General features: G+C 45.8%; 2 pseudogenes; both read left to right on the top strand.

Annotated features, from left to right (window-relative positions):
- Positions 1-13,679: 13,679 nt before the first annotated feature.
- Positions 13,680-15,153, top strand: LOC130873564 (40S ribosomal protein S3a-like; annotated as a pseudogene).
- Positions 15,154-46,682: 31,529 nt separating this feature from the next.
- Positions 46,683-47,359, top strand: LOC130873829 (V-type proton ATPase subunit E 1-like; annotated as a pseudogene).
- The last annotated feature ends 24,730 nt before the right edge of the window (positions 47,360-72,089 follow it).

Below are 72,089 nucleotides of genomic sequence, written 5' to 3'. Positions count from 1 at the left end.
TTATGTGGCAAACACTTTAAGTACTGAGCCATCTTCTAAGCCTTGATTTTTATTATTTATTTTTTATAATAATTTTTAGTTCATTTTCTTTTAGTTTTTCTATACTTTAAGGTACATCATTAGGTTATTTATTTGAAGTCTCTCTGACTGTTTAAATTTACAACCTATAAACTTACTTCTTAGGCTGCCATTGCTGCCTCTCAAAGATTCTGGTAAGTTGTACTTTTTTTTTTCATTTGTGTTTTGAGAGCAATATATTTTCTTGTATATGGAAGTGGTATTTCTGTAGGGTGAAGTTTCTGTCCTACTGGGTCCTGTAGCCATTCAATCCCAAAGAAATACACAGAGGCTTATATTAATTATAGGCTGTTGCCTATTAGCTCAGGCTTATTATTAACTCTTACAACTTAGATTAACCCATAATTCTTGTCTATGTTTAACCACATGGCTTGATACCTCTTCTCAGTGCAGCATTCTCATCTTGCTTGATCTGTGTCTGACTGGTGACTGCAGACTGAACCTTTCCTCTTCCCAGAATTCTCTTAGTCTGGTTACCCTGGCTATACTACCTGCCTGGCCATAGGCCAATCAGCATTTTATTACACCAATACAAGTTACAAATCTTTACAGGATACAAGAACATTATCCCATAGTGGGGGTTCTCTTAGGCTCTCAATCCTCACTCCCACTCAGAGCAAGCAGAATGCAGTAAGAATGCTATTGAGCAAATGAACCAGATATTTAAATATAGTAGTAAATATTGGAAAAGGCATTTACTCCTCACCCTCATGAGTACTGGGAAAAAGAGTTAGTTGACATATGCTAACCTTGGAAATTAAAACAGGAGGTCCCTGTGGGAAGCAGGACGGCCTGTTTCTGTGGCTTTGATATGAAGTGTCCTTTGAAAAGCTTCATATGTTGAAGATTTGGTCCCCAGCTGCTGCCACTACTGAGAGAGGTTATAACATGATATTATTGGGGGGCAGAGCCTGGGAGGAGCGGGTCACTGGAGGTTGAGGGCTTGCCCTGGAAAGCTATACCTTGTTTCCAGTACCTTCTCTCTTTTCTGTTGCCATGAGGTGAGCTGCTTTAGCAATGGAGTCAGCTGGTAATAGACTGAAATCTCTGACATGCAGCCAAGATGGGGTTACCCTTCTTTCTGTAGCTTATGTCAAGACTCTGTCACAGTGTTGACAAGTCTGATTAGAACTCCTGCATACCTACTGTGAGCTTCCATAGCCTCCCAGGATCCTCTGTTCATAGCAGTGGAGCCTTGCTGTGGGACAGTGGTCTTGTATTGTTTTAATAAAATGCTGATTGACCAATAGCCAGGCAGAAAGTATAGGTGAGGTGACCAGGCAGGAAGTAGAGGTGGGGCAATGAGAACAGGAGAATTTTGGGAAGAGGAAAGATCAGTTTGCAGTCATCATCCAGACACAGAGGAAGCAAAATGAGAATGTCTCACTGATAAAAGGTACCACGCCACATGGCTAACACAGACAAGAATTATGGGTTACTTTAATTATAAGAGTTAATAAGAAGCCTGAGCTAATAGGCCAACCAGTTTATAATTAATCTAGATCTCTGTGTGTTTCTTTGGGCCTGAAAGGCTGTGGGACTGGACAGGACAGAAACCGCTGTCAACAAATGACGCCAATGTGGGCAACTAAATCCACTTAAAACCTGAGAGAGTTTGGGAAGGAATTCTTGACACAAAAAGAACAGAGTCAAGCATGGCTTCTTGGTAGAAACATTTTCTCTGGTGGGCTCTGTTTGCTAGAGACAGCATATCTCATTTAAGAGAAGCTTCCTGATTCAGCTTTAGCTGCAAAAATCTTGCAGCTCTTTTAAGAAACCCCACCATCAAACACTTAGATGGTGTTGATGAATAGCTGATAGCATGCTTCTTGGTGGTGGCAGGGATCTTGAAACTCCATAGAGTTATGCAATAAACATGGCTCCAGCCAGTAACTCTGCCATGAGGTTAGACTCTCAGAAAGCCATGGCTTTAATTCTAGTCATATCGCTTAGGAAATTAAAGACTCATGTGATCAGAAAAAGAGAGATATACAGTAAAGATAGATTGAGATGGAAAACCTCTAAATGGTTTGCAGTGTGTTTAAAAATGTAGGCGAGCCGGGCGGTGGTGGCGCATGCCTTTAACCCCAGCACTCGGGAGGCAGAGGCAGGCAGATCTCTGTGAGTTTGAGGCCAGCCTGGTCTACAAGAGCTAGTTCCAGGACAGGCACCAAAGCTACAGAGAAATCTTGTATCAAACAAATAAACAAACAAAAAAAAAAAAGAAGAAGGAAATAATTCTAGAAAGAAAGAAAGAAAGAAAGAAAGAAAGAAAGAAAGAAAGAAGAAAGAAAAAATTCTGGGTGGTGGTGGTGCCATGCCTTTAATCCCAGCACTTGGGAGGCAGAGATAAGCAGATTTCTGTGAATTCGAGGCCAGCCTGATCTACAAGAGCTATTTCCAGGACAGGCTCCAAAACTACAGAGAAACCCTGTCTTGAAAAACAAAAACAAAAAAAAAAAAGTTATTTCTGGGCTGGAGAGATGTCTCAGAGGTTAAGAGCACTGACTATTCTTCCATAGGTCCTGAGTTCAATTCCCAGCAACCACATGGTGGCTCACAACTATCTGTAATGAGATCTGGTGCCCTCTTCTGGTCTGTACACACACATGCAGACAAAACACTGTATACATAATAAATAAATAAATCTTTAAAAAAATATATGTAGGCTTGAGAGAGAAAAAGAAAAAGGATAAAGTCCTTAAAATAAAAAAAAGAAAGAGAATAGTTGGGTTTGGTGGCACACACCTTTAATCCCAACAGTTGTGAGGCAGAGGCAGGTGGATCTCTGTGGTCTACAGAGTGAGTGCCAGGACAGTTAAAAATATACAGAGAAACCTAGTCTCAAAAAGACCCACAAAAAATAAAAATAAAAATAAAAGAAATAGAGTTTAAAATAAAGCCAATTAAATATGAAAAATATACAGAGAGTCTGGATACTATGTGTTACTGTGTTGCCTTTAAATGGTTTGATGGCTGAGGAAGGAACAACAGCTGCTAAAAGACATTTGATTACAAATGCTGCTGGATTAATACAACATATATATTTTAAAAATGCTTTGACTTCAAAATTCAAGTCAAAAGATATGTTACTTTGGAGAAGTTTTGCTTTTTCCTCCACAGGAAATAAGAGGCTGTGGATCATTCTGGGTTAAGAAAATTCAGGTTTGATCAAGAAGACCCCCCTAAAGACTCTCCGATAGGAGCGGATGGTCCAAATGATCCAACATTTCAGAGGACCTCTGCTGGAGTTTCCTCTGAGTTCTACATCCATAATAGTTTCAAGACTGCTGGCTGAGATGATCAAGTCTCACAGAATGTTCCAGTAAGAACTTTATCATAATTCTAAATCATCTTTAGGTCCCCATAAGATTATCAGCACCACCCCCAATCAGAAGGAAGAAGCCTGGAAAACTATTTCCACATTCCCCAAAATTGGATTATGTATATTTATCTTTGTTTAGAGTATTGGTTACAAGCTGTTATGGATAATGGCCTGGAATTAGATTCAGAGTTCTTGTTTTGGAAAGAAAAAGGGGAAATTGCTGTAGGACAATGGTCTTGTATTGTTTTAATAAAACACTGATTAGCCAGTAGCCAGGCAGGAAGTATAAGTGGGGCAACCAGGCAGGTAGTAGAGGTGGGGCGATGAGAACAGGAGAATTCTGGGACGAGGAAAGAGTCAATTTGTAGTCATCACCCAGACACAGAGGAAGCAAGATGAGAATGCCTCACTGATCAAAGGTGCTAAGTCACATGGCTAACACAGACAAGAATTATGGGCTAATGTAAGTCATAAGAGTTAATAAGAAGCCTGAGCTAATTGGCCAACCAGTTTATAATTAATGTAGACCTCTGTGTGTTTCTTTTGGGACCGAAAGGCTGTGGGACTGGGTGGGACAGAAACCTCTGTCAACAGAGCCTGAGCTGTAGTTGGTGAGAATAGGGCTCCTGTGTTGTTTGTGTCTTGGCCCATGTGGCCTGAGAACTGTGGTGTGGATTCCTGTGGGGTGCGAACAGGTTCTCACATCAGCTCCTCAGCCGCAGAGCCTGGGCCTGGGAGTTTCTGCATGGTAGTCTTTGATGGTACTTAGGAAAATCTGAGTGTCATCTGCAAAGCATTCAGAGGTCTCCCAGCTCCTGCCTGCCTGTGACTGCACTGGGGAGACAGAGACCACTGGTTTCCAGCCCTGGCTGTCACTAAGATTCCACCTTTCTCACAGGTCCTGTCCCTCTGCCCTGTCAGCACTGCCTAGGGGCCACCTACTGGTGGGGGAAGGAAGTGCTGCTCCTGTTCTCCTGTATGACCCCCCCCCCCACACACACACAACCTCCTCCACCCACCCCCAGCCAGCACATGGGGAAAGTGTGGGAGATCGCACCAAAGCACATGCAGCTGCTCCTGGGCAGCATTTCCCGAGGAGGCTGATCATGGAGGGGCTCTTGCTACTTCTCCTTTGTGTCCTTCCCATGAAGGGCTGAGTATTTATTATAGCCTCCTCTAAGGGTGCTGGATAGAGAGGGATGGCATGGCATTGTGGGAAGGACTGGAACAGTGAGGGTTTGAACCTGGGCTCTGGAAGGCTTGGGCAGGCTCTGACACTCCCCTCAGAGCTTTGCTTTCTTAACTTAAGAGTCGCTATCTGGAGGGGCCCCAGAGGCAGACTGGAAACCACCCAGCACACTCAGGATTTGGAGGTCAGTAAACTAGCTGAGCCTTCCTCTTGGGAGAATAGGGGCTCCTCTCTGAGTCTCTTCAGATCCAAAGTGACCTCCCTCTGTTGTGGATGTGGGCATTTGGTTGGGAGGCACAGAAAGGGTGGGCTCGAGGGCTGATCAACAGGTGCTGTAGGGCCTGGCCTTCAGGGGTCACATGTGAGTCATGGGGTCATGGGTCACAGGCTCCAGGTGACTCCTGCAAGGGGAAGGAGTCTGAGCAATGCTAAAGCACCCCAGCACGTACATGATGAGCGCTGACTGCATCACTGGGGAGGATGGCACAGGGGAGAAGCTATAAACTGTGTAGGTAATTGAGGTAGGGGGGCAGCGGAACCAAAAGATTCAAGACAGGGGAGAGCGTATTGCAGGTGGGAGGAGCTGCAGCACTGTGGCGCTTCTCTTATTTCTATAGGAGCAGAAGGCTGGAATGTGCAAGGTCAGGAGGATGCTGGCCATGACCCAAGACTAGGGCGGAGAGTTGGAGCAACTCAGCAGCAGTGGAAAGAAAAGGTGACAATATGGCAACGAAACCTGTCATGGCTTCATGGCTGTGTGAGCACAGATAGAGCAGGGAGTAGGTCAGCTGTGAGTGTGTGTGTGTGTGTGTGTGTAGCACTGACAGGACCAGGGAGTGAATGGGTGGGGTGGCTGCTGAGAAGCCTTGCTTGTGGGCTGGAGGGGATCTGGTTCATCTCTGCATGGCTACTGGGGCTGAGCAGAGTCTGTTGGGTGGAGCTGTGGTCTGGCATCGTGGGATCACTCTGATGGGTGTTGCATGGTTGTACTGTGTTAGCTGGGTGAGGAACAGTCCTTTCCCTTCTTAAGCCTGCCTAAATCAGCTACCTCTAGTGACTTTGAAATGGATCAGTTTACTGGAAGAGGAAAGAGAAGGAGCCATGGTTGGACTGAGATTGCCCAGTTCCATTTCACAGGCTCCAGAACGCAGACCTTACCTAGCTTGCTATTGAACCTGCTCCGTCCCAGCTCACCCATCCTCCACGAGGACCTCCCACACCATACTGTGCTATTGGAGGTGCCTGGTGGCCTTGAGGTGGCTGCTCTCATTCCCTATCAACTGTTGATATACAAGTGCCCTAGTAAGGAAAAATATTTTCATTCTTTTAGAACAGCATTCTCAGGCTGCCTAATCATATTTTTCTTTTGTCTTTAAAAACAAGCTCCTGTGTGGTTTCCTGTCTTCTTGCTATTCTAAGGACGCTCTAGAAATGAGCCATGCTTCTTGACACTTTATGATATCTCACTGTGTTGCTGCCCTCTGGCTTCTTTAGATGGGACAGTGGCTGAGCCCAGCCATGTGCCTCATACCACACACTTGACCCTTTATGGACAGAGATCACCTATCATCCTCACTTCTACTTTGAGACAAGGTGTCATTTTATTTTGCAAAATAAGATGATGTTCAGAGAATTAAGAGTCCTGCCCAGGACAGACATAGCCTTGGAAAAACCCAGGTTCTGAAACAGAAATTCAAGCTAATATAGTCTTCAATATCGGTTGTCAGATGTTATTAAAACTTATCTGCTCATACCCTGTTCCTATCAGTGACGCGAGCTTGCCGTGATGACCTCAGCCAGTCCTTTGGAACCTCTCTGGGCATGTCAGCCTGTTGTAAGACTCGAAAATAATAGATGGCTGCCTGACTATACGAGTCACTCACTGGTTAGTTCCTTGATGGGCATGCTGTGTGTAGGTATAATTGCCCTTAGTGGTGGGCTAGGCTCTGATAGGGACTCAGAAGAGACATGCTTGATCCTATGTGGTGAAGCTACCTGCTGACACATGGAAACAACTGGAGAGATGCTTGCTGGGGCCCTGGGGGATCACATGAGGTGGAGAGGAAGAGGAGGAGCATGCTGTGCTTGGTATGTGGTCTGGTGAGTCCTCTGGTCCTCTGAAACAGGCAGTTTGCTGTTCCCTGATGGACAGGTGAAGATGGGCAGAGCCATAGGCAAGGACTCTGAATGTGGACACAGGTTTTCATGTGGCGAGAGGCTCTCCTCTCCTCTGGCCTTCCATTCTTCTTGTTTGTACCTGAGAAGGGCTCTTTGGGACACTGAGGACTCAAGGTAGCTCAGCTTCGGGTCCATGAAGGGAGAGGAGGTGACACCACAGACTCCTGAGTGGAGTGAGGCAAGCTGTGGGCTGCTCAGGCCCTGTAGCCTGAGTACCATTTTAAACTCAGTTCTGCTCAGAGGGAAGCAGACCCAGCCCAGCACTGCTCTTCTGTGCTGTGTCCTAGAGAGCTCTTCTTGTCAGCCTTGGAGTCTCCTTTGCTAAAGTGTGGGATCTGGTTGCACTGCTTGAGTCCTTGGCTCCATTTCTCTGACCTCCACATTCTTTGAGTGTGTGTCCATTCCCACATCCTGACAGTCCTCTGAAGCATGGGCCTGGTCTTTCCACACGCTCTCCGTGGAGTACTCCTGTCAGTGAGCAAGCCCTGGAAGTGTGACTGTTGGGATGTGGGGAGGCAGTTGTCCTGTGGACAGAAGGCAGGGCAGGGCATGACAGAGAGTAAGTAAGACTCTATCTATTTCCTAAAGTTTCTCCCAGGGCTGGAGAGACCACACTGCTCTTGGAGAGGGCCCAGGTTTGATTCCCAGCACCTATGTTGGGCAGCTCATAGCTTCCCTGTCTGTAGCTCTAGTTAAAAGATCAGGCGACCTTTTCTGTCCTTGTGAACACACGCACAATTTTAAAAATTAAAAATGAATCTTTAATAAAGAGCCTCTCAGCAGCTGTCTGTCTCTGGCCAGTGCCGCTGCTGGGCTCTGACCTGCACTTTGGGGGCTTCTCCTGCCTCTGGTTTTGACATGGCTAACGACTAACTCTGCTGCTCTCCCAAGGCGGGAAGAAGAGTCGGTGCAAAGTGTGAGAGCTCTCTCCTCTCCTCACCCCTGCTCCTACATCCTCAAGGTCTTCTGATCGTGGAGTCAGGCTGGGTGCCTTGCCTGGCAAGATTAGCGTGGGAGGTGGTGGCTCCCTCCCACTGTCTGTGGTCCAGCCAGGTGCTCTCTTCCAGCCCTGTCAGAAGCCGCACGACAATTACTAATGAAATTCTCCCTCCTCAGAGGCTGGGTGAGGCCTTCCATGGAAACAGCCTGGTGGTCCATGAAGTTCTACCAGCCGGAATGACGGGCAGGGTCCTAGAATGTTGCTTGCTTATGGGGGCTGATATCTTAAAGGAATTAAAAACAACAACAACAAATTCATTTCCTTTGACTTTAAATCTGGCACATTATATGTACTCAATACAGTTAATTGATTGAATGGGTGAAAGGGCCTAAGGAGCAATGTGTTCACCTGCGTAGAGACTAGGATATGTTGATGGATAAGACAACCTCAATCCTTTTCCTGTGGAGCCTCCAGGGTAGTACGAATGACCTATAATAAGTAAACAAATGTAATTGTATTCATACATTGTGGAAAAACTCTTTAAAGGGATATTACATTTCCTATGATTTTACCCCAATTTAACTTTGGGTCCCAAGCGGCCTCCTCCTACACAAATCTACCAGGGGTTGGATTTGGGGAAGAATTTTCAATGGAACTAAAGTAAAATGCAAAAGAATTAGAGCCAGGCAAAGAAGATGCACTGGCTTGTGACAACCCTTCTAGGCCAGGGCCTCCAGCCTTTGCTCTAAACTGTAACCATAAATGGCTCACCCTGGGATCCCATACAGTTTGTACCTGGCTCAAGCATGTAAGCTCCAGGGGCTTATAATGTCCAAATTCCTGATGCTATTGCTCACTGATGCCCACCCGCTCCTAATAAAGCACAGTGCCCTGCCCCCACCCCCCCTTGCCGGCTGCCCCAGGCCTCCAGACAGCGCTTTCCACGCTGGTCTGCCTGTGACCTGCCCAGTAAATGTCCTTGATGTCTCCAAGAGAAACGGGTCATCTTCCCCAACCCAGGCTTTGCTAAGCACTCACAGTCTGGCTTTGATGGCTATCTTAGATAACCAGAGTCCACTCCAAGGTCAAACCTCTCAGATCAAGCCCAAATGCAGGTCTTTTAGAGAACAGAGCCTTTCCTGGAAAAGCACGGGTATTTAACAGCCGGCTCAGTGCTTAGCTGGGGGTCACTGCAGTCTGCAGGCTTCCCTCAGAGCCTTTAGGGTCGGTGTCTGACTCTGTCTTTACTCACGGATCCTCTGTATCTGGGCTCACTGGGCACAGCCTGGGGGCTCTGTTGTAGCGAGGCACTGCCTAGAGTGTTTCTATCTTCTCCCACGCTTTTGACTGTCATTCTTTCTGAATGGGTGAGAGTTTGGGATTTGACAACACCACACACACACACACACACACACCACTGTTGTAGCGAGGCACTGCCTAGACTGTTAACATCTTATCCTAAGCTTTTGACTGTCTTTCTATCTGAATAGGTGAGAGCTTGGGATTTGAAGAGAGGTCTGGATTCCAATCTGCCTCAACCACTTACTAGCTTTGGGAAACCAGGGCATTACTGAAGCAGATACCTGAGACAGTCAATTTATAAATCACCCCATGGCAGGGCAGTTAAGAAGGTATGGGGTGGTTTCCCAGTATTGCCTTGAAGGGCTCGTGCTCAGTAACCAGATGGTCTCTCACTAACACCAAGAGGCTTGACTAATCCTTGAAATAAAAGCTTTTAGAAGACAGAAAATTCAAATTATGCCATGGGGTGACTATATAAGTATTCCTCCTCAGAGGGGCCCCTTTGGTAGAAAATGGAGCTGAGCTAACAGGCAGAACCAGGCTGACTGGGCAATGGGGATCTGTTTACCCATCATTTTGTACCTAAAGGTGAAAGCGTCTTTACAAAGGGTTTTGTTGGTCTGGTCTGGGTTCTCATCACCTCCCCAGGCCTGGGGCTGGTACTGGGTCCAGGCTTTGTGGGACGGGTCCTTCCCTCCGTACAGTATGATCTTGCAGGACTGGACAGGTTTCCCCTGCGAAGCAGTATGTGGTGGCCTGGAGTAGCTCTCTGATGCCCCCTCTACTGTTCAGGAGTTAGAGCTGGAGAGGAAGGGCACTACCTGTGTTCACGTATGTGCCAGCTGAATCTGGAGGGGGAGAATGTAGCATTCTAGAGGAAGTCTGGAGACCTGGGAGAGCCCAGAAATTGGGGCTCCTGTGGGGTCACTGCAGAAAAAGCCTCTGACATTCATATCATATAGATAAGAGGAAAGCTTAGCTTTAGAAGGTCTGATCCACCCTATATATATATGAACTCCCTGTTTTTAAAATTTGTGTGTGTGTGTGTTCATGTGTGGTGGGTGTGTCTGTGTGGCATGTGTTTGTGTGTAGCATATTGTGTATGTACCTATGGATATGTTTGTGTCGTATGTGTATTCATGTATGTACCTGTGGATGTGTTTGTGTTTGGGTATGTGTGATGTGTGTATTTGTATGTTTGTGAATGTATCTGTGGATATGTTTGTGTGTGGTATGTGTGTTTGTATATGCACCTGTGGATGTGTTTGTGTGTGTGTGTGATGTGTGTGTGTTTGTGTATGTAACCATGAATGTATTTGTGTGGTGTATATGTGTGATGAATATGTGTGTGTATATGTGTTTGTATGTGTAATGTGTGTGTGTGTGTGTGTGTATGTATCTGTGGATGTGTTTGTGTGGGGTATATGTAATGAGTATGTGTGGATATACCTGTGGATGTGTTTTTGTGGTGTGTGTGTTTGTGTATGTACCTGTGGACGTGTTTGTATGGTTTGTATGTATGTGCAAGTATACATGGTATGCATGTGGAAGTCAGAGGACAACCTGGGGTGCTGGCCCTCACCTTCTACCTTATTTGAGACAGGTTCTCTTTCTTGTTTGTTGCTGCATATGTCAGGCTAGTGGGCCCATGAGTTTCCAGGGATTCTCCTTTCTCTGCCTCCATCTGTCTATAAAGCATGGGGATCACATACATACATGCCTATGCCCAGCCTTATGGGGTTCTTGGGATCTGAACTCATATCATGATGCTTGTGAGGCTGAGACTTCCTCCCAGCCCCTTTTCACACTCTAATGCAGCGATGCTCCTTGGCTTTCTAGACCAGTGGAATAATATTCTCAATGCGGAGGGTAGGTAAGGAGCTGGGCTCAAATCTGTGTTAAACAAGTCCAGCATCTGGGGTCTGTGCCAAAGATCCCAGGGCGCATTCTGACTGCCATGCTCAATGCAGGACAAATTGACCCTCGATCTTGGGGATTATCTGTGGGAGAAGCTGCTACTCAAGATTATAGGAACTAGATTTGGGGGAGAGGGCAGTGGGACCAGGCAGTATCTCCCATGTCTTCAGACCTCATGAAAACCACAACTTGAGGCTAAGGATGGGGAGGCTCAGTGCTCTTCTTGGCAGCTCTGCCTGAGAGCTCCCCAGAAGACCTTCAGAGAGAACACCCTGGAAATGAAGCTTCAAGGCTGAGAGCTATTTCTGCCCACTGCAAGGCAAGCCCCTTGTCCCACATCGCCTGTCCCTAAACACAGTGTCTGTTCCCACCTGTATGTTGCAGCATGGACTGATCTATCCGATTTAAGTACTGTTGCCTCGTTTCCCCACTGCCCCTACTTTTTTGGTCTTTCCTTCAAGGCACACCTCCAATCTTGTCTCCCTGGGGAGACCCTTTGGGATTTTCAGCCAATTCCCCCCCCCCCCCATTGATTCTTATAATACCCACATGACATGTCTTTTAGACCTATGGCCTTTTCAGTTCCCCCACTGTTCCCTGAGGGCCCAGTCTCTACAAGCAGGTATGAACTGGTTGTAGTGCCATGACAAGTGCCTGCTGGCTTGAGATCCAGTGCCGCCTGTAGGGTATACAGGGAACTGCAGGACCGGAGGCAGAGCCCGTGGCTAGGTAAGGGGCCAGTGACTCGCTCAGATAGGCATACTCATCTCAGGCTGCTGCGCCTAGAGGTGCCAGGTTTTCATTTTACCTGATGTTTGCCACTTGGCCAGTTAGCACAGGTGTGTGGGTAGCAAGGTGGCACCATCCTCCTTAGTGCCACGAGAAATGAACCATCTCTCCCAGTTCCATACAGGAGCTGTCTGCCCTCCCAGTTCCATGCTTAGCCTGCCTGCAGTGCGACACCTGTGGCATCAAGCTGGGACGCTGTTGTGCCCTTGAGATCCTAGTCTGATCAAAGAGACAAAGGGCACCTTGGAGATTTACACAGTGGTTTCAGAATCCAGAATTTTTGGTGTAACTCAAGCAAATGTCATAGCTGGCATGGGACAGATGCACGCTTGTTCTCGCTATTGTCTTTCCCTGACTTTATCAGCTGACTTGGTTCATTGCCTTGATTTTTTTTTCCAAAATATGCTACACTTGGGGCTTTGGGCCCCGAGTACTAGGGAACTGCATATTCCAATTCATAAACCTGATGAATTATCTGACCTTCTGATGTCCAGGAGGTGAACCTTGGATGTCATTAGCTCCAGGAGTACTTCATTTCAGACCATGTGTTCCCCTGGGGGTGCTCAGGAGAGGAGCCATTCCTAGCAGGCAGCAGAACCTTTCCTAACTTAGGTTTGCCTTGGTGCCTGGAGTTCATGTCCTTTGCCCCCATGCCCAGCTTACTCCCCACAAGGATAGTGGCCTACACTACCACTTTCCCCTGGTGTCTGAATGTGTCAGGCAAGCAACAGATCTGGGCCTGTTCCACCTGAAGCACAGCCTTCCACCCAGGTCTCACATCACGTCTGCTATGGCATCACATCTGAAAAGCCAGCCAGGGTGACTTCATTTTGTTCTTCCTGGAATGTCTCTAGGGTGTTCTTGCTTTCAGTACTCACACATCCTAGACTAGTTAGAGGAATATTGTTGGTGGCTTTTGGTAAGGGGGGGACGCACATTTTGCAGGGGGACACATGCCTGTCTTCTTGTCAGTCTCCCGATGAAAGGTCATTATGGTTAGATTTCAGTTACAGAGTTGAAGACATTTCACCCTACAGTTTTACGAAAGGCTTTCAAAAATTCTCCCATGGTATGTTTCTAATTTAAGATCGAAAAAATATTTCTATTGTGCCACATAGAGTAACCTAAAACCTAATAAAAGCCCTGAATTAGGGTTGGGCAGAATGGTTTGAATTAAGTTCAGGTAGAGGCAAGGACACGGTATCTATCAGCTGGGACTGCCAGCTCACGGCCTAAAAGACGGACTAACTGGGAGAACAGACTTGCTGAGTCTGGAGAGGAGCCATCTCTTTTGTGGATTCTGAGGCTCTTGGCCATGGACCACAGGGACCTGACACTATTGGACCTGGCCCCAGCCCTGGAAGGGCCTGACTCTTGCTGTTCATGTCATCTTGGTTACTCTGCAGTTTTCTCATTGAAGCTAAGTTTATTTGATCTGGTGGTTATTTATTTATTCCCTTTTCTAGGGGACTTGCCAGCCATTGCCCAGCTTCTGTAAAGCATCCCCTTGAGAAGCAGATGTCAGCTGGGCCTCAATCTATATAGTGACCCAGGGAGCCTTTGGCAGATTGTGGTGTGACTGATTTATCTCAGTGTCCGGTGTTTGTTCTGAGACTGGAAAGTCATATGTCTAGAGAATGAATAGGGAATTTATAGCCTAGGGTGAACCAGCGAGCGAGGAACATGGTGTTTGCTGTCATTAATAACACTGTGTGGAGCATCTCTACATCTCTATCAGTGTGTGTGTGTGTGTGTGTGTGTGTGTGTGTCATCCTGCTCTGTTTCTACGTCACATTCACATGCTCTAGCTACTCTATTTGTGTCACATGAATCAGTACTCTTACCATTTCCCTGTAAGCTGATTGGATGAGAGAGGTCATCTGATTCCAGAAGACCCACACCAGGGACCAAATTAACCTAACCAGATCTGCTCTTGAGATTTGATAACAGATAGAGAAGTTATGGCGGTGTATCAGGCTGGTAGGACGCTGGGTCAGTTCTAATGGGGCAGATGAGTCTACGAGAGAAAAAAAAGGAGGAAGGGAAAGAGGGAGGGAGGGAGGGAGGGAGGGAGCAAGTGTACACAAGAGCACTCTATGGAGAAACAGCCGACCTGACCTTATTTCTTGCCCTTAAGAAATCCCTTCCTTGGGTTCTTACACACACACAAAACAGCCAGTCAGTCCTTTTTTTAGCCCCTCTGGCTATGATTCATGTTTTCCTCCTACAGCGATGCTTCTTACAGGGATGATTGCTGCTGGGAGTCCTCGTTTTACCAGAAGCCCAGAGTGGTCCTGTGTGCACTGAAGGAAGGAGGATGCTGAGAGTGATGCCTCCTAGATTTCCCCATCCCCAGCCTAAGAATCCAGCAAGCTTATTATTCGTTCTCACTGCTCTTGGGCCAAAGAAGACGCCCAGTCCGTGTGTATAGAAAGTACCATGCAAATATTATTTGCTGGCCCCTCACTGCTATGGCCACAGCCTCCAGATCTCAATACTGAAAGGCAAGGCAGGTCCCTCCCGGACAGCAGCCCAAGTCACAAAATTATGTAAAATGATGGGTCCTGATCCTCACTGTAGAGGGGTGGGTTAGAGTTCCCATTGTGTGAAGAGGGACCTTCAAGATATCCTTGCACCCTTTTGGCTCCCTGAGCAGCACCATGGCGGTTGGCAAGAACAAGCGGCAAGAAGGGAGCCAAGAAGAAAGTGTTTGATCCATTTTCGAAGAAAGATTGGTATGATGTGAAAGCCCCGGCCATGTTCAATATTAGAAACATTGGGAAGACACTAGTCACGAGGACTCAAGGAACCAAAATTGCATCCAATGGCCTCAAGGGTCGTGTGTTTGAAGTGAGCCTTGCTGATCTCCAAAATGATGAAGTTGCATTTAGAAAATTCAAGCTAATCACTGAGGATATTCAGGGCAAAAACTGTCTAACTTCCACGGCATGGATCTTACCCAGGACAAAATGTGTTCCATGGTCAAAAAGTGGCAGACCATGATTGAAGCTCACGTTGATGTCAAGACAACCGATGGTTATTTGCTCCGACTCTTCTGTGTTGGTTTCACTAAAAAATGCAACAATCAGATCCACAAGACCTCATATGCACAGCACCAGCAGGTCCGCCAGATCCGGAAGAAGATGATGGAGATCATGACCCAAGTGTGCAGACAAATGACTTGAAGGAAGTGGTTAATAAACTGATTCCAGACAGCATTGGGAAAGACATAGAAAAGGCTTGCCGGTCCATTTATCCTCTTCATGATGTCTTCGTTAGGAAAGTAAAAATGCTGAAGAAACCCAAGTTTGAATTGGGAAAACTCATGGAGCTCCATGGTGAAGTAGTAGTTCTGGAAAAACTACTGGTGATGAGACAGGTGCTAAGGTTGAACAAGCTGATGGATATGAACCACCAGTCCAAGAATCTGTGTGAAATACAGATTTTTAATAGTGAGAAATAAAGTCTTATTTGTGAAAAAAAAAAAAAGATATTCTTGCCCTTCTAAGGGTGATACCTACCCAGGTGTGTAGCAAAGGGCCTTGCTGACCATGACCTTCCTGGGCAGTCTTCATGAATAAAGACTCTGAAAAGAACGGTCGACTTCTCCCAGTAACCCTGTCATAATGTAAACAGGTTCAGAAGTAAGAAACTGTAAAAACGGGAACAGCTGAGCTCAAGTCCAGAGAGAGCCTTGTCTGTTTTATTGGAAACGTGCATCTGAGTTCGAGACAGTGTACTGGATAGAAACGCCTGCAGCAGAGCCCCGCAGGGCAGGCAGTGGCATGGCCATAGGCAGAGAGCATGTCTGTGAGTGTGCACAGGGAGACAGAGGGCATGGCTGAGTCGGCCAGCAGGTGGTAAGGCTTACAAACTCACCGGTGGTAAGGTTTACAGACTCACGTATTCTGGTCTTGCCTTCTCTTTCTGATGAGCCGCAGACACCTTCATCCTGGAAGCTTTATCTTTATTGGAATCAGCTGGGGAAACCAGAGCACAGGACAGTCCCTGACCCCCACTAGATGGCACTGTTGCAGGTCCTTTCATCCAAGAGAATCTTTGCTGTGTGTGTGTGTGCGCGCACGCGCGCGTGTGTGTGTGTGTGTATTTTGGACAGCCCATCTTTTGTTTTTCTCTTTCTTTGGAAATCCTCCTTAGAATAAAAATTGCTGTTCCTGAGAAGGCTTCAAAGGCTTTTTTGAGCTCTCACTGAATGCCAGCGGGTTATGGAGTAACTAAGATAGGCCCAGCTCTCCTGAAAGCCCAGCCATTGGGGGGGGGGGGGGGGCGACCTGGCAAGTTCTCTCAAAATCAAGTTCCAGAGGCTAAAGAGCCCCCAGTTCCCAGAGGCTGTGTGACCAATATTGAGAAACTCTGAGTGAAGCAAGTTTCTGATCCAATGTCTCTGACAGACAAGTTTTGTCTGTGTCCACTCCTTCAGCTTGTAATGGCCTCAGGAGTGCATGCTTGAGTGGACCACTGGGCTTCGTTGGGCCTGCTCAGGAGGAGAGTGATTTCATCTTCTTGATGTTCATAACAACACTATTTGTAATAGCCAGAACCTGGAAACAACCTAGGTGCCCCTCAATAGAAGAATGGATAAAGAAGGTGTGGCACATATACACTTTAGAGTTCTACTCAGCGGTCAAAAACAATGACATCTTGAATTTTGCATGCAAATGGATGGAAATAGAAAACACTTGACTGAGTGACATAACCCAGACCCAAAAAGATGAATATGGTATGTACTCACTCATTAGTGGATTCTAGCCATAAACAAAGGACATTGAGCCTATAGTTCGTGATCTAGAGAAGCTAAATAAGAAGGTGAGCCCAAAGAAAAACATATATTTATTCTCCTGGATATTGGAAGCAGACAAGATTGCCAGGCAAAAGTTGGAAGCATAGGGGTGATATGGGGTGGGGGAAGGGGAGAGAGTAGGGAGAAGGGGAGAGAGGATTGGGGAGAGCTTGGGGGAATGGGATGGTTGAGATGGAGGAAGGGTGGATATGGGAGCAGGGAAGAAGATAATTAAGGGAGCAATTTTAGGATTGGCAAGAGACTTGGCTCTAGAGGGGTTCCCAGATGTCCAAGGAGATGTCCCCAGCTAGGTCCTTGGGCAGCAGAGGAGAGGGTACCTGAACTGGCCTTATCCCATATCCACACTGATGAATATCTTGCATATCACCATAGAACCTTCATCTGGCGATGGATGGAGATAGAGACAGAGACCCACATTGGGGCACTGGACTGAGCTTTCAAGGTCCAGATGAAGAGAAAAAGGAGGGAGAACATGAGCAAGGAAGTCAGGACCGTGAGGGGTGCGTCCACCCGCTGAGACAGTGGGACTGATCTAATGGGAGCTCACCAAGGCCAGCTGGACTGGGACTGATGGAGCATGTGAACAAACCGGACTCTGAATGTGACTGACAATGAGGACTGACTGAGAAGCCAAGGACAATGGCACTGGGTTTTGATTGTACTGCATGTACTGGCTTTTTGGGAGCCTAGTCTGTTTGGATGCTCACGTTCCTAGACCTGGATGGAGGGGGGAGGGCCTTGGACTTCCCACAGGGCAGGGCACCCTGACTTCTCTTAGGACTGGAGGGGGCTGGGAAGAAGTGGGAAGGAAATGGGAGGAGGAGAGGAGGTGGAAATTTTTAATAAATAAATTAATTAAAAAAATACATGATAGATTATTGTGAACTGTAGTTACCCCGAGTTTGAATGCTTAGCTATTAACTACCTTTCTCTGTTGAGGCCAGGTTCAAAGTAAATGGAAAAAGAAGAAATTCTCTAATATAAAAATTTGAAATCAAGTTTCTTTAATATGTGTTAGAGTGTAGTAAGGAGAGGAAGAATTTGAAAATAAAAATTTTTGTCAGAAAGAAAAATAAAAGAAATAAATACACCTAAAAAGAAAAAAAAGCTGTTTGCTAACCAGTGTCTAGAGAGTCCCAAGGTTGGAAGATGTGTGGCAGAGGAGCTCTTCATGGATGTATCCAGTTGGGTGCTGATAGGAAGGACTTCACACCACGCGTTTGGCTTTTTCAGACTCTCAGCGACATCCACGCTCAGGCAGGATGCACCAAGGTACCAACAGTGGGCTTCCGCTGATCAGGAATAGGCTAGTTGGGAGTCAGGAAAAGAGAGAAGTGGGCATGATGAACCAGAGGGCTGAAGAGACCTCAGGCAGGAGGGACAGCTGGTGTTACTGCTCACGAGAAGGGAAAGGAAGGATGGTGTTGGGACGGGGAGAGCAAGGGAAGGCAGAGGCAAGAGGAGCAGAGGGAAGACTAGCCTTGGATGGAGCGTGCAGTCTCACCCATGTTCCCAGCTCGTCTTGGCTTCCATTTGCCTGGAAACACGTCACCTCCCCCTCTGTGTCCACCCACGGGAAGCAGAGCGTGATCTTTCCCCGATGATTTCCAAAGCATCGCGCACGCGCGCGCCTTTCACCATGCTTGTCATGTGAACTGTGCTTATACTTTCTAATTTGTCATATCCCCTTAGAGTGGTCCCGAGGGAAGCAACTTATGTTTAGTTCACAGAACCCCTCCTATCAAAAAGGGGACCAAGGAAGAGGAAAATCTGCCAGTGAGAGGTTCCAACAGGGTCCTGTTTTGAATCACAGCCTTTGGTTTCTCTTGAGACCCTGGGAGACATGCCACTAGAGGGGTAATAGACTCCAAGCTCACGCTGAGGTTGGAGGACGTGCGGTAACAAATAAACTTCCATACAGAGCACTGACAATGGCCAGTATTCGTCTCTTGTATTTATTTGCACATAAACCTCTATCCTCACAGAGATCTGGCATGTGACAGGTAGCATTAACAACAGCACTCCAGTGCAGAAACTCAGGTCAGGGAAGTAATGGTGCCTTGCCCAGGGCGCCACAGCTGTGACAGTTAGAGATGGGTTTAACTGATCCCCTCTCAAAGCCCTCTGTCTTCCCACTCAGGTACAGTTTTGTCTGTGGGCCTCAGCCCTCTGCAGAGAGGTCTGGCCAGCCTGAGGAGCATGTGCAGATTCTGTCAGGGTCTCTGGCACAAGACAACTTATGTAAACTTTTCGGGCGTGAGCCCTGACGTCAGGGTCCAGCTCCTCCTCTGTTAGTGCTTCTTAATTGGTATTATCCCACCAGTTGCTTTAGAAACAGACTCTGATGAAAAAACTTTTAATTACATAATGAATTATTCTCTGCACTGGTCATTGTGTTATGGCTCAGTCATGTGTGGGGCAGGGAGCCGGCTGAAGGGGAGTGTTTGGGATGAGCTGACATGATTCCCCCACAGCGTGCCTCTGCATTTTTTCGTGGTGACTACAAGATGGATTTGGGGACTTGAGTGCCCTGCAGGGATAACACATGGAGAAGTGGGCCGTGGGGAAACAGCTGCGCCATCTTGCTTCTAGTGTACCAGAGAAAGCACAGTGCATGAGGAGCCTTGTTTGGAGATGTGTTTTCAAAATAAAGGGTTTCATAATAACCACGATGGCAGAAACAACTGCTGTTGGGAATAACTTCCTGGAAAGCAGAGGCTCCATGACAGTTGGGATTTAAAAGGCCAGGGTAACTTACAAAACAGGTTTAACCTAATCAAAGCTCAGCATTGTTCCGCACACAAGCCTGCCTGCACACCTGAGACTTCATTTTTAGCCTCTGATGCTCTGCCCAGGAACTTGGGGCCTTTGTGTCAGGGTCTGGGGCAACAAATGGGGTCATGTAGATTCCAAGTTCTCCTCCACTCTCAGGTGTGTGATCTAAGCAGAGTGACCAGAGGTGGCTCCTTTTGTATCATCACCTTCTTCTGTCCACAACCTCTTGGACCAGGTACTGAGACTCACCAAGAGAGTGTCGTACAGGCTGGTGGATGTTCTGCCGCAGGATTCTGAGAGTCAGGCTTTGGCATGCAGTCAAGTCCTTTGGTTGGTGTGGTACCCAAGGGAGATAGATGCCTTCTGGCAGTCAGGGACAAGGCAGAGGTCAAGAGAGCATTCAAAGCCACAAGCTAGCAGAGTGGCAGGGACTATTACTTGCTAGTAGCGAGTACAGGTGGCTGGAAAGGCCCCGAACATGTTCAACATCTCACCCGCTAATGGAGTCTCCCAGGCAAGAGTCCACTCATGTTCTCATCCATGGGGATGGTTCTACTGGCATCACAGATAAGCAAGGAGCAGATTCTGCATTGAGAATCACCAGCGTTGGCCTGGTCTCCTTCCCACCCTTCATTTGGGCTTTTAGGTCTGGGATGGTGGCGTCAGAAGGGAGCGCAGGAGATGGGTAGAGGGACTCTGCGGAGGCTGGGGCTCTTGGCAGCCCCTGGAGACCAGGTTTCCAAAGCAGAGTTTCCCACAGAGGTGGAAGGACACGGTTCTGCTTTGGATTTGGAAAGGGTCTTGCTGCATTTTTCCAATGTTGGTTCAACGAAACTCAAAACTGTTTTCCCTAACTTTTCCTTCCCTTCATTTCTGAGTCACTCTGTATGCGCAGAGAAAGGCAGGCCATGTGCTTTTGATTCCTTTACCCCTGAAATCATCACCCTTTCTCCCCCGAGAAGTCCTGTGTCTCAGGAACCTTTGGAGACATTTAAGCCCTTTCACCCCCTCTTTAAACCAGGACCCCGCATGCTGCTGAGAGCTAATGAATGCGGAGGGTTTCAATCAAGACGAAAAGCATTCCTTGCAGGCTGTTCCCAGTGTGGTCAAGAGCATCCTGAGTGGCAGCCGTGTTCACAAGAAGCCAAGGCCTTGGAGAAATCAGCGCCTATGTGAAGACAGCAGGGACTGCAGACGAGAGCACTGGGGTGTCAAGTTGTAAAAAATTGCCAAAGGTTGACCTGTGTTCTGTGCCCTGTGACTGTAATGCATTGCCTTTGGTCTCCTCGGCCCCAGGAGTAGAGGCTGGCGTCTATTACACTAGCCTCACGTTCTGTACTGAGCAGAGGCCACAGGAACCTCAGTGTCAACTTGTGTCTGGAGGCACAATTCCTTCCAGGCAGTTTGATAGCAAGACCATGTGGCAGAGCTGCTGGACAGGGCAGCAAAGAGGATGAGCTATATAATATTATATAATATAGTTATATAATATAATATATTATATAATCCCATTCTGGGCCAGCTCTGTGACAAGTGGGAGAAGAGGATCTTGGGAGAAAAAGGGCTATGCTTCCTGTGCGGTGCAGAGGTTAAGAGCCCAGGATACCTGAGCTCACATCCCAGGTCTGCCATAATCAGCCATGGGACCTCAGGCTGGTGGGTTGCTTTTGCTTCTGTGTCTCACCACCATCTGTGGGGCAGGGATAGCAATAAGGTCCCAACGTTGTGATTCCTGATGATGTGTGAGTTTGTGTCTGCCTTGATTTAGCCTGCATGGCACCTGGCAAACGTTCTCCAAATGTTTCCCAGTGTCGAGATTACTGCGGATATGAGTGAAGCAACCCAGTGCCCCATGCTGGCTTTCAAATTCAGAGTTAGTGAAGTGGATTGGGGTACATCAGGAACATGACTAGCCACAAGCAGACAGTTGTTGGAGCTGAGCGGTGAGGACGTAAGAGTTTGCTGCGCAATTAATCATTTCTGGTTTTCTTTTGAAACTCTTTATAAGAAAAAGAAACATTTTTCCACAATAAAGGTTATGTCTGTATATGTATGCATAATAAATACGAATGTCAATGTGTGTGATGGTAGATTTATAGCAGGGCTTCATCGCATATGGTGTGTAGGATGCAGGGCACATGCGGATTCTCTATTCCTCTCTTATTCCTTGACACAAGGTCTCTCTGTCTCTGGGACTGTCCCAAAACTTGCCAGGTAGTCCAGTCTGACCTCAAACTCACAGAGATCAGCCTGCCCCTGCCTTCCAACTGCTGAGATTAAGGTGTGCGCCCAGCCCACCAGACTACACAATGGCCAAAGGACGTCTGGCCAGGGACTTAGATGCTCTGCTTCGTTTCCTCACCTGCCAGTCTGGGATGTCACTACCCAGCTTGCCATGCCCTTGTAAAAATAAGATGTGAATGCCCATAGTGTACCTGGCACAGTGCCTGGTACGCAGCAGGTGCCCATCAATGGTAATGTACCCGAAAAAGAGAAAAAGAAGGTGGGGGCCATAGAGTGTAGGTGTGAGCCTCATAGGTCCCAATTCTCCCACTAGGATGGTTTTACATATTCTTTAGGCATGATTCTATTAGTATATTATCTGTTTGCTTTGGTGTTTTCCTGGTCTGTGACTTTGGAGACAAGGATGCTAGGCAGAGTAGCCAGGAGGGACTTCTCAGTTGTTAAAATCAGCATGACATTAATTGGGGCTCTCTCCAGTCACCCCATTGGTTTAATAAATTTTGTTACTTTAAACAGCTCCCACCTCATCAAGTTGAAATCCACTACCTGAATTTCATGGCTGTTTTTTTTTTTTTTTGTGGAGGTATCATGCTCAGTTCTCCACATTCGTTTCTTGATATGCTAGCGTGACAGCCACCAAGTTCCCATGTCACAGCTGAGGAACATGACATTGGAAGGATGCAGTGACTTCCTAAGGGCCCCAGAGCAAACAGATGTCAGGACCCGGATGGGACTAGGTATGATTCCAAAGCCCATGTGCTCGCTACAGGATTCCATCAGTTCTCTCTCTGATAGTCCTATGTATTTCTTTGGTTTTTCTTTGCGGTCCAGGAGATTGAACACAGGGTCTTATGCATGCTGGGCAAAGCTCTCCTACTTGCCTCGCCTTAAACGGTCCTGAGTGTCTTTAAAGGATGCCCTGTGCTCATCCGAACTGGCAAATCTCTTCTCCCAGGGGGAAGATCTAGTCCTGGAATGGTGTCATAAAGTCCCAGTCAGAACACCTTTTTGTTTTGTTCAATTTTTTTCTTTTATAAATCTTTGTGTTTGTGGCATGTGTGTGTACATCTGCATGCACACACATGGTGTATGGAGTACAAAGGACATCTTTGGGTGTTGATCGTTGCCTTCCACATTGCTTGAGACAGAATATCTCACTGCTGCTTCATATCCCAGGCTAAGTGACCCACAAGCTTCTGGGGATTTTCCCCTTGCCTCCTCGTATCACCAGAACTCTGGGATTGCACACATACTACTGAATCCAGTTTCACATGGTTTCGGGGGAGGGGGGGTAAACTCATGCTTGTTTGTGAAGTAATTTATCTACTGAGATAAATCAGAGCTCTGAAGCTCTGATTTTCTTAAGATAAGGTTTTCTTTGTTGTTGTTGTTTTAAATGTGTATAGGTATCTGTCTGCATGTCTGTGTACTATGCGTGTTCCTGGTGTCTACAGAGGCCAGAAGAGGCTATCACGCTGAATTGTGAGGTGCCATGTGGGTGCGGGAACTAGAACCTGGGTTCTCCAGAAGAGCAGCCAGGGTTCTTCTAACTGCTGAGTCATGTGTCCTGCTCCATGAACATCGCCTTGCTGTGTAGCCCAGGTTGGCCTTGAATTCATAGCAATTTTTCTTACCTCAACCTCCTAAGTTCTGTGGCTGCTGGCGAGCTCCAGCACACTACTCTTTTATTAGGCCATCTTGTAAGCATAACTCCTTACAAGATAAGTGGAGAAGACACTGACCTGAGCGGCTGCAGCCTGGCTGGGCTGTGGTTCTCCCCGGAGTTTGGAGACCAGCAGACATTTGCACTTAAAATGCAAACTCTGCACATCTTCAGAGAAGACATAATGACAAGCAGCCTTTGAACATTTGCAAACTGTATTTTTAGGTCGAAAGGACCTTCCTTTTTTATGTATTAGCATGTAGGGATGGAAAACATATGCCTTGGTTTCTGTCACTAGCTCCCGGGAATCCCAATGATAGTGGTTGAGTTTCACGGTAGTCTGTGAACAGATTTTCAAATAATTTTCCACTAATCTAGCAGTTCGTGCATCTACTTTTAGGCATCTAGCATTTTGAGAGAAAAAAATCACCCATAGTTAGACATGGTAGCGTCCATTAATTGAATTAGTCTAATGTGAATGGGATCATCTCCTAAAGTGGAAAAAACCCATGTTGGTGAATCTGGTGATTATATTAGGGGGTACTCAGTAAATGTAAGTATTATCAGATAGATGGACAGGTGTGCCAGCTTGCATGTTGTCCTTTATTCAGGAGTTCTCCCCCCTCCGCCAAGGCTTTGCACTTACTCAGGGTATGTTGTCATTGCTTGAAGGTTTTGGGTGGTTTCCTCTAAGTGACTGCCTTTAGACCTTATTACATGTCTACTTCAGTGCAAGGTCCCTTTCTTTCTTTCTTTCTTTCTTTCTTTCTTTCTTTCTTTCTTTCTTTCTTTCTTTCTTTCTTTCTTCCTTCCTTCCTTCCTTCCTTCCTTCCTTCCTTTCTTTCTTTTTTTGGTTTGATTTTTCAAGACAGGTTTCTCTGTAGCTTTAGAGCCTGCCCTGGAATTCTCTCTGTAGACCAGGTTGGTCTCGAACTTAGAGATCTGCCTGTCTCTGCCTCCCAAGTGCTGGGATTAAAGGTGATCCTTTTCTTACTGACAGATCTGACTTTGGGGAGTCCCAAATTTCAGATCACTAAAGGCTGTGTAGATCATTGAAAAAGCAATTAATTGCTACAATATTCCTACATAAGAAGCAACCCCAGAACCTCAGGGGCACACACTAACATCACATAGCTCATAAATCTGGGATTCAGTGACTCTGGGCTGAGTTTGGCTGAGGAACTTGGTTCTGATTTGTTTTTATCTCTAGCAATGATTTACAAAGAGGAACAAGGTCCCTTGTTCAAGTCTATTCCCAGTGTATACAGCGTCTCTGCCATATTCTGTTGGTCCCAAATGCCATGTGGTAAACAACAAAGGACAGAACGAATTGCAGCCTCTTCTTAATAATCTACCACAAGGATTAAACCATGGGGCAAGCTTGTTTGTTTCTAAGTGTATTATGGCCTCAGAATCCTGGCAGTGATGTGGGTAAACTTCCCAGATAGGTACTGTAGACACTGTTTCACAAGGGCCGGTTTTAAGTGATGTGACAACAACATCATTAGGACTCAGGAGTGCCCCCTGAGTGCTATTTTGCCATATGTCATATATTCGTATGTATAGTGCTGTGTGTTGAGTGTGTGTGTGTATGCTAGGTATTGAATGTCATAAATGTGTATATATTGCCACATCTGTATACATATATCTGTATATGCATTTACACATATAGACATGTTAGGCAGATGCTGTATCACTGAGCTCTCCTCCCCTCCCCAAACATTGCTTTTGGATACAGTGCTGAGAGACTATCTTTAGCATGATGGGTTGAGCTAAATTGGAATGAAAGTCTTCAATTTTCCTTTCCATATGGTCAATTAGTCTCCAGTGTGTACGCTGCTTTATGTTTCTCTCTGTAGCAGCCAGAGAAGCCCAGTCTCGTTCCAATAACCAGTTTCTTTGGCTGCACTGGTAGACTGAATTCCTTGAGTGGTGGGATAACATTCGATCCTCCACCTGTCATGCCATGCCATGTTTTGTGAGCACCTTTCTGTGCTTTGGGTTAGGCTCTGGAAGTGTGGAGACAAAAGGAGGCATGAAGGACATTGAGTGACTGACAGCAGGGAATCAAGGAGGAGATGCCTTTGATGATGGTCATAGATACCATGGTGATGGAAGTCTGTAAACTAAGAGCTGTGCTAACCCAGCTTTCTGCAGGGTCGAAGGTGTGCGTGTATACATGCTCTCTCTCTCTCTCTCTCTCTCTCTCTCTCTCTCTCTCTCTCTCTCTCTCTCACACACACACACACACACACACACACACGAACAAATAAGAGGCAGTTCCTGCTTTTCATGAAGCTCAAAGAGTAACGGCGAACGCCTACATACACACTGTTACACCAGGGCATGCATAAGAGAGTGTCAGAGGTCATGAGAGAGGGCTGAGCACAGGGTACTTTATAAGTTGAAGGACTGGGATGGCTGGAGGGATTCCCAGGAAAGAAGACCTTTGAACTATAACCCTCAGGCAGAGCAGTATTGTAGGAGTGCCCAGAGGTGTGAGACCACAAAGAAGTACAGAGAAGTCCAAGGTTTGGGATTGGATGGGAGGGAATGCAGAGGGGCCAGGATTAGATGGGTGGGGAGGGCAGGTTGGCATGGGAATCAACTGAGATCTGGCAGGGACCTTCCTTGGCTAGCATGTCATCATCCAAGTCACTTAACCTGTGAGACTTAATCTATAAAGTGGGACAAATACACTGAAAAGTCTTTATGGGCATGAAATATATTATGTAATTTTGAGTAAGAAACTAAATGGTCAGCACCTAGCCCATTATAGGAAGCTGAATTAATCAAGATGGGTAGTTAAGTGAGGAAGGAACAGTTTTGGGAAGACATGGTCTGTAGTCTGAGGCTGCTTGTTCATTTCCCAGCCACCTAGACCCAAAATAATCACACAGAAACTATACTAATTACAACACTTGCTTGGCCTATTAGCTTAGGCTTCTTATTAACTAACTCTTACATCTTAAATTAACCAATTTCTTTTAATCTGTGTATGGCCATGTGGCTGTGGCCTACCGGTAAGGTTATGGATGGCAGCTGGTGGCTTTCTCTTTAGATGGCTACATGGCATCTCCCCGACCCCGCCTACTTTTCCTCTTTTCTCTCTACTTGGAGTTCCCACCTTGCTCTATTCTGTGCTGCCACAGGCCCAAAGCAACTTCTTTATGAACCAATGGCAATAAAGCATATTCACAGCATACAGAGGGGAATCCCACATCACCAGTCCTGGTTCTGGGGATGATCATAGCCAGGTGTGATCACCTATGAGTGTCCTGAGCTTGAAAGAAGTGGCTGTGCTCATGAGAATGCCCAAGGCTGGTCAAGTGTAGAAGACAAGTGGAAAAGGTTAGGTGCACATGTACACGAATAGGCATGCAAGTAAGTGTGCCTTGCACAATGGACCATGTGATCAGAGAGAGGTAAGGCTTGTTGCAGTCTTGATTGTCCAACAATTCTCCTTTATCTAATTCTCTATTCTATCCTCAAATCCCAGTCTAAAACCAGAGAGAGGCTGAGGCTCAGCATTTGGTCTTGCTGATACATACTGATGTCAGTCGAGACGACTGCTGGGAACAGCAAGTCCAGGAGATTGACTCTCCGCTCAGTCAAGAACGCTCATGAATAGTCATTCTCATTAGAAGTCAGGCCCCAGGGAAGAGAACAACTTCATCTCTGTGAATATAGATGGGCCCTGGTGCTTGAAGAGGGCAATGATGTATGTGAGAAAGAAGTAGACCTGATTGATTGGAGATGACCCAAGATGAGAGAGGAGCAGACATCGTAATTCTGAATCCAGGACCTCAGGGCCGTTTCAAAAGCAGTACCATAAATAGCAGCACCAGCAATGCCAGCATTGCCACATACAGCTGCCGTTCCTAGTCACACAAATCTTCAGACGTTCTTCCAGGTCTGGTCAATCACTCACCCCAGCAGTTCTACACCATAAAACCACAGCAAGCGTGCAAGCAGTCAGGCATTGTACCTGTGCTCAAAGGCATCCACACGTACAAAGACCAGAGTATGAAGCAGTTTAAAGAATGTCAACTCAGTGTATGCCCTGGGAAGCCTAAGAACATTTCCCGAGGACAGCAAGTGCCCTTCACTTTTCACATGTTTTACCAAACACCCGCTCAGCTACGGGCAGTGCTGAGTTCAGTGCTCCATGTGGTTGGGAATACCCAGAGAAGAATCCAGCCCAGGGCATGCTGGGCTGTCTGAGGGGGAAAGGGACTATATTCTGATAGAGTAGAAGGATTTGGCAAATTAAAAAAAAAATTAAACAGGTACAGAAAAGCCATACATATTTATGGGTGCCGTGTGGTGTTTCAGTGCATGTTCAAATTGTGTTAAACATACCAATCTCCACAAGCGTGTATTATCACTTTCTGGTGACACATTGAAATGTTCACGGAGCAGTTTGAATATGCAGCATCTTGTTATCATCTCCAGTCTCCCAGTACAGTACCCCAGAACCCTTGTTCCTCTGTACCTTTGTACCCATTGATAAACCTGTGGTTTCATTTAAAACAGTCTCTGTACCTTCACTATTGTATTCTTCTACAGCCATAATCTGAAGTTTAGTTCTTTTACAGTGTCCCAAAGGTCTCCCACATTCCATGAATATATTTATATCTATATCTATTCCATGAATATATATATATATATATATATATATATATATATATATGCGTGGCTGTCCTGGAACTCACTTTGTAAATCAGGCTGGCCTTGAACTCACAGAGATTTGCCTGCCTCTGCCTCCCAAGTTGCTGGGATTAAAGGCGTGTGCCACCCTGGCTCATGCATATATTTTTATATTGTCATTGACATTTATTGAGTGATCTAACCGCCTCCCCAGTAGGAAATGTTTCTATGGTGAGGGAACAGCCATAAAACAGAAGGTGTCAGGGACAAGATTTTCCCAGGAATCTATCCTCAATGATCTTTCTCCTCCAGTAGAGCCCTGCATTCTCAAGAATTTATTGCCTTCCTAAATAGTGCCACCCACTGGGGACCTAGATGAATCTGTGCAGGACATTACATATTGAAACAATACCTGTTGATACTGATTAGCCCAGGCTGATCTTGAGCTAGTGGTCTTCCTGCCTCTGCTTTCTTCAGCAACTCCTACCAGCAACGAGGGTGACTCTAGTGAGGACTTCTAGTAATGGAAGATATGAAGCCTTATCTGATCATCTTCTGTAACTAGGCAAGGCATTCAGTGGTAGGACTCCAACTCAGCCATAAAACCTTGAACCCATGCAACCTGCCCTGCCTGTAAGATGTTCTGGGCCAGTGGTGGCCCAGGGCCTGTCAGAGTGGCTAACCAATTACTGGTCTAACTTGAGGCCCATGCCCCGAGAGGGAGCCCACGCCCGACACTGCTTGAGTGGCCAGGAACTGGAAACTGGATGGCCCAGAGACCTCAGATGGGTGCCCAGTTGTCCTCAGAGATTTGTCTCATCAGCTGACACACAGCCAAACATTAGGAGGAACTCTGGGAACTCCACGGAAGATGGGGAGAAAGGATTGTAAGAGTCAGAGGGGCTGAGAACACCTGGAGCTCATAGCCTTCAAGAATCAACTAAGCAGGGCTTGCAGGTGTCACCGAGACTAAAGGGGCAATCATAGAGCCTGCATGGCTTTGTCGTGGGTCCTCCGCATGTATGTTGTGGCTGTTGAGCTCGGATTTTTTGTACAACTCCTAACCATGGGAGTTGGGGGATCTCTGACTTTTTTGCCTGCTCTTGGGAACCTTTTCCTCCTCCTGGGTTGCCTCATCCAGTCTCGATGTGAGGGTTTGTGCTTAGTCTTATTGCGTCTGTTATACTACATTAGGTTGATATCCCTGGGAGGCCTGTTTTTTCCTGAAGGGCAATGGAGGAGCAGTGGATCTGGAGGATAGGGGAGGTGGAGGGGGGACCTGGAAGGAATGGAGGGAGGAGAGGTTGCAGTCCGGATGTATTGTACGAGAGAAGAATACATAAAAAGAAAAAAGAGAAACTGATCAGCTCTGACTGAGTGACATAGTTGTGTGGTCTGGCTCCGGCTGATCTGGAGTACTTGGGTGTCATGCTCTTCGGCAGAGGCCACACAAATTCTCTGCAGAAGCATCTGCCTGACACAACTCAGATGGACCATGTGTATCTAGACAACATCTGCAAAGCTTCTAGGATGGGAAGAGGCAGGATCACTTGTCAATCAGCATCACCCCGTTTGCTTCCCTAATGCAGTACTGAGACAGTTCTGTTTGTTGGCGTTGACAGATCTTCCCTGTTTGTCTTCTCACAAATCTTAGCCCTAAGAGTTCACCTAGAATTTGTGCTGGATCAGATTCTTTATTTGGCAGTAAAACTTTTTGAGTCAGCCATCACATTTTGGCCTCGAATAATCTTCATTTTTATTTCAACACCACATTTCTCTTCCACTGCTTCTGCTGAGCCAGCTATGTTGACCTTGCTGGCAGAGGGCTAACAAAAGTCTTCAGTAGATACATATGGACATAAACCCACAATTGTGAAGTAGGAACAAAATCTACTTGGATTTGTATGCCACGGACAATAGGGCACATTGATGACCCTGTCTGCTGTGATGTTGTTTCTTTTGCCTTATATTACAGTGTAATCCCAAGGGACCTGGATATTTTGAAGAACATCACACTGTCTCTTCTAGTTTGAACCTGAAGTATTTCCCATAGGGCCATGCATTAAGTGCTTGACCCCAGGCTGTGATGTGATTGTGAGGGTTGTGGGGTATGTAGGAGGTGAGACCCGCCTGGCGGAATTAGGCCAGTAGGTGTGATCCTTTAGATGTTATCGCCATCCATGGCTCTAGTTTATGTTCTCTATTGCCACAGACTCCCATTGCATGGATGGGGGCTACACCGCCCTGCCTTCCCCACTGTGAAGGGCTGATATGCCTCTGTGAGTCAAAACAAGCTTTCCATCTCCTAAGTCATGTATGTGGTATTCTGTTACAGCAAAAAGAAAGGTAACTGATAGGGTTGTATTGATGAAAGCATGGATGAGCAAGAGAGGGCAAGTCGACTGGAGGTGTGGGTGCGATTTTTGTTCCCTGTGGAGATTGGGGTGAAGCTCATGAATATGCAGAGCCTCTGTGTTTATGGAAACGACAGGGGTTCAGTGGTCACAGCATACTGAAACCTTCAAAGGATGAATGGTGCCTCTCATACCCAGCAGAAGCATCAGAGTCTGTGTTGGTTCTTGAACCAATACATGTCGCATCGGAGAATGCTTGCTTGATTCACTGGTGCAAGATAGGTACAGCTGACAGCTCTTAGTGGGACCAACGGCATGAAAGATCTTTGAAGTGTGTGGGATCATGTGACCTGTTGCATGGGACCATGTAAATCCTGTTGCCCTGGCAACTGGGAACCAAAAGTCAGAGGCTGGACAATGCAGAATGCCTAAGTGATTCTGTCATTTGGCTGCTTAATGCCTTGTTAGCATCTTGAGCCTGACTTCACCATGATGTGGGGCTCATGGTAGGCTGAGCACATGCCCAATTTCAGATTCTATTCACCATCCTGTCTAGAGACTCCTGGGAGACCCACTACCAGTGTTTCCTTAAAGCCGACTGTTCACAGTCATTTAATAGTGGTGTGCAATGCCTATGTGAAGGGATGCTGGGCAGGAGTCTGCTTTTCCATTGGATAGATGAGGAAACAGGTGTAATGACTCATAAGCTAAGGACCTCTCTAATGCTAGTCAAGTCATTCATGTCTGTGCACACCAATGATTCAGTCATTCATGTCTGTGCACACCAATGATTCAGTCATTCATGTCTGTGCATACCGATAATTCATTGAGAACTCTTCTGGAGTGTATTGAGTACTTCTTTGGCACTCAGGGATTACAGATGTGATCCTTGTTTTCAAAGAACTCCAGGTTTGGGGTGAATGTAGATGAAAGGGAAAGAGGGTGAGGGTTGACAGTCAATTCTCATACTGTGAAGCAAATGCTAGCAGAATCATAAGTTCGGGGTGCTGGGTAAACTTGAACTGACTGACCTGGAGTAAGAAGAGGTGGCTCAGGAGAGGAGAGTCACACATATGACAGATCAGGGGGACATGGTGTGGTTTTGTGCTAGAGCCAAGGACACAGAGGGGATGTCTCGGAAGACAGTCCTTCAGGCTCCAGGCTCTTTTCCTATCAGCTCCTGTTCCAGGGGCAGCTGTCCTCTGAGATACAGCAGTAGGTGAGGCCCTGGACCATTTCATTAGGGAGGTTTGTATCCAGCTTCATGTCCTAAGCCCTAGTAAGTCTCTTACTTAGTGGGGAAGCAGCAAATCAAGATGACATTTTAAAAGCAGTAGCCCAGCCTGTTGCTGGAGGAACAGCTAAATCCTCACCCATATTAAATACCTTCTCCAAAGCAGCGGCTGGGCCATTTAGGAAAATTAAAAGGAAAGAGAGGAACGGAGAGTGGAGAGATTAAAAGCAAGTGTAATAATGTTTCCAGTCCTGTGGCAATTAAGAGACCTCACATATGGCCTTTCACTTTATCCTCCTCTTGGCTTATCCTGCATCTGCACCCACTCAGAGGCCTGGCCATTATGAAAGTGTTTTTGCAAAAAGGGACTCAGGTTTCCTGTCTCTCTGTCGTCAGGCCAGCCAGGTAGTGGGTTGATGGCTGGCCCAGAACTGCATGTCTCCCACCACACGTGCTCTGAAGCCTTTGTGCCAGAAAAAAATCCCAGCATGGAGAGATTTCTGTAAGGCCGCGTGTTTCAAGGGTTATCTTCACGCAAGTAGAGAAAAGCACAGCAAGAAAACTGGCTGCAAGCGAGGGAAAGATTGTTACCTTTGCTGTTGCTCTCTTAGCACGCCTAGAAGAATGACATGGCACCATTTTTTTATTTCCGATTGGATTAAAAGGCTGAGAAAGGAAAATACTTCTACACTGTGAAGGATGCAGGAGAAAGTGTCTGTGCACAGCATAGAGTGATGCTAACTTTCTGGAGGGTTCTTAACGCCGAGTGCACCAAGGATTTTAAAGTTTATGACAAATTCAAAAGCCATTGCAGCAGTTGGCATGCTCATTCTTCTAAGAATGGGTCCTCAGGGAAAAAAAAATCAGAAATATGGGCACAGAACGGACAAAACTGCGTTCATTGGAGTGTAACTTCTAGAATGAAAGAGGAGGAGTTAATAGTGTAGGTCAGTGGTAAAGGATTTGCCTGGTGTGGGCGACAGATGCTGTAGGTTTGATTCCCAACACTGGGACCTGGTTGGGGGGATAGATAGATAGATAGATAGATAGATAGATAGATAGATAGATAGATAGATAGATAGATAGATAGATACATAGATAGATACATAGATAGATACATAGATAGATACATAGATAGATAGATAGATAGATAGATAGATAGATAGATACATAGATAGATAGATAGATAGATACATAGATAGATAGATAGATAGATAGATAGATAGATGATAGATAGATAGATAGATAGATAGATAGATAGATGATAGATAGATAGATAGATAGATAGATAGATACATACATACATACATACATACATACATACATAGACAGAGATAGAGATAGATGATAGAACTTTAGTGTCTAGTTATAGTAAACAGGTGAAAAATTGAATTAAAAGTATCAAAAATACTGGATACAATATGAAACTTAAACTTTCTCTTGCTCTCCATTCTCCCACCCCACACCTCCTACCCACACATCTGCTGGTCTGCACTGTCCTAGCCAGAGAGTTGGACTGACTAGTTGGGGTAACACTGCACTTCTGTCCATAGAGCAGCTGCTGCCCAGGGCACAGGGAAACCCTATGACAAACGGCTTTCTAACTTGTTTCTCAGGCTCAACTAACTGCTGCCCAGGAGTCTGCTGATGGTTCTCCTATGCTCTGCCAAACTCCGTCTCACAATGTGCTGTTGATGACTCTGCTTCTGTTTTAAAGCATGCTCACGGTGTGTGTGTGTGGTGTATATGGTGTATGGTGTGTGTGTACAGTGTGTGTGGAGTGTATGTATATCAGGTGTGGCATGTGTGTGTAGGGCGTATTAGTGTGTGTGTGTCTATGGTGTGGGCAGATTTGGCATAAAAAGTCCAATATAACTTTAAAATCACTCTGAAGAGCTTTCTCTCCTCTGTTGCCCAAGGATACTGAACTTGTTGAAGGCTTGTCACCATTTGCCCGCACATAACCATCTTGGCCTACATTTGAATTTTGGAGGAGATCATTGGCTATCTTTCATTTGGCTTCAGTGGTTTCTTTCCTCTTGTTATCTTGTACATTTTACTGAGCCAACTCTGTAGTCATGCTTTTGTAGAAAACTTGGGATTCTTTGTTTCCCTTGTTCCCCACTCCCCTTCCGCCTGACACTGAGGACTGAACCTAGGGCCTCACTCTCATGAGGCAAGTGCTCTACTATTGAGCTGTATCCTCATCCCTTTTTCTTCTATTTCAAGACAAGTTCTTACTAAGTTTCTCAGTGGCCTTGAACTCACTCCATAGCCCAGACAGGCTTTGACCCTCCTGAATGGCGTTATCAAATTGTGCCATTAGGACCAACTTTTGGATGCATTTTGTGGAGCTCTCTGTGTATAGCCCAGATGGTCTCAAGCTATATGTTCTCCTACCTAAGCTTCTTGAGTACTGGATGATAGATGTGCATTATCACACCTTGTCAGTAATGTGATTTTAAATTCTAATAACAGTAGCTACCATGCATATATGTTGTTTGTGTGTTTATGTGCACATAACTGCACACACACGTGTGTGGATACCAGAAGTCAATGGCTTGTTGTCAGGTGTCTTCTTCAGTTGCTCTCCATCTTATGATCATTTTTGTTACATATATTTAGTGTGTGTGTGTGTGTGTGTGTGCTTTTCATGCACCTGGATGCTATATATGTGTGGAGGTCAGAAGACAACTATTAGAGCCCTGGGATCTGGTGTGGGAAGTCCTTCTGTATATGGGTTGCTTTTATTGGTTGATAAAGAAACTGCTTTCAGCCAAAGGCTTAACAGAATATAGCCAGGTTGGAAGAGAGATATATAAAGTAGGCGGAGTCAGAGAGATGCCATGTAGCCACCAGAAGAGAAAGAAGCAAGCTGTCAGCCAGAACCTTGCCAGTAGGCCACGAGCTTCATTGTAAAATTAAAATAATGGAAATAGGTTAATTTAAGATGTAAGAGCTAGCTAGAAATATGCTTAAGCTATTGGCCAAACAGCATTATAAATAATATAGTTTCTGTGTGTTTGTTGTGGGACCAGGCAGGACAGAAACCTCTGCCAACAGGGATCAAACTCAGATCATCAGGTTTGGTGGCAAGCACCTTTACTCTCTAAGCAAGCTATCTTGCTGGCCCTCCACCTTAGTCTTGGAGACAGGGTTTCTCACTGAACCTGAAGCTTACCAATTTGCCAAGCAAGCTCAAAAGATTCATCAATCTTCACATCCTATCCTTCACACCTGGGGTTATAGATACTCGCCAGCATCCAGCTTTAAAGGGGGTGCTGGGGCACTAGGGTTAGATCCTCAGATCCCGAGTTTGATCTCTCCCAGGGGAAAGTTTTGAGGACCTTTTACGTTTTAGCTTTCTTTTTAAAATTGTGGATATGGCTTAACTTTTTCTTTTATTAAGAAAAGAGAAATGAGCGCACTGTATTACCCAGGCTAACCTGGAACAAGACTCAGCAGATCCTCTTGCCCCCGCCTCCCAAAGAGCTGGGTCTACAGGTGTGCATCCTCACACCTGGCTCATTTCCACTTTTTTGGCTAATTTGAAATTTAATTGAGATAATAAATTTATATGTAGTTGCAAGAAACCTCAAATATATCCACTGTAAATTTTGTGACAACATTTTGTAAAACAAAAAGAATATAATATCAAAATCAGGACATCTACATTTATTCAATCCATCAGTAGCACCCAAGGTCCCTGGATACTTGGACATCACTTGATTCATTTGTGTGTACATATGTTAATGGCCATATACATTTCTTGCTTGAGCATAATCTTCTACATGCCTATTTATTACCACAGCCACATTTTCTTCTAAACCTGTGCTTTCTAATTACACAAAGATATAAAATCATCTGATTATGTAATTAACTTACTAAAGGATTATGTATTAATCTGATTGCCTAAGATGAAGAGAGAATCAATCAGTGGTGTTGTTACTACCATCATCACATCATATCACACACACACACACACACACGCACACACGTAGAAAGCAGTGCTGCATCAGATAGCATATCTCATGCTGTTAAATCTTAGTAATAATCAAATAAAAGAAATTAAAGAGGATACTAGATATGGAAAGCCCTTCTTCCATGCTCCTGGATTGGTAGAGTCAACATTATGAAAGTGGCTATACTATTGAAAGCAATCTTCATACTTAATAAAATCCCCATGAAAATCCAACTGGTATTCTTTGCAGAACTTGAAAAAAATCAATCCTAAAATTCATATGAAAAACAAGAGCAAAAGACCACAAATAGCTAGAGCAGTTCTAAGCAGAAAGAACACAGCAAGGGGTGCCATATTGCACAAGTTCAAACTATACCACAGAGCCACAGTGACACAGAGAGTGTGGCGGAGACCTGTAGACCAATGAAACAGACTAGAAGACCCAGAGATAAACACACACAGCTGTAAACACCTAATCTCTGACAAAGTATCAAAAGCATTCACTGGGGGAAAAAAGACAGTCTTTAAAAAGTAGACAGATCCTAATAAAGACATAATGCTCCAAAATGGATCTAATAAATAGAAATTCTAGTAGTCCTCTAATCATTAAAGGAAATTGAACACTCCTCCAATTGCTGCTACAGTAAAAATATCAGAGGCAAATTCGCTTGTTGTGGGAGCTGCGGGCTGCGTTCCTGCCACCCAGCTCCCGGCCGCCTGGCTAGCTTATGTCCCGAAATAACAACACACAAACTGTATTCTTTTAAACATTGCCTGGCCCATTATATCTAGCCTCTTCTAGGCTAATTCTCACATATTAATTTAGCCCATTTCTAATAATCTGCGTAGCAACCATTAGGTGCGCTTACCGGGAAAGATTCAGCATGTCTGACCTGGCGGCTGGCTGCATCATGTCTGCCCTGGAAAGCAGCAGCCTGGCATCTGCCCCAGAGAGGAACGGCATGGCGTCTGAGCTCACTTCCTCTTCCTCCCAGCATTCTGTTCTGTTTACTCCACCCACCCAAAGGCTGGCCTATGAGGCCAAGCAGTTTCTTTATTAATTAACCAATGACCTTCCTCCATCATTAGCTTCTGGAGACTAATTAAGATAGAAATGTTATTAATCTTACACAGATTCTGCCACAAGACAGAAGATACTGATAAACTTGGAGGCAAAATCATATTCTAAAGCCTGACATGGATGACACATGAAATGAGAAAGAGGCCAGTTTCACTCAACTACAGATTAAGATGTAACAGAAACAAAGAGAACCCAGAAACTATCAATATACCATGCACAAAAACTTTTTTGTACTGGGAGAAAATATTTTATTAGTAACTTTAAATATTAAGTTAAAGAAAAGCTTACAAGATGGGTACTCTTTTTTTTTCTTTTTTTTTTCTTTTTTTTTCAAGATAAGGTTTCTGTGTAGCTTTGGAGCCTGTTCTGGAACTAGTTTTTGTAGACCAGGCTGACTTTGAACTCACAGAGACCTGCCTGCCTCTGCCTCCCAAGCGCTGGTATTAAAGGCATATGCCACTACCACCTGGCCACAAGATAGTTACTTTTACCCTGATCATACAAATAAGACAACTGGGGTTTAAGAAAATTGTATTTTCTGCAAGTTATATGAATAGAATACAGTGTAACATTGAAGTGCTTGAGAAGTCCTAGTATCTTGGGACTTGCAGGACCTGCTGTGCCAGGTAGGTGGTGGGAAGTGAGAGGCTGAGGGTAGCATCAACCTATTTTGCACATGATTGATCTCTAGAGCCTTCATTCTTGTTGGCACAAGACTTTTGGCACAGGTGACTTAACCGAGGTCCCATGGGGGTAAGCCACTTGAGTGAGTTTCTGTAGCTGATCTCTGTGTGGCTGAGGTGGCATTAGATCGAGGTCTGTCCTCTTCTGCCGCTTATTGTAGATTCCCCTGAAGCAGAGGTTCAGGGATACTGCTGTTTGTCAGCAGTACAATGACTGTTGCCAGTGTGTTGTGACTTCTGGTGACTCAAGGTCCGTGAATGCAGGTGAGCTGACGCTTTCTGTAGCGCCTGGGCTCCGACCACAGCTTTGTGCCTATCCGTGTGCTCAAAAAGAGGAAAGCGTTGCTTTCTGATGCCCAGGCATTTTCCGATTCTTCAGGGCCCCTGCTTTTTAGTCCTCTTGTTTTGGAGACCTAACCTCGGCCACACATTTATACACAACCTGCTGTGACAGGTGGCGCCCTGCTGTCCGGCGGGACCTACCTGGTGAGGATTACCCTTGTATTGCAAGCAGTGGCTTCCCTGTCCAGCAAAGCCTTCCACACAGGCTTGGCCCCTTGGCCCTTCTGTTTGTTTTGCTTTGTGCTGACCTGAATTGAATACCTTCACGAGTTTCTGCAATAGGACCGACAGTGGTTGGGACATGCAGGGACAAAGGCTGTGCCCACCTGCAGGTCAAGGGTCAGGCCTGGTAGAGAAGTCTTGTCAGGGCTTCAAAAGCTGAGGCCTCTGTCCTGCTAGGCCCCACCCATGGATCAATGACCACTAGCACACAGGTGTGCTGGACTATTGATGTTCCCATGGCCAGGACAAGGGGAGGTGCAAGGCTACGTACAGGTAGCTTACCTGGGGATTAAAGCAGGGACACAGGTGTCTAGTCAATGCCAAGGGAAGGAGGCTGGGTTGGACTCACACGAAGTGGGAGGGGTAACAAGCTGAGTGCCTTGGGCTCTCCAGAAAACAGCTGTTCTTGGCCAGCCCTGGGCTGCATGTTACAGGACTTCTTTCTAGTTCTTGGCTGGCCTCTTTGTTTTTGTCATTTTTTTTCTAAAGAAGAACTTCTAGAAACATAATAAGTTTAAATATAATCTTTTCCCCCCTCTTCTCTCTTTTCTTATGTAATTTAGGCTAGATTGTAACTTGAAATTTTACCTCAACCTCCCAAGTCCTGGGATTATAGTCAGTAGTACCACTGTAGCACTCCTATGCACCACAGGGCCCTAGAGACATATCTGTCTTGCCATTCATTCATTCATTCATTCATTCAGCTGATAGTTCACTATTACTGAAAGATGATTTTGTCCTGTATTCTGGAATGAATGTTGGACACAAATAAATTTCAAAAAGCTTGTCCACCCTGAAATAGAGACAAAAATATGAACAAATAACTGGGTGTGAAATGAATTTTTCAGGCCATAGCATTTTGTCTGTGGAAGCATGCCCTGGAGTAAGCCACAGTATATGCAAATCTGACAGGATTTTTGAGCTAGCTTCCAAGGGCAGTTGGAGAGAGGGGAACCAGCCACAGAAGTGCTGGATCTGGGGCTTTGGACAGCTGCATGCTGGCCACTAAGGTAAGGAGAGGGGGAGTCGATCAAGCATAGCTGGGGAGGCTAGAATGTTGCCAGAGGCTTAGGCTTTCACTGAGCAGCTGTGTGGAGGACTCCATATTAAATCTGAGGATTGTGAGTCAGGCTGGATCTGAAACACAGATGTGGCCAGAGAGATTCAAATGTGAAGGGTGCCCTCAGAGAGATGTCAGGGTGATGGGCTGGAGGACTCTTACCGAAAGGGATTGCAAATCAGCTGTTGTAAACACAGATGATAGACAGCAGAAGTTCTTCAGAATGATGTTTTTCTAGATCATGGCACCATAATGACCCATCAAGATAAGAGGGCAATTATTCCAGGCTCAGAGAAAGTCTGGGTCCTTGGGAAGGTAGGTCCTGCTAAGAATGCGTGAATCTGCCTCTGAGAAAGCCCCATGGTGAGTGATCAGGTGATCTTGAATCCCGCAGCAAGCCCTGCTGGGTCTACTCTTCATCTCTACAGAATGGTGAACTGCTGCTTTTGGGACGCCGGGGTCCCTGGAGGGCAGGCACACCCAGCTTTCCAGTTGTCTTTTTCATCAGACCTTGATCACCTAGTTTTTGCCAAGAGCTGGGATTGCAGAATAAGAAAGAGGGAAGGGTTTTCTGCCCCGGTAGACTGGCAGTTCAGTAAATAGTAGGTAATTCTAGGAGTGATGATGCCATTGCTAACCCTGGCATGCAAAAACTACTGCGCCAGGCACAATTCTGAAAACTAACTGACTTTGACTGGATGTGGTGGCACATACCCACATCTTCAGTACTTAAGAGACTGAGGCAGGAGGATGGAGAGTTGGAGGCTACTTTAACTGGCGACACAGACCCCATTTCAAATAACTTTAAAAAGAAGTTGTGTCGTTTTCAGAAAAATAGGTAAGAGTTAGAGATCATTCTGTTAAGCGAAATAAGCCAGACTCCGAAAAGCAAGCATATGCTTTCTGTCATATGCTGAAGCTAGGAATAAAAGAAAAAGGAGGGGCTGGAGAGATCCTAAGTTAACAGCACCTATTGCTCTTTCAGAGGGCTAGAGTTCAGGTCCCAGAACATCGAATAGCTCAAAACTGCCTGAAATTCCAGCTCCCAGGGTCCTAACACCCTCTTTTCACCTCTCCCAGAACTTAACACACACATGTCCGTACACATGTTCATACATACATGCCTACAAATACACATATGCATAAAGAGACATGCACATGTCACATAACACGTATGTACAGGCAAGATACCTGTACATATAAAATAATAACAAAAGCAATAAGAATTTTTAAAAAACCAGAAGTTGAATAGATGGATCTATTGGGAAGAAAGTTTTATTCTTGGTAGTTTGATTTTGGCAGGTGGATGGTGCCTCAAACCGGAGAGGGATTCTTTTCAGTATGGCTGTAGTCGCAATGACCTCATACCGTGATTTTGTATGCTGATCCGTAACTCTGCCGTGATGCCCGCTCAGCTCGGTCCAGGGTATTTTAGTGGGCTGCTCTACTGGTGCACTGGGTGTAGCTGGGATGGAGCGATGGTTCTAACAGTACTTGGGGTCTTGTGGAAGAGATTAGCAACATGTCCATCGTGTCCACTGTGTCTCATGGCTCTGCTGAATTTGCCTCCGAGCTTCATACTTTTGCTGCTAACATGCTTGTGCTTCAAACTCACAGCTTCCAACCATGGATACAAGTTCCAAGCTGAAAACATAACTTAAAATTTATAATGCTGTGAAAATAAAGAATGAAAAATAGCTCCAGACCTCAGAACTTCTGTTTTCTTTGTGTTTCTGGGACAATTCACTGTGGTGGGAAGTGGACCAGAGCCCAGAGATTTGTAAACTGAACATGAGCCCGGGAAACAAGAGCAGCTGCTGAAGAGAGTGGGGAGGCCCACTGACGCAGCATGTAGTAAAAGTGAAGAAAACTGGCGTTGGGCTTGACTGGCTCCCTTTTCCAGATTGTTTCAGGGAATTGCTAAGAAAACACATGCCTGGCCCAGCATGTCCTTAGCCAGAGGCTGAGACTCCACCCAGATCTGATTTTGCTGTAATCATGCTCCAAGCTCACTCCAGCCGGCAGGTGTACCTGGCATGACCCAGGGCTGAAATCTTCCATAGCCTGGTGCATGTACCACCTTCCAGAATCTGATCTATGGACAAAGTGACATGGTCCATGGAGGTCAGTGGGGCTTGACCCATTTACTTGGGGCATGCATAGCATGAATGCTTTCAATTTGGGAATTTTTTTAAGAGTTCATTTAAAAAATTATGACTCTTCCAACTCGAGCCATACAGACTGTCACAAAACAAACAACAGGAAGACATTCCCTTCCTTGTCCAAGCTCAATCCCCTCACCACCTCAACCACATTCTGTCTCAAGGATTAAGCACTGTTAGGAGTGTACAAGCTTTCATGAATAGAGCATTTTAACTTATAATATTAGTATTTTATAATGGAATGTACAAGCGTTCATGAATGCAGTATTCTAACAATAAATTCTAGGTCATATTTTCTTAACTTGCCTTATTTAATTTCATGTCTTCGACAATTATTTCCCAGTTTTTCTTCAATATGCCACAGTTTAACTCTTCTTTTGCCCATCTTCTATAATTTCCAAATTCTCAGTTATCTATTGCTTGGCACCCTTTGGATGTATGTCCCTGTGCACTCTTGTGCTCAGTTCCATGGGAGCGGAGAATTGCTGAGTCAAGGGGAAGGTACATCTAGAGAACTGCCCGGTGCTGACAGCTCCTCTTCTAAATCTGTCTCTCCTGTTTGTGTCCCCATAAACCAAAACCACAAACATTCCCCTGCCCAAACCTTTGGCATCTGTCCTAAGAATCTTCCTATTCTGAGAGAGTGACATTGTTATTTTGATTTTCAATTACTTGTTCACTCAGATGACTGTGCATATTTTTATGTTCTAAACCAGGGTTGATTTTTGTCTCCAAGGGACATTTGGCAGTACCTGGAGACAAGTTGGATCTCACAATAGGGCAACCATGGTGGTGGTAGGGATGGTGGTGGTGGTGATGGTGGTGATTGGTAATGTTGGGGGGATGGTGGTGGTGATGGTGGTGGTAGAAATGCTGTCCCTGTTCTCAAAATCAAGAATGTGCAGGTTGAGAGTCCTGGCTATTTAGCCTTTTGCTTATCCTCTGTGAATTACCTGTGGAATTCTTTATCTGAAATTCTTCATTCTGTAGAACTCTTTATCGTTGGTTTATCATATGTATTACAGAAATCTCCCCCTCTGATGTTTATATTTGTCCTTGATGTGCTGGAGAATTAAAAATGTTTAAACTGCTCTTGCCTGGATTGCTTGATGTTGTGCTGTGTGGACTGGACATGCAGGACCCACAGAAAATGACTGCTGAAGTTGCCTAAAGATGAGATGGTCCTTCAGGGTTCCTACTTCATTCTGCAGCACACAGAAGAAAATGACTGACAAACTGCCAATATAGGTGGAACTGTCTTTGAAATTTCCTGCTTTATGGAAAAGTGTTCTGGATACTATGGACCTGTAGGCTGAAGATAGATGCCCCAATGGTACAGAAGAACTTTGGGTAACTGTCCAGACAGTGAGATGTCTCTGTCAATTCTAGACTTTTGGAAGTTTCTTCCAATGCACTTCCTGTTTACTTAGGTAATATTATATCCTTCTGGAGTTGAAGAATTTATAGTTCTAGTTTTTCTTAGTTATGATAAGAAATAAATAGATATAAATATTGTAACTATAATTCTTGCTTGATAACTGTTTTGTTATATAGAATTTTACTATGCTAAAATTAAAACCTTCCTTTTTATTTAAAAAGAAAAGGGGAGATGATGTGGGATTAATAAGAATTAACCAATAGTATTCACAACATGCAGAGGGGAATTCCCACATCACCTCCCCTTTTCTATTGAGGGATTCCCCTCTGTATGCTGTGAATACCATTGGTTATTAAAGAAACTGTCTTGGCCTGTGATAGGGCAAAAGAATAGAGTTAGGCAGGGAAAACTAACTCTGTGGAATTCTGGGAGAAAGGAGGTGGAGTCAGAGAGAAGCCATAGAGCTGTCGGAGACAGATGCCAGAACTTTACCCAGTAAGCCACAGCCTCATGGCGATACACAGATTAATAGAAATGGGTTAAATTAATATGTAAAAGTTAGTCAATAAGAAGCTAGAGCTAATGGGCCAAGCAGTGATTTAATTAATACGGTCTCTGTGTGATTATTTTGGGTCTGAGCTGCCGGGTTGGCCGGGAAATGAACTAACATCCTCTTGCTACACAAGGGTGTTGATCCTCCCCATTACCAGCTGCAGCACTCAGGAAAGCAAGCCCCGCCCCTTTTCTGGACTGCCCAGTAGAGCTGATCCTGTTGATGAGGCACAGATGAAAACCTGAGTGTGGGAGATCTGACCCCACCCCTCATCTGCCTTAAGGTGGTGTGGGTGAGAGATAAATGTCTCCCCATCACTTGTGACAGGTGGGAGAGCTTGCCTTGAGGTCATGATAGCAATAGCTGTCCCTGCCCTTCACCAGTTGCAGTACTGGAGAGAGAGGCCCCTGCACCTCGCCTTAGGCAACCTAGGCAGCACAAAAGCGCCCTGGCGGTAAAGGTGTGGGTGAGCCAGCCCCGAGGGTGTGAAAGCTGGAGGACCAGCTCTGTCTCTGTTATGGGGATAGGATGGGATGGGATGTGGATGTGGATGGGTTGAGGTATGGATGTCATAGGAATGGGATGTGGATGTGATGGGGATGGGATGGGATGGGGTGTGGATGGGATGGGATGGGGTGTGGATGTGGATGGTATGGGATGTGGATGTCATAGGGATGGGATATGGATGGGATGGGATGGGATATGGATGGGATGGGATGGGATATGGATGGGATGGGATGGGATGTGGATGTGATGGGATATGGATGTGATGTGATGGGATGTGATGTGATGTGATGTGGTGGGATGGGATATGGATGGGATGGGATGGGATGGGATATGGATGGGATGGGATAGGATGTGGATGTGATGGGATATGGATGGGATGGGATGGGATGGGATGGGATGGGATGGGATGGGATGTGGAGGGCTAGTGTTCCTTTGCGGAGTCTTTGAAGGAAGAGATGGGACATAAAGTACAGTGAAGGACCTTTCTCCAGTTTTGCCACTGACTCTCAATATGGCTTTTGGAAGCAGTTCCCTGTATCAGTTTCATTCTCTGAAGGATAAAGGCCTCAGAGACAGTAAATATAGGCTCTCTAAAAGTGGGCACTGTCTCTTTTTCTTCCATATATTTTCCCAAGTCCCTTGCACGTCAATAGATGCTTTCTGATCATTTGTGTGATAGACGGATGGAGGTGAACGAGTGAACGAATGAATGGACAGGCATGTCCCTGTGCCTCTTATTCTGCCACATGCGGTTTTTAGGTGCAGTAAAGTTCCTCTCAGTTTAGATGCAGTTTTATTAGTGTGGCTACACCGGATGCTGGCAGACACTCGGTGTTGCTGCCGGAGAGGAAACCTATGGGCTAGCTCTGGGATAGGAATTTCTGGGTTCAGTGGGGAAGCCAGCCCTACCAGTGCTTGTTTGGTGAACTCTGAACCAGCATGCCCAAGAGTGTGGGCTGGCCACACTCTCTCCTGCAGGTCAATGCAGCTCGGTCTACCACAGCTCTGCTTTCCTTCATTGTCTTATATTTATCATGAAATCAACTTGCTGTGAGGGGCCTCAAGGCCTGGGCTTTCTGCAAGGAAATGGGAACAATTAATGGGCTTATCTGATGAAAAGTAATGCCGCTAATGATTTATTAATTATCATGTGACTTATCTTTCTGCTTCTTATTAATCAAAGATGTCGTGTAACTCTGGAACTCCACATGGGGGGAACAGACTAGATGCAGCCCTGTGTGTGTGGACGTGGGCTGGAGCCAGGTGTCCCTCGCTTCTCCTGAACCTGCTCCAGCCTGCTTGCAGCCTGTGGGGTAAATCTCCTTGGGTTGCAGACAGGGAAATGAGAGAGGCAAAGGAGATACTATGTTGGACTGTACGCCATGTGCCAGGAATTGTTCAGAGTACTTTGTGACCTCTTCTGAGAACTATAGAAGAGGTGTTGCTGTTCTCTTACATGAGAAAACTGAGGCTCAGAAATGTTAGATAGGTTGCCCAAGCAATGAAGTTAGAAGGGCTGGGATTTGTACCTGGGTATGTCTAAGGCAGGGGTGGATGCCTTTTAAGGAAGGCTTCAATTAAACCAGAAGAAGAATGAGGCAGTACTCTGGGCGGAGCTGAACTGAGGTCCAGTAGGCGTATTAGAGTCACAAGAGAAGGAGAAGGGCCACATTTCTATCCTTGGTCCTCAAGACTTTCAATATCTCACAAGTGACACAAGATTCATACCTATGATACAGGACATACCTGCCTGAGTGATTATTTTTCTCAGGGTTCAGGCTTGTTCCCAGGCCAGCACTTCTCAGAGCCAGGGGTTGCTTCATTAGTGGCAGGGGCTTATAGATGGGAAAGGATTCTATAGATGGAATACTGGTGTCCTGGCCAGTTTTAAGTCAGCCTGACACAAGCTAGAGTCATCTGAAAGGAGGGAATCTCAATTGAGAAAATGCCTCCATAAGACCCAGCTGTAGGACATTTTCTTAGTGACTGATGGGGGGAGAGCTCAGCCCATTGTGGGTAGTGTTATCTCTGGGCTGGTGGTCCTGGGTTCTATAAGAAAGCAGGGTGGCCAAGCCATAGGGAGCAAGTCAGTAAGCAGCACCCCTCCATGGCTTCTGTATCAGTTCCCGTCTTTAGGTTCCTGCTTTGTGTTACTGTCCAGACTTTCTTCAATGAGGGACTCCAATGTGGAAGTGTAAGCCAAATAAACTGTTTCCTCCTAACTTGCTTTTGGTCATGGTATTTCATGACAGCAATAGAAACCCTAACTAAGACAGGCTGGTATCTGGATAGTGGGTTATTGCTGTGACAGACCTGACTATATTGTTTCGAGGAGGGTTGTGGAAGAACTTTGGAACTTTGGGCTAGAAACACATTGAGTGTTGAAAGCTCAGTGGGATGTTCTGTGGGAGCTTGGACGATAAGGGTGTTGATAGCTATTCAGACAATGGAGGCCTGGCTTGTGAAGTTTCAGGGGGAAGCAAAGACTTTATCAGGCCGTTTGTGTGAGGAATCTGTGGTTTCTGGTCAGTTGGAGCTGAAGAATTAACTGTGATTCACAAGAGACCAGAACCTCTAAACTCGAACTCTGATTTGTGGGACAATGGGTGCTGTTCAGCTGGGGCTGACCAATTGACTGATTAAGAAGAATCCAGCATCATTGAGGTCAAATCTTTTGGGAATTTTTCCCTAAGAGTCAGCATCCAGAAACTGTGGTCCAGAGGTGGCCAAGTGGTGTTTTGTGCTGGCAGCCAAACTTGGTAGTTTAAGAGTCACCTAGTGGTGCTGGGTTTGAAGGTGTGAGAGGTCATGGAGAGCATCTGAGTCCTGGCACTGTGTGGCAGGACTGGAGTCTCTGAAAAGAGACAGGAGTAGCTATTGGTGGAAGTGCAGCCCAGGTGAGGCACAAAGCCCCATCATTTTGGAGATGCCAGTGTCATGGGATGACCACTGAGAAGGGCAGCAATGGAGCTGAGGCGCAAGCTGGAGCCTGGAAGACATGCTCTGTGTGTGCTGCAGAGGGCAGATATCAGAGAAGTGACCTATGCCCTCTGGAGGAGCCCAGAAGATAGTGAGTGAACCCCAAAGAATTGGACATAGAGTTATTTACAAGTTTGGAGGTTTGTTTTGTGCTTTGTTCAGCTTGTGACTGTGCCCTGGTAGAGTAAGAAACTCTTTAACTTTGGGATTTTTGTCTTGGGTTTGCTCCACTGCAGCTTAAAGCCCAGTTTCGAGGGTTTTGAGGCGGTCCCCTGGCTAAGCTTTGCTTTCGCCATGGCCCTCAGTGACACAGATGTACAGAAGCAGATTAAGCACATGGAGCTTTCATGGAACGAGAAGCCAATGAGAAAGCAGAAGAAATCAATGCAAAGGCAGAAGAGGAGTTCAGCATTGAGAAAGGTCGTCTGTGCAAACACAAAGACTGAAGATTATGGAATACTAAGAGAAGAAAGATTGAGCAGCAAAAAAAAAAATTCAAATGTACAATCTGATGAATCAAACAGGACTCAAAGTCCTCAGAGCAAGGGACTACTTCACCACTGATCTGCTAAATGAGGCAAAACAGAGACTCAGCAAGGTGGTCAAAGAAAGATACAACTCGATACCAAGTGCTGTGGAACAGACTGGTCCTTCAGAGCTTGTGCCAGCTGTTGGAGCCTCATATGATTGTGCATTGCAGAAAACAAGATTTCCCTTCGGTGAAGGCTTCAGTACATAAAGCAATTTCTATGTATAAAATTGCTACCAAAAAAGATGTTGATGTCTAAATTGACCAGGAGGCTTACCTGCCTGAGGAAATAGCTGGTGGAGTTGAAATTTATGATGGGGGTTGTGAGATAAAGGTTTCCAACACTCTGGAAAGCCAGCTGGACCTCATAGCTCAACAGATGATGCCGGAAGTCCAGGGAGTCTTGTTTGGCGCAAATGCCAATATGAGGTTTGGGGACTAAGCCTGGGGAGGTGCGGTTCATCCAAGACTGTACTCCTGGAGCAGCAGATATCTGTGTGGCTCCTCTTTCTGTTCTAATACTGGCAATCAGTGGATATCCTCTGCAGCTAATGCCCAGTGTCAACAGAAGAGAGGGCCACTTGGTGTAAGCAGGAACCCAGCCCCAGCTCCTCTGACACCACAGCTGTGCACTGGTCCTGCAGCAGGACTGGAGGGGTCAGAGAGTGCCACGCATCCCTCACTGAGGACCCATCCTCCCTGCTCCTAGTCTAGACTAGAGTGAGTTGTGCATGCTGTCCCCTGCATTGGGTGTCAAGCGCAGGTGGGGCTTGCATTCCTCCAGCAACGCTAGGTTCACTGTTACTGTTTGGGTCTAGTTTTCCTTATCTGTAAACGTGATTTAAAAATCTAAGCCACAAATATTCTTGATTTCTTAAAACAAAAAGTTTATGTGGAAAGAAAAAGAAAACCTTTAACTTAATTTTGATTTTATAGGAGCCCACAGAGGGGAGACTGAATTTTTAAAGAGGTTTTAGGTTTCAAAAGGAAGTTTGGCTTTTTAAACAAACTGAATTTTAAAGTGTTTGAATTTGTAAAGATTTGTGAGACTTTTAAATTTTGTAAAAGAAGTGAGGTTGATGTTAATGTGTGAGCTTCAGGATGAACAAGAAAGGGACGGTTATAGCTTAACAGTGACGTCTGTGTGTCAAGTTGACAAGGGGTCACTTGTCCTGGCTAGTTTATGTCAGATTGACACTAGCTAGAGTTATGTGAACGGCAGGACCCTCCATTGCAAAAATGCCCCCATAACGTCCAGCTTTAGGGTGTTTTCCCAATTAGTGATTGATCGGGGAGGTCAGTCCATGGTGGGTGGTTCCATCCGGGGGCTGGTGGTTGAGGATTCTATAAGAAAGCAGGCTGATCAAGCCATGGGGAGCAAGACAGCAAGCGGGATCCCTTCATGGTTTCTGCATCAGCTCCTGCCTCCAGGTTTCTGCCCTGAGTTCCTGTCCTGACTTCCTTCAGTGTAAGCCCAATAAACTCTTTCCTTTTCAGCTTGCTTTTAGTCACTGGGGAGTTATTTAAACAAGGCAAATTTTGTGACTCACCTGAAAAGGATCAGAAATGACTGGTTGACAAAGCCGTTTAGCAGAGAACCCATATGTGTCTTGAGGGGAAGGACTTCTGGAAGTGGCTGCAGCAGGCTGTGAAGAGGAGGTCTTAGGGAAAGGAGACTGGACTTAGCAGTTCTCGCTCTCTATAAACCTTTGTGAGGCTAATGCTAAAATGCTAATATATATGACTATCTGTACACATGTAGGAGTACAGGATATATATGGATATGTGGATATGTATATATGGATATGGATTGTGGGAGTCTACTCAGATAGGAAATTCTATGCATTTGAAAGCTATGGGGTGGGAACACTATAAAGTGTATATGTGTAAGAATGTGTAATATTTGTTTGTTGAGTACTTCTGAGTGTGGTGTGTGTGTGGTGTTTGGGTGTGAAATGAATGTGCTTGAGCAAGACATAGCTCTGAATGCACATGAGGAAATATATGTGACTCTAGGAATGGGTGTTGGTCTTTGCTCTGTGTAAAGGCTGTGTTTGTGTGGGTGCTGTGGGGACATGGGCAATCTGAGACCTTGGCCACTTGGGCCAGAAGAAGCAGGGAGAGGTGTGTGTGGGCAGAGAAGGTGAGATGATCCTGCTGAGGCTGAGAGAGGATTCCGGGGCTCTGTCTTTCATGCTTGTTAGTGGAGTTACCACTCCAGATGTGGATTGGTGCATACAGACATTCTGAAAGGGGGGTCCTCTTTTCTACCACTGAAGAGGAAGCCCGATGGCCTTTGCCTCTTTTGGTTGTTTGTGGATACCCCAGCAAGACCCATGGAAGGGACATTAGCTAGACTAAAACCAGATCCACCATCTCTGGGTTGAGGCCCTCTGAACCCAATGGTTCTGAAGTTGAGCTCCCCGCTGCCTTCTGGGTATGACAGCATGGCATGAGAGAAGCATGTTAAGATTTATGGGAGCTCTGTCACCAGGGCTCCTGGCTGGGAGGGAAGCCTTGCATTCTCTGCCAGGTGATAGCCTCCCCAGCCCTATTCCAGCCCGTCTGGGTTGGGGACATGCCCTTGATCCCCGAGTTCACACATGTTACCAACCTCTATCTCATAGAAATCAACTGGGCCAAAGACCTACATTGCTTCCTGTAACTGTCTCGCTCTCCAAAATGCCTCCTAGGGTAGCAATTCCCTTTCCTTTAGCAGAGTGCTTGAAAACACCACAAGAGGGCATCTTGTGGAGGACCGGGAGTGAGGAGGAGAGGCTCTGGGAACACTGGTGTCTGCTTGCTCTGCTGCCTTCCTTCTCTGGAGGGAGGGCACTCTGAGTGGCAGCTCTTCCCTATTCCCTGTGCCATCCCTGCCACCCATGAAGCTGGCCCACTTACATCCTGCATCCTGACCCAGCCTTACTGACATAGGCTCCGTGACTCCCCATGGGGGTGTCCTGAGGGGTGGTCCTAGTACGTTGCAAGTCCAGCCCAGGCAAGGTGCCCGCCACCTCAAGATGCTGGCTGGTCAGGCAGGACTCTGCTCATGGCTGGGTCCAGAGGTGGGGGTGGGAAGGCCAGCCACCCGCCTGCATCCGGGTGGGCCTGGCTCTCTTCAAGCGATCCCGCTCCAGCTGCAAACTCCCAAACACATACTTTGGGAGGTCAGCCTGGCCTGAGGCTAGGGCACTTCATTATTCTTGTGACATATCTTTGAACATGCTACAATCCGTCCACTCCTGGCTCAGCCTTGTCTCCACCACAGAGCTGGCTTCATCCCCCCTCCAGAAGGACTGCTTAGCCCCAGACGGGCTCTTAGGTAGAAATAGCAGTACTATTGGCGGACACTGCCTGGAACCCCTCCTTTGCGGCCATCTGGCCTACACTGGAGGAGGATGCTTGGCTCTGCTTTTTAGATGCAAATTCCCTTGAAGAGTAACATATGAGACTCTTAATACCCTAGCACAGGAGGCCTTTTCTATCTTTATCTCCAGCACCGGACTCTAAGATGAAGGAGCCTGGAAAAGGGAGATGAATGTCCCACTTTATGCTTCTTTGTTTTTTCCTTTGCCATGATCTAGCTCTGAGTCACTTCTGATTCCAGCAACCCTGCCCACAGCAGTCCTTTCCACATGGCTTATTCTGAGGGGTCGAAAATGGTACCCTACTTACGGTGTGCAGGGGAAAAGATCTTGGGTAGAGTTAGATCTATTCTGTAGCCCCATCTTGCCATTGTTTGCTGGGTAACAGTCTTTTAACCTATCTGTGCCCCAGTTCCTCAAGCATTACCATTATGAAGTCCCTCTCTCCATGGCCTGGGACCCTTGTGTAGCACACACCCATGCTGCTGGACCCAGTCTGCTCCCGTCTGTAGTTGCAGATCCTGTTGCCCATGGGACGTGGGGAAAGCATGCTCCCTTGTGTGTAATGTGCTCTCGTCCCAGCCATGAGCTCCTGTCTAGACCGTTGGATCTAAGGAGTGTGCTGAGCTGAGGCTTGTTGCCTCCATGAGCTTGGTTAGGTGAGGTGGAAGCACTCTGCCTAGGGAAGTAGATCTTTCTCCCAAACTCTCCATCTGTTTCAGAAGAATCACAACTGTGGAAACAATCCACTACAATGGAGCTAGTAATTTCCATTTTCTTTGATGCAAGGGAACTCACTCGTTACACACTTGGGTCTTCACGAGGTTATTTCATCCCCAGGACAAAGCAGATATTTGTGCTTTACGTTCACAGGGTAGGAAGTGAAGTCTCAGATGTTAAATGTTGGCCCCCATATGAGCCAAGATGGATGCAGCTGGAATGGGGTCCGAAGCCAGGTCTGTCTCACTTCGTTTCGTTGTGTCTTTAGGATTGTCCACAGTATGACTGGCATCCACTCAGCATCCTTCTCTCTCCCTGTCGGTGTTCAGTGCCCATGGCAGTATGTCTGTACTCCTCTACACTCAAGCTTCCTGGTGGCCACCAATCTTCTCAAGATGATGGATGTCACAAGGCCAGGAAGCGATGAACTTTGAAAGAGAAATCTGAAAAAGGCAGTATTTTAATCTAGTGAAGTTCTTTTTTGGAATATTAGAGGTTAATTTTTCCCAAGTGACCTTCCTGGGCTCTCGGATGGCACCACAAACACCCCGTCTTTGTGAAAAGCTAGTCTCCCACTGTCTGCCCGGAGGCCAGTATTATTTTTCCCACCATTCTAACTTACCTAAACTTCTTATCCACATGGGAAAGTTATAGTCAGTCTCAACAAACAAAGAGGAACAGAGAAAAGCTTAAAATGCAATGTGATTGTTTACATGGAGCTGAGTCTTTACCCAAGACCTGGAGCAGTGCTTGTCCTCTGTCGGGCTTTGGTATTTTCGCCTGGGTTGCACTGGTCAGGACTCTTCCCTGGGCAGATGGCTGTAGTCTAAACTGGCTGGGTAGAGATGAGAACTGTATTGGCTGACGCAAGTGTGAGCCCAGACTGTCTTCTTCTAGGAAGGATCTTCCTGTGCCTTCCCTCTATACTCTGAACTCAATCTCCATTTCTGCTTCCTATTGCCTGCTTTCTTAGAAGCTTTAAAAAAAAATAGAGCTAACACTGCCCTCCCCCAAGACTTGTGAGAACCTCTGATTGGTTCTATGTTAGGCACCAACCATCTTTGAACCAATCACTGTGGCCAGAGATAGAATGTCTGTGGTCCAGGTCCCCTGACCTCTCTGGCTTGGGAACAGAAAGTATGCGGGTTTGCTTCACCCAAATGCGGCAAGGGAATGTAGAGGGAAGGACTGTTCTCAGAAAAATAGAATGGGTACTGGCCAGGCCCCAGCCATGTCACCTGCCGTTGCTAAATTAGTGATTTTAATCCCTGCTCCAGGGACCGCAGACCTCTGAGGAGGAACTTAGGGGATATCTGTAAATAGTGAAGTGTTTTTCAAATCTTAGCAAGGGTTTAAATTGTCTGTGGAATTGGTTTTTCTCTTTTGGCTGCTTCGCTATGGGGGTTTCACATAAGTTTTCATTTTGATAAATCTTTTTGATTTTGTTGATAAGAAAAAGGCCTGGAAACCATTGTGATAGATGGTATCTGAGGCTTCCATTTAGAATATCCTTGTGAGTTAGATGCCAGAGTGAATCATTTTCTCCAGTTGAGGGCACATGTTAAAGAGTAAATCTTTAGCTCCGCCCTGCCTACTCTCTGTAGTTTCGTTCCTTTCCAAATGACCCCACTGGCTTTATTACCATCTCTGTCAAGCTAGCGCCAAGTCTGCCAGCCCCCACCTTCAAGGACCCACCTGTTTCCTGCTTTGCAAATGTCTTGCAGATGCAGAAGGAAGTCTGTTTTGGTGCAGAAGGAGGACAATTTTTGTGTCCCTGAGTGCTGATTCCTGACTTTCACCACCAGAGTGTTGCATTACTTAGGGAGGTGCATCACAAATGCCATGCTGCCTTCAGCACTCGTGGGCCAAAAGACACAGCTCTGGGGAATATGCTTATCATAACATTTAGGATTCCAGGACAAGATACACATGGGGCCTTCAAAACATACACACACACACACACACACACACACACACACACACACACAAAGTAAAGTGTATCTTCATTCCTCCTACTTTGACAAATGCATTTTTGCAGTGACGTAGGGGGTGAGCTTAAAGTCAGAATTCTCATACCTGTCAGAATCGTCTATTGCAATATGGCAACATGGGGTGAACTGGCTCCTAATACACAGGCCACCCTATTCTCTCATACTGCTCTACGAGGGGCTCTACATGCAGGAATTTGGACACTTAAGTCACTGCACAGGCTCTGTGGACAGATATCCTTGGCCATCTCACAGGCCTAGAGCTGCACACCCTTGTGGTTCCTTTTGCCATTGGAGGACAGCATCATGGGGGATAGCCATCCCCTAACAAAATCCACAAAATCCAATTGTAGACACCAGAGCATGCTCTAGAAGGGAGTATTTGTGGTCAGCCATGCCCTATTGGGCATGCGAAGTCACCATTTAGGAGCAGTGGCACAGTTAGTGAGGAGCCAGAGCAGAGCCACCTAAGGCCTGGACTTTCCGTTCGGAAGCAGAGGCTCTGAGGTTAGACAGTTATGGATTACCATTCAGTATTATTAGTTGTGTCTAGGGTCTGGATCATGTATTCTCAACTGTTCATAGTAACTGACTCTTGCCCTGTTGTTAGAAGGAGCAGAAGAAGAGGATGATAGATTAGAGGTTTTAGTCCAACTGCCAAGATAAAGTGGAGAAGGGATACCAGAGTGAGAAGTGAGGCAGTGTAAGGTGTGTGCTCTGTCAGAGGGATTCCTAGAGAGTCTGCTTCGGTGACTTTAAGAATCCTTATTTCTGCCGGGAGCTAGAGAAGGGAAAATTTTGTTTGGGAGGATTTAGGAGAAAGCTTCTAGAACACGGAAGGCCAAATATGTCTGCTCTCAACTCAGGCTGGTGAGAAGGCCTGGAAGGCTCACTCTGAGAGCCCAGAAGGATCATATGGCCTACTGAGGAAGTGTGTCGTTGTATTCTTCACTATTAGGATCTGTGAGTTTTTCCTTATGGATGAAATTGGGCCATGTACACAAGAACCTGCCTGGAGCCGTTTGTACTGTTGCCCAGGAATTCTGCCTGGAAAATGGTCTCTAAAGTCTGTACCACACCTGAGTCCAGACTTCACCACCTGTGGAGTCCTGAAGAATTATCTTTCTCTTCTTAAATATCTCCTCCCTCTATTCTGCCAGGACCCTGGCTATGATCCTCTCAGCAAGTCTGTGCTCAGAACCTGCTTGTCTCTAGCATCTTCTCTACCCGTATTTCATATCAATATTCCTGGAGCACGGCGGTAGAGCTGGAAGACTGTGTTTCTTAGCTTACATCATGGGTAGGGGCTGACCTTGTAAGATTTCACCAATGGATTCTGGGAGGAAGAGCTGTGTAAAGGATGTGCTGGTAATGGCTTCATGGAGATTTGTTTTTTCCAGTGTCTGTGGAAATACTGATCATGGCGGTTTTTGTCTCTTGTATGGCAGCAAACACTTCTGCTATGGTCATGAGGAGACAGCATATTAATGCCATGGAGGAGAGAGAAGAAAAAGCAGCTTTCTGTCTCAGTTACTCATGTCACCCAAGTTGCTTGTTGTCCTTTTCTGTGTTTCTACAGAGATCCCAATGACCAGGAACAAGAAATCAGTGATGCGTCATGATTTGGTCTCATTTTGCTTCGTGGACAGGATGGGCTCCATATTTTGCTTGTGTTAACCAAATTCAGCTGCTTGTTTCCATGTTCTGTCCATCCCTGTTTTGGTGATTTCCCTCGGGGTATGCTGTCCCCACACATTATTCATGATCCCCCTGAGAACCTGGACGTTCGGTGACTAAGGACTGTTTTTGCCATGTGACAGGGGAGTAAACCAAAGTCCAGATAATCCATCCTGGTCTTGAAGTCTCTTGCTTAATAGTCTCACTTCCTCAAGTGCCTGCAGGCTCCGGGAGGCGAAGATCTTATCTGATGTATTCCTTGTCACAGCCTTGGCATCCAGCTTGCTGCCTGCTGTGGGGCTGTACTCAGCCAATGCTTGCTGACTTCCCAAACAAGCCCTTCTTACACAAGGGGGTGCAGAGCTCAAGCTGCAGTCCTGGTTCTTCACATGCCTTCAAATGCCAGAATTGTGGGCAGCACATTTGAGGCATCAGAAAATCCGCAATACCTAGAAGCAAGAAGGAATCCCATCTGCCACTTTGGGGTGTCCTGGTATTTCTGTGAGTTCTCCAGCACAGACTGCTCTCACTCCTTGTAGACAATGTCTTTACACACTTTACAGGTATGCCCAGTGCCCCCCGGGGGGCCTCTTTGTCACAGTTATGGGGGTGCCATGGATGCACCATCTTTCTTTGATACCAATCTGTGTGGCAACCAGGTCATCAGTATCCCTTCTTTGGGTCATGTGACTACCCAGTTATGAACAGAACCCGCATTGCATCTTCACTCTTTCTGGAATTGGGCTGTTCCTTATGCCATTTGCTTCTCAACTGGAGCCAGTTTTGTTCCTTTGCCCCAGGGAGCATGTGGTAACATTTGAAGACATTTTGATTGTTATAATCCAGAAGTAGAAGGGTCTACTGTTATCCAGTGGGTAGGCCCCTGAATTGCTGCTAAATATCCTACTATGTTCAGGATATTTCCTGCTATAAAGAAGTATCCGTGCCAAATGTCAGTTGTGTGGTGGTTGGCAGAGAATAAGGAGCCCCTGGCAGAAGCTGCAGAGGCAAGAGCAATGTCAGGCCCTTCTTTCGTCTGCCACTTTCCCTCCTCAGATTTTCTGAAACGCTCAGAACACAGACATCTTTCCATGGAGACCCATCCTGGACATGGCCACTCTTAATGGGCTGTAGCAGACTTAGCTCTGAAGTGGATCGTAAGTCGTCCTAACTTACCTGTGGCTGCTACGGAACACCTGTATGCTGTGAATGATAGATACACCAAGAGCCAAAAATCCAAACAAAAACAACATCTCCCATCATGATCTCACCTTCCCTTTGACTACTAATTTCTAGGCTGAAGCATATAAAGTAGTTGGGGAAATACATAAAAAGTGAGTGAGGATACATATTGTGGCATATTTGTATAGTATATTATATATACCTTCAGGATGCCTTCAGTAAGGAACTGTGACAACGGTGGTTTTGACAGGAGTTTATTATCAGTAACGAAATTGCAGAATAGGCAGTTCAAGTCTGATGTACCAGCCTAGGAGGACTTTTGAAAACTCAGATTCCATCTGATTTCTTCTTTCTCCCTTCAGGTCTCCAGATGGCTACTGCCCCTCCAGGCATGACATCAGCATTCAAAAGCAAGAAAGAAGAGCCAGCAAAAGGGCATGAGTAAATCTATTACTTTTTATAACTTTTACTGGAAGATTCGCCCAGTTATTCATCTGTTGACTTCATCTATTTGGCTACAACATGCCACGTGACTTCCTAGCCACAAATGAATCTGGGAAGGTAAGAATGTGTCTTCTAGCTTCTTTAATAAGGAAGCCAAGGGAGTAAGAGGTCAGGAAACCAAATGGCTGTTGAGTAGCCAATCTGCTGTGCTAACCACAACAAACCCAATTTTAGAAACTGTTCGTGACGTGAAAAGAATTTCTTTTTCATCTAAATACTCACCAGGCTCAACCATACTTAGCTTCTGAGGGCAGATGAGATTGGGCAGGCCCACTCTGTCAGATCCAAAGGAAACTCTAATTCCCCAAACTCCAAAAAGCAGTCCGAAACTCCAGAAATGAGCTCAACCTGGTCTAGAGGAGGATTCACAAACAGAAGTAGAACCATTTCCCCTGCCTCTGGCATTAGGGACATGTGGTGCCTAGCAGCACAGCAAAGCCCAGACTGGCCTCCAGGCTCCCCTAGAATCACAAGCACCTGTTACACATCTCAAAGCCCATGCGAGCATCCTAGCCCTTCTCAACTCCTCCCCTACTCTAAACTCTGCAGCTGTGAGCTTCCCTCCCCAGCTACCCTTTCTCCTTATAACTCTGCTATTCTGGCTCTCTCTCTCTCTCACTCTGTTCCTGCTTCTCCCACCATGTTCCTCTATTCTCTGTTCCCTGCTATTCCCCTCTCTCACAGATAGCTCTGGTTAGGTCTAGTGTGCTATTCATGTTCCATCTATTTCTTTCTCTCTCTGCTATATATTGTTCCAGAAGGTTTTGACTGTTTTCTCTCCTGTATCTATAATAAAAACCTTCTCCTTAACCAAATCTTGGAGAGGTCATGTCCTTAGTTTATGACAATCTTTTCTGCACCCATCTCTCCCTATCGCCACAACTGCCTCCTCTGGTCATCTCTCACCTAGGAGCTGTGACCTATTGCCTTCAGAGTCTCTGACTTGTGATTGTTTCTCATTCTCAGGCCCTCAGGGTAGTTTCCTGTTAAACAGTAGGCTCCCAAGATGGTGCTGGGGCACAGCCCTCTGAGACACAAGGAGCAAAACACTATGGAAATCAGTGTGGGAGTTCCTCAAAACATTAGAAATAGAACTTACCTAAGATTCAGCTATACCCCTTTGGGGTGTGTACCCCTAAACTCCCATACTCTCTGAGAGAGGAACTTGCACACCCGTGTTCACTGCAGCTCCGGTCACAGTGCCTAGGAAACAGAATCAGCCTAAATGTCTGTCAACAGATGAGTGGATAATGAGAATGTGGCACATATACACCATGGAATTTCAGTCAGCTGTAAAAAGTGAATTATGTAATTAAAAAAAAATGATAGATCTGGAAAAAAATATACTAAATGAGGTAAGCCAGACCCAGAAAGACAAATGATGTATATTCTCTCTTATATCTGTGGATCCAGCTTCAAATTTATAGATTTCTGAACTTAAATCTGAGTGTCTATATGTCAGGAAGTAAGAACAGGAATTCTGTGGGGAGTATTAAAACACGGGTTAAGATGAGCTGGAATATACTAGGTGTGAAGAGATTTAAATGGTGCTGGGATAGGGAAGTATGGAGGTCAGGGGACAGTTAACAAAAAATTAAGGATGCATGGAAAAGCTATACAGAAGATCTGGAGAGATGACTCAGCTGTTAAGAGCACTGACTGATCTTCCAGAGTCTTGAGTTCAATTCCCAGCAACCACACAGTGGCTCACAGCCTTCTCTAGGGAGATCTGATGCCCTCTTGTGGCATAAAGGTGTACTTGCAGATAGCACTCATGCATAAAATAAATGCATCTTTTTTAAAAGTTTAATAGAGGAAACTTACTTTATAAACTAATAGTACAATCTAAAATGTAAATAATAATAAAATAATAAAAGAGCTTGGAATGCAGGTGCCTTTCATGGGTTAATACTACTTTGAGAAATTATAGACTTGTAACTAATACTCTGCTGACAGGAGTGGGACCTCGCTGTGAATTGTTGGCTGAGAGGTCCTAGAGGTCCCCAAAAGAATATTGGCCATTTCTGTCACTCTTGGTTGTCCAGAGAATTAGCTGGTAAGACCCTGTTTCTGAATCTTGGTTATAGGACATAGGGAAATGAAGTTGGAACCATTCTGGGAACTCGCCCTCTGTTGGTAATATTCAGTGTGGCAGAAGGTGTGGTGTAGGCTGCTGAGGGGGAAACTCATTGGCTGTCTTATCTAACTGTAGACCATGATTGATGCAATAGGGACCTGCCATGCAGTGTGTGCCTACTGGGCAATGGTGGCATGACTGTCTTGGGATGACCAACTGATCTGTTATTGGATTGGATGCTAACCCATGGGAGGGAATGCACAGCTATTACTATAAACTAGATCAAAATTCTATCCTTAGGGCAGATATAGGTCTAAAGAGTGAGGGGGGATGATTTACTACCATTGTTTCCCTAAATAGACATGTTATCAAGCTTCTGTCTAAATATTTATGCTTATGCCAACAGACTAGTGATATTCTCAACATGACGTGTTGGTTAATACAGAGACTTGTCAAAAATGATAATAATTGGTGACCGTTGAGTACTCAGCTCTAAAGAGTACATCGATAACAATCTTTCAAGGACCAGGGACATCCTGAAAGAGAGAGTTTAGAGAACGAAAGAGCCAAGGCTTGAGCAATCTCAAAGTTCCCTGTGGAGTCTGGACTTCATTGCCAGTGTCTCATGATTCACTAGTCCCATGGACTGAAATTCTGACTTCAGTGATCCCAGAATTTAGCAGAGGACTGAGATTTTAGTGCCAGCATCCCTAAAGTTCACTGCAAGACCAGGGCTTGAGTCCTTCGGTTCCAGAGTTTCTGTGAGAGTAGGGCTTGGACTCCATTGGTCTCAGAATCAATCACACGGCACTAGAGTTCCGACTCACTCCAGGTGTCCTACAGTTTACTGTAGATCAGAGCTTGGCTTTAGTAATCCCAAAGTTTGCCAGAGTGCTGGGGTTCTGACTCCAGTGGGCCCAGAATCCACTGTAGAATGGAGTTCTAAATACAGCCCCAAGTCAGTTTACAGAGTTCAGAGGAACTGGTGTTTTGACTATAGACCCTAATAGATTCATAGAATTCAATGTGTGGCCAAGCTTTTGACTGCATCTCATTGTATTGGTAATCAGTGTGGGGACCTGTTCTTGATCCTGTTGTCACTTAGCCAAGACCAGATCACCTCAATGACCCTACCTGGCAATCAGCTCCGAGATTCCTCAGTATCTGTAACTGAACTTCATACAGCTAACCCTCTAGGAAGACGTATGGAAAGTAAAACAACCAAATTGAGTTGTCGAAAAGGGAGGTTAAAGTTGGAAGACAAATCCATTCCAGTATATGTATAAAACATGACAAGCACCAAGATCATAGCTCACCTATCAACCACAACCCATCCCCAACCTTCCAACTCAGGGATTGATGAAATGTCTGAGAATAAATTCAGAATCTTACTCTTTGGAAGAATTAATGACCACATGGAAGACTCAACAGGTGTATGAACTAAGGAAATCTGTCCAAGACCTTGACAAGACAGTCTCCAAACTGGATGAAAGAGTTAATACATTCAAGGAGAAAACCAAAAATGTAGGAGGAAAACTCATGGAGGAAATTAAAACACTGAAGAAGAACCAAATAAAAACTGTGGGAATGAAAGAAATAGTTAATCAAATAAGTAAAAAAAAAAAAAAAAAGACATCAGAGAACATCAACAGACAAGATCACGCATAACAAATTACAGGGATGGAGAACACAGTAGAGACACCAATGCAAGCAGACACGGATGAGGAAAACCTAGAGGGGAAATAGGGAAGTCTGGGAGCCACTTCCACAGCCAACCCAAGCTTCCAGTATGAGGGTGCTTTAGGTACCACTTTACAGCCCAGTTGGCTGTGAGTCGGGGAAAAAGTCTGAACTCAAGACTGTTGGTCAAGATTTTTAGCTTTGTATTGAAACAAAATTTCCATTGTTTTAAAAAGTCACTATGTAATATGTACATTACATATAAACAAGTATGTGTATACACATGTACATATATGTAAGGTTCCAGGGGACTTCCATACTTTCCTCTTAGGCATACTGCAGGGAGCCCACTGGTCGCACTTCATCCCTGTATGTGTGTCAGCAGGACTTAAGGGTTCTGTCTCCCACATGGAGCTTTGCCAGCCACTGCCTCCACTGAGAGGGGCTGAGACTCCTGTGTTCCTCTGAGGATAGAAGTTTTGACTCCAGGAGAAGGGAAGAGTCAGAGAGAGAACCCCCAAGCAGAGAAATCTGAAGATGAGGACAGGCAGGCTGACTTTCTGCCCTTGGTCAGGGCTGCTTCAGCTTGAATGAATCGGAAGAGCACAAGACAAGGGAGAGGGGCAGGTAATGTTGCCAAGATTCGGTGACCTGCATCTGTCCCTTATATCCCCAAGTTCCACTTAGTGGTAAAATCATTGAGTCCCATTCAGTGAACTCCGCACATAGTGGGCTTTCTAAACACACAGGCACGGAGCTCCGTGGGGCTCTACTTGTTCTGAGCTGTGTCTTCTGATCAGGATCATCACTCATGAGTACTATGGCTTAGAAAGTAGTGGAGTGCTCTGGCCTCAGTTTCTATGAGAAACGTGAGAGCAGGGTCTACGGCACAGGGCTGCTGGGAGGAGGCAGTGAAGTAACTTGCATTCAGAGCCTAGTACAGGTTCTGGCAAACCACAGACCCTCAGGAAACTGTCGGGTTCCAATAACATTGGAATTTTGTGCAGAAGAGGAGAAATCACGTGTGTAAGATGACAGGAACACAGAATTTACACTAAGTGTGTCTACCTTTACAAGCACAAAGTCTGTGCCATTTTCTCCTGTTTGGACAAACGAAGAAACTAAGGCCTGGAAGATAAGGGGATTTCTAAAAGCCAACAAATACAGATCCTATACAAGGTTTCTTGCTGTCTAGACAACACTTAGCTGGGGTTGGAGGTGCAGCTTGTAAGCCCTGCTACTTGGGAGGCTGAGGTAGGAGGTTGGAAGCTCAAGGCCTGCTTGGGATGCACCGGGACTTTAACCCTAGTCAGGCAAGTTAAGGAGACCTTGTTCTGAAAAGCAGAAAGAGGGATAGGAACATAGTGCAGAGGTGGATAGCTTGTCTGGTGGGTGCAGGGCTCTAGGTTCAACCTGAAAAAAAAAAAAAAAAAAAACCACAAACCCAAACTAAACACACATGAAAACCAAAATTTACCAAAGATGCACTCAGAAAATTGATTCTCTGGGAAACTCAGGCTATGTTTTTGGTGTTAGTTAGAATTGGGTCACTCTGACAAAATGTCCAACATAAGCAACTTTAGGGGGAAGATTTGTTTCAGCTCAAAATTTGCTCCACTAATTCAGCCTGCGCTGAGGATGACCTTCATGGAGGAGGGAGTGTGCAGGAGCCTTTTCGCCTCACGGTGGGCAGGGAGCAGAGGCAGATGGAGGGACTGGGGACTGCCCCCCCACCTTCGAAGGCACACCTCTAGTGGTCCAGTTCCTCTGTCTTTCCCCACCTCCTAGAATAGTGTTTGCCACTGGGAACCAAGCCTTCAACACCCAATTCTATAAGGAATATTTAGCATTCAAACCATAACACATATAAAAAGAGGAGTTGACAAAGCACCCAAGGACAGGATCCCGTGCCACCCCAAGGTGGGAGCTGGGCTGCAGCAAAGGCTGGGAAAGTATTTGCCACCAAATAGACCCCAGTTCAGGCTACTGCTCCCAGAGAAAAGCCACATGATGTACACTCTCTCAGCCACAGGGAGCCCTTTCTTGGGGACAAACAGGTGTTTTGGTGCCATCTTGACCTGGCCTCTTCTGGAACAGAAGGGATGTTCGTGCTGCATTTGATCCCTGAGCAATCACTCACAATGACCCCCTTCACACACACACACACACACACACACACACACACACACACACACACACACAGCCCTGCACTGTGCACGGTCTTAGACAACTGATAGGCCTAGAGCTACCACCACTTGGCCTTTAGTATCCTGTCCAAGAAAGCAGACAGAAAATGAAATTGAACAGTCATTGACATCAAAAGCACCGGTGTGATGTCGCAGCTCCAGGGCCACTTGAAGCCATTTACTGACAGAACATACTGTGGGGAGAAAGCTCTGAGGACCACGGGAATGCTTCTGGCCCATCGCCTCACTCAGAATGATGGCTACAAGATCATCTTGCTATTTTGGGGCATGCAACCACATGATGGGTGGTTGCAAGACGTTGCTCCAGAATGGCAGGTCAGTCCTTGAGGTTAGGTAGACCTGACCCAAGATGCCTTGAGGTTGATGAATAAAAATGAATGTGATGAGAAACTTCTTTGAAAAAATTCGAAGTGGAAGAGAAAGCCAGTGTTGATCAGAATGAAGGATTCTAGGCTATCTAAAGCAGTCTGGCAGTCTGAGACTATGTGAATTCTACATGACTTTAAAGGTCAGTCCAACCAGTGCCTATGTTCATGGGCTTTGATGACACCATGAAAAGTATTGGGGTACAGTGGGAGTGTGTAATCAGAGGTCTTTGGTGGGGAAGAAGGTGGTGATCTCCAGGTAGAGTAAGATCACCATGTACCAGGGTTCGCATGAGAATCTGTTTGATATTCCAGCATCAAAACTGGTCCTAGGACTGGGGCTAACAGCTCATTTGGTAAAGAGCTTGCTTGCTATGCATGAGGACTTGAGTTTAATGGTCAGCACTTCATAAACTGGGTGCAGCGGTGCATGAGTAAGATCTCACACTGGAGAGTGGAGGCAGGAGGATCAGACATGCAAGGTCATCTTGAACTATGTAGCAAGTTTGAGGCCAGACTGAAATACACAAGACATTATCTCAACCTCTAAACCTAAACAAAAACAAACAAACAAAAACCCCAGAGAACTTGGTCCTGAGTGCTGGCTGTGCAAGCTGAGGTACACACTTTAGCACGTGAGCTGGTAAAAGCCAGAGGTAGACGTCACTTACCTGCATCGTCTTCCATATCTAGAGAGAGGTGGTGTGGAAAAATAGTGGAAACTCTTCTGGCTGAGAAAGAATTTGGAAGACCACTGTTTCCATGATGTTCTGAATATTTGCTGCCCACATTGACTCTGAGGTTTAACCTTTCTCTTCCCTTCTTTGGGATGGTGAAATATGTTTTCCTAAGGGAATTTGGAGTCTGGCCAGCGTCCGCTGAAAAGGACTCCAGAATCTACTCTGGCTATGCTATGCTGTCAGCAAAGGGCCAGAAGAACTGACTATCCTGTCTTCTATCCCTGCCCCAGGACTGTATTTGACCTGGCAATCCTACAGGGAGGAGGGGTAGAAGGCAGGGAGTGAAGAAGAGTGGCCATCCCTAGGTGTGGCGGACTTGTGTTGATACTGTTTGCCAAGCTGGGAGAGCACACTCCTGGAGGTGCTAGCTGTTGAATCCCTACAGTCCTGGCTGGGGCTAGGAAACCTTGGAAAGGGCTGGGGTAAGGAATGGGCTCTTTCTCCTCCCACTCCCAAGGCACGCTCCTGCCTTAGACTCTGCCAGAGGGTCTGAAGCTGCAGCATGGAGGGAGATGTGTCCAACTTCCTGCACGCCGCTAGCCATAGCAGATGGGAGCTGACAGGAAGCCTAAGAACACACAGCAGCCTGACGCCCCAGTAATCTCCACATCATCTGTGGGTGAGCATTTCCTCCATAGGTGGAGGGGACGATAAAAGCGGCTGTGTTTCTGTGTGCGGCACATCTAGTGAAGCGTGCTTTCAGCCGGTTCACATCAGCAGACACTTAACATCCATGAACCCATGGCGGCAAGGATGGGAGCAGCCTTGTGCCAAGACTCCTGGCTTCGCAATTGTTCTGGACTTAGGAGAAAGTGGTTGCCGAGTAGGTGGGCAGTTGTCCTGCTGGCTGGATTCCCCTAGTACAGCTAAATGCAATGGGCACAATATACACCCTTGCAGGGGGCTCTGTCCCAGATACTCAGAGTTGCTATAGCTAGGCAAGACCCTATCTGAACAGTCTCTCTTGAAGTTTGGTTCAGAGAACACGTCTTTATAGGGCAAAGTTGTTTGTGGCTCAGAGTCGAACTGGTAACTGTGAACTGTTTGATGGTGTGGCTGATAGTCAAAGGACCCTGCTATACCATGCTGGTGAATAGCCAAAATGCTGGCACACTGGAGATCCCGGGTACACTAAAGGGCCAAGAAATGAGCCAGGAAGCAACAGTTAGTCAGTCTTCCTACTACGTTCCCAGGAAGTTAAAGGAACATAGGTTCCTTCCAAGAATGGAGATCTTGGTCTCTGGTTTCAAGGAGCTGGTTAAGAAAATAAAGGTGAACGCAAGCAAGTTACCAGGAACTGTCATTGGTGTGTGATTAGGACAGTGTTTTTCCTGAAGTTAAGGAATGGAAGGGACTGTTAGTTTCTTGAGATTATCAATAAAGGCCCTGTGGATAAAGTGTCAAGATGGAGGTGTGAGTCCAGTTGCTGCGAATGCACAGCCAATGGCTGAACCCTTGTCCTAGTCTGGGCATAGAGTTTGGATCTGGAATAAAGAATGGGAATAAGATAAAAGAATCCAGCCAGGTCATGGTGGTGCACACCTTTAATCCTAGTGCTCGGGAAGCAGAGGCAGGTGGATCTCTGTGAGTTTGAGGCCAGCCTGGTCTACAAGAGCTAGTTCCAGGACAGGTTCTAAAGCCACAGAGAAACCCTGTCTCAAAAAAACAAGAAAGGAGAGAGAGAGAGAAGAGAGAGAGAGAGAGAGAGAGAGAGAGAGAGAGAGAAGAATCCTATTCCCAAAGTCTTGCATGCAGAAATGTAAGACGTATCTAAGAGTTATCTCCAAAGACTCTCCAGTGCTTGTCTGCTTTGGTTCTCTTTGGACCCAGATTCTTTTCTCTAGCAGTCAGGTAGGATCCAGCTGGGCCAGGTTTCACATTTACCAATGTTCGGAGAGAGAATCTCTTCTAGTGAAGACATTACAAAGACCACACATGGGGAAGATGGGGGGTTACTTTCAGGGACTCAGAGGTCCAAAAAGCAGCTCTGCCGCCCACCACCTCAGGAGCACCAACATAGGCCATCATGGTGCGTAAGCAGCAACAGCAAAATACTAAGACTCTAGGGAAATTATGTCCTGTAAAAGGATGCATTCTTCTCAAGATCACTGCTGGCTCTTCACCAGCTCCAACATTCACCATCTCTATTTCATAGCAGTCCCAAGAAGGTGATGGCCACCACCCTCAGCAGCAATCATTTGAAGCAGACGCGACCCCCGCAAAAGTTTACTATGTGAGCCACAGCAGGGCGTGCGCCCAGTACCTCTGATAGGGGTAGACAGGTAGTTGGTGAAATTCAGCATCCGTTCATGTTGAAGTCCTCAGCAAACCACAGGACAGAGTTGAGGAAACAGCATAAAGAGTACAAAGATTCAGGGAGATTCCATATGTTTGGGTTATTTAGTTCCCTCGTCCTTTCAGACCTGTTCTTCACTTGGGTCTCTTGTCCAGGAATGGCTTCAGTAAAGCTGCCTTCCCCTTTCCTTGCAGTGCAGCCCTCTGGTGGGGAAAGGGTTGGATGCTGAAGGTAGTTTGGGGAGTTTTGTTTTGCTTTGCTTGCCTACATTCAATTTAGATAAATAAGTAAGTAAACTCAATGTGCAATTAGAAGGCTGTCGATTCTGGAAAGTCCCTGGCCTAACTGCCTGTTCTCCATTGCCGTTCACCTGACAAGCATCCCTTATACAGACAGGCAATTGGCCTCTTCCCTCTTCCCTGCTCCTGCTTCTTCCCGAACCCCTTTAGGGATGGAGAGAAGAGGGAAGGGGCCAGCTCCTTCCTCAGGCAGGCCAGGGGACTCACCTCATGGACTTTATCTTTCTTCTTGGCTACACATTAAACTACAAGTTTAATAAGCAATCACAAGCCACAGTCTGGGAGAAAACATAACCATGCTGCTAAGTTTGGGGTCATCTTGACACAGCTAGGGTTATCTGAGACAACAGAATCTCAATGGAGAAAATGTCTCCATCAGACTAGCCTGTAGTCAAGTCTGTGGGGGGGCATTTTCATGATTAACGATTGATGTGGGGGCCCGGGCCAGTGTGGGTGGTGTCACCCCTGGGCAAGTGGTCCTGGATTGTAGAAGAGTCAGGCTGAGTAAGCCATGGAGAGCATTTCAGTAGGCAGCACTTCTCCATGGCCTCTGCATTAGTTCCTCGACTTTGCCTCATGGACTGTAAATGTAACTTAAATAAATCCCCCCTCACCAAGTTGTTTTCAGTCATAGCATTTTGCCACAGAAATAGAAAGCAAACTTGGAGAACAATGTATCTATTCAATAGTAGGCCACACCTACTCCAACAAGGTCTCACCTAGTAGTGCCACTCCCTATGCGCCTATGAGGGACATTTTCATTCAAACCACCACACCACCTATTACAACCAGAAAATTCCACTTACCATAGTCAGAATGACTACTATCAAGAAAACAGACAACAAATGCTGGCAAAGATACCCGGGGAAAAGGAACAATTATCTAGTTTATAGGAGAGTAAATTAGTCCATGCACTATGGGAATCAGTAGTGATGTTCCTCAGAAAGTAGAACTACCCTCCCATGTCACTTCTGGCAGTACACCTGAAGGCATCAAAATCAGCCTGCAATACAGATCGACACACACATGTTTATAACAGTACTGTTTGCAATAACAAAGACATGGACTCAGACTAGGTGCCCATCAACAGAGGAATAGGTAAAGAATATATAATACACACACACACAAGTATTGTTCAGTCATAAAGGTGAATAAAATCATGTTATTTCCAGAAAAATGGATAAAACAGAAAATCATGTTAAATGAAATAATCCTCCCTGAGAAAGGCGAATGTTAATTTTTTAACCTCAAAGGCAGGGTCTCTATTTTTAAAAATATAAGAGTAGAAAGAGAATATTTTGAAACATGAAGTGGACCATCAGGAAGAGAGAGAAGGGATAAGTATATAAAATGGAATAAATGTAATCTATTCTTTTATATAATACATGCAAATAAGAGATAATAGCAACACCTCCTTCAACATGGCATACCCCTAATCCTTCCTAAACAGTCCACCAATTGGGGACCAAGCATTTAATATATGAGACTGGGGGGGGGGTCATTTTTATTCAATTACTCCTATGGCATCTGTGCCACTATTGTATCAATGGGCAGATCTTGCCAGACTGGTTCTTACTGTAGTTTGCAGGGTCCACAGCTGAGTAAGATTTCTGATTACCCAGTGATTAATTGGTAATTTGTTCTCTGCCAGTAGCATTAATAGATGCTGCCATAAAACAAAACAACAGCAAAAAGATAAATCTCAACCTAGAAATATAAAATATGTGAAAAACCAAGGCAATATGACACTATCAGAGCTCATTATTCTCCAGGAACTGATTCCAACAACATGGAAAGAATTTAGATGCTGGGTGAGGAATTCAAAAGTAGTTTTATAATTATTGAATTCCAAAGAAAATGTTTTTTTTAAAAAATTGAATAAATTAAGGAAAACAATGCAGAAAATGAATAAGAAGTTCAATAAAAAGAAATTTTTTAAAAATCAAAGAGAAGTTATTAAATGAACAGCTCAGAAAGTCAAATGAAAAAATAGTGGAAAGCCTTGGTAATAATCTAGAATAGCATAAGAGAGAATTCCTGGGCTTGATGGCAAAGCTGATAAGTCAGAACATTTAGAGTGTAATAAAGTAAGAAGGGATGGATGGATGGAGGGAGGGAAGGAGGGAGAAAGGAAGGAAGGAGGGAGGGAGGGAGGGAGGGAGGGATGGAGGGAGGGAGGGATGGAGGGAGGGAGGGAGGAACGGAAGGAAGGAAGGAAGGAAGGAAGGAAGGAAGGAAGGAAGGAAGGAAGGAAGGAAGGAAGGAAGGAAGGAAGGAGAGGTGGAGTCAGGCAGGTAGTTCGGTTGTCAACGTAATCCACCATATAAACAAACTGAAAAAAAGCATGATCATCTCATTAGATGCTGAAATAGCTTTTGACAAAATACAACACCCCTTCATGATAAAGGTCTTAGAGAGAGTAGGGATACAAGGAACATACCTAAACATAATAAAGGCAAAATACAGCAAGCCAAAGTCAATATCAAACTAAATGGAGAGAAACTCAAAGTGATCCCACTGAAATCAGGGACAAGACAAGGCTGTCCACTCTCTCCATATCCATTCAATATAGTACTTGAAGTCTAGCTAGACAACAAAAGGACATCAAGGAAATACAAGTCGGAAAAGAAGTCAATCTTTCACTGTTTGCTGATGATACGATAGTTTATATAAGTAACCCCAAAAATTCTACCAAGGAACTTCTGCAACTCATAAACACCTTCAGTAATGTAGCAGGATACAAGATTAACTAAAAAAAAAAAAATCAGTATCCCTCCTTTACACAGAAGATAAATGGGCTGAGAAAGAAATCAGATGTGGCCTGGGGGTGTGGCTTAATTGCAGAGTCAGGGGAGGCTGCTGGTTTGTTCCCAGCCTCCCAGACCCTAAATAATCACACAGAAACTATATTATTTACAATACTGTTTGACCAATAGTTTAAGTGTATTTATAGCAAGTGATTACATCTTAAATTAGTCCATTTCTATTATTTTATATTTTACCACAAGGCTCGTGGTTTACCGTCAAGGTTCTGGTGAGTCTGCCTCCTGCTGTGGCTCCGTGGTGTACCTCTGGCTCCTCCTACTTTCTCCTTCTGTCTCTGCTTGGAATTCTGCCTTGCTCTATTCTGCTAAGCTACTGGCCAAAGCAGCTTCTTTATTAACCAATGGCAATAAAACATATTCATAGCATACAGAGGGGAATCCCACATTAACATCTCACTCAGTTTGTTCTACCCCCAGCACTGCATGGGAAAGAGGAATCAAATAACAGCAATAGCAACTAATAGCAGGGACCAGATGTATAAAAGAAATAAAAACCACTCATGTCATCCGTGGCACCTGCAACCCCAACAGCAATGACTGTGGTGGTGGGGCAGAAACGATATCAGCTAGGAAGTTCTGGAAGATAATAAACAAAGAGAGAAAAGATAATTAAGAGAGAAGAAAATGGGAAATGGGAAGCAAAATAAAAGTTAGGCTATCCAGAAAGTGGAAAGGGATAAAGAAAGTAAAAGGTGAAGGGTGTAATAACAAAATAGAAAAGAAAGAAAGAAAGAGAATCTTAGAAGACATTGTTAGAAGAGGGAGGGAGAACTCGTGAAAAATAGTGAAAAACAGATTATAAGAAAGGAAAATACTTCCATAGAGATGACCCCAGCTAAGACTCTAAGCAATAGTGGAGAGGGTGCCTGAACTGACCTTGTCCTGTAGTCAGATTGATAACTACCTTAATTGTCATTATAGAACCTTCATTCAGTAACTGATGGAAGCAGATGCAGAGATCCATAGCTCTGAGAGTCCAGTCGAAGAGAGGGAGGAGCAATAATATGAACGAAGGGGTCAAGACCATGATGGGGAAACCCACAGAAACAGCTGACCCGAGCTAGTGGGAGCTCACTGATTTCAGACCGACTGTGGGGGAGCCTGCGTAGGACCAAACTATGCCCTCTGAATGTGGGTGACAGTTGTGTGGCTTTGGCAGTTTGTGGGGTCACTGGCAGTGGGGTAAGGATTGATCCCTAGCACATGAACTGGTTTTTGGGTGCCCATTCACTATGGAGGGATACCTTGCTCAGCCTAGATACAGGGGAGGGCCTTGGTCCTGCCTCAAGGTGATATGACAGACTTTCTTGACTCCTCATGGGAGCCTTACCCTGTATGAGGAGTGGATGGGGGTGGAGTGGGGAGAAGATGGGGGGTCACAGGAGAAGGGGAGGGAGAAGTGGGGTTGGTATGTAAAATAAAAAAGTTTTTTTTTAAAAAAGGAAAATACGTATCAAGAAAAAAGCAAAAAGTATACACACATACAGCATATAGAGACAGATAAACACATACATATACATGCATGCACTAACACACATACACCAATGCACATGTATGCACAATGCATAAACACATGCACACACATACTTGATCTATATACAAAAAGAAAAGAAGCATTGCCTCACTGAGTGTTGTGTGGGCACGAGTGGACGCCAGTGCCTCCTGCAATCTGCACACTGCCTGTGTCTTTCTGGGCTCCGTGTCCTTTGGAGAAGGCAAACACTTGAACACTCACCCCTTCTTTTCTGTGTGTTGCTCTCTAGTCAGTCAGGGAGTGCAGCTGGGGACTGGAGCCGGTTACAACAGCTTTGTGTCCCTGCTCACTAGGGTCTGTTTGCTCCACGCAGATTAGCTCAGCGTGCCCCCAGGGCTGGAACCACAGTCTGCTGCTCATCTGGCTCCCAGGCACCCGACAAGGCCCGCACTGGGAGAGCAGTGGACTGACGGGTGAGGTGGTGCCACATGCTTATACAGTTTTCCCAGCCTGTGATTGTGAGACCAGTCTCTACCCATAACTGCAAGCGCTGCTCAGTCTTTAGCTGGCTGCTCAGGCCACCAGAATCAAGGAGAAGGTGAACCCCACATCATTCCATGTCATTAACCTGAACCCAACACACAGGGTTTCTTTTCCTCAATGGAGACTACAGTGGTTCTGCCAGGGTCCTTCTGGGCCACAGTGTAGGTGCTGGCAGGAACAGCATGACCATATTGCTGTGCATCATCATCATGGGAGAGGGAACTGTAGGGACCGGTGTTTCTTTTTTTTTTTTGGTTTTTCGAGACAGGGTTTCTCTGTGGTTTTTGGAGCCTGTCCTGGAACTAGCTCTTGTAGACCAGGAACTAGCTCTTGTAGACCAGGCTGGTCTCGAACTCACAGAGATCCGTCTGCCTCTGCCTCCCGAGTGCTGGGATTAAAGGCATGCACCACGCACCACCACCGCCCAGCAGGGACCGGTGTTTCTTAAAGCAACAGACGTGGGCATGATCTTCTGGAGACGTTCCCTGTCACTGCGCGTTTGCCCACTGACAAGTGCATCACCAGCCATCCTTCTCTGTATCTCGCCCTGAACTCACCCTGCCCTTCCCTTCTACATCTGCGCCCAGACCGTGTATTCTCTGTTGCATGTCTCCTGCATCCACTTCTCTTGTTCCTCCCTCCCTGCCCCCCACCCTTCCCCCCCACCGTCCCCCCCACCCTCCCCCCTCCATTCCCCCCCTTCAGTCCTGCACTGCTGGGTGACCACAGTCTGGGAGATGATTCGCTCTTAGTCCAGTAGCCAGCACCTGGTCTCCCCCAGTCTCTGTCCAGTACTGAACTTCAGCTCATCCCCCCAGTTAGCCACCTCACTGACAAACTGTTTTCTCGAGGTTTTGATGCTGAGCCGTTCGGGAGCTTGAAGTCGTTGGCTCCTTCTCGTGTGACATCCTGTCTTGAGACTCTTTCATTAATTTTTGATGCTATCATAAATGAGACATTTTCCTAATTTATTTTCCATCTATTTAAAAGTTTTTAGTGTATAGAAACATAACTGATTTGGGTGTGTTGTGTGTATGTATCTTACAACTTTACTGGGGTAATTTATCACTCATTACCATTTTTATTGAGTATTTATGCATTCTGTATGTTAACTGAAAATAGGATTAGCTCACTTGTTTCTGATTTGACACTTGTTATCTTTTTTCTCATTCATTTGTTTTGTCTTGGCCTCACAATGTTAGAAATGGTAGGAGTGGCTATCATGGCCTT

The sequence above is a fragment of the Chionomys nivalis genome, chromosome 4, assembly GCF_950005125.1.
Source record: "Chionomys nivalis chromosome 4, mChiNiv1.1, whole genome shotgun sequence".
Classification (NCBI taxonomy): Eukaryota; Metazoa; Chordata; class Mammalia; order Rodentia; family Cricetidae; genus Chionomys; species Chionomys nivalis.
The sequence above is the reverse complement of the archived record's forward strand: the minus strand, read 5'-3'. Positions and strand labels throughout refer to the sequence as shown.